The sequence below is a fragment of the Rhizophagus irregularis genome, chromosome 1 (genome assembly GCF_026210795.1).
Source record: "Rhizophagus irregularis chromosome 1, complete sequence".
NCBI lineage: Eukaryota > Fungi > Glomeromycota > Glomeromycetes > Glomerales > Glomeraceae > Rhizophagus > Rhizophagus irregularis.
The window spans coordinates 3,734,654-3,798,886 of NC_089429.1; the positions used below are offsets into that span (position 1 = coordinate 3,734,654).

Consider the following 64,233-nt stretch of genomic DNA (forward strand, 5'->3'; position numbering starts at 1 on the left):
CAGGTAATGGCTAGATGGTCGTCATAGATGGTAAAGCTGAGGGTGCAATGTCTTAGTGGTAGGTAGACCTTCTGTTAGGTCTAGGGACAATAAGGTGTTCGTGCGCGAACAGGTAACGTGGCTATGGGGTTGTCCCTCTTCGCCCAGGTCCTGGTTGGTGATCCCTGGTGGTTGATACCCACCATAAGGGGTGATCCTGGACAGATGCGCACTCTTATATCCAGGTGGTCCTTTACCAAAAGTATACTCTTTAGGGTAAACAACTGTACTATCGGTGCTAGGTAATCGCGGGCTGTAGTGGCGCTTTGAGTGAGGCTTGTATAAAATGGTGGTATGGAAGTAGATGGTTGATGTTACCCGTCGAAAGTTCTCCATGAAAGTAGATGCTCTCTAAAGGTCGTTAAATAAATTGAGTATCAGTATCGTACAATGGGTATAGGATGAGTAGGCGGCGTGTACCTAGCTTCAGATCAGCCTAAATGGCCCGATGGGGGATGTCTTCTATAGTGGTGCTGTTACTTGAGGAATTAAGTCTTTCGGTTTAATGGTTGCCCATTGAAGATGATAGGACACAGACCCAAGATTAGTTTCATAAGAGGCAATGGGTGGTCTGGCCGTAAACACTTGCAAAGGAAAAGGATAAAACTAGTCATAAAACTGTTTGCACGGAAAAGGATAAAGCTACCTTCATTCGATTCGTCTCAGTGAGACGATTCTAACAAGCTATGATACATCTTTGTACGATTATTAGATGTCAAGTTATTTAATATATTCTTTATATAACTGCGATTATAAACGGTTCTTTTTAATATAAGATTTTTGAGGATAGTTAGTGATATAGATAGATTGTGACTATATAGGATAGATTTTAATAATAAAGTGTTTTGAACATTCAACTGGTGTGACTATATAGTAGAATGTGACTATAACGGGAGTGACTATAGAGGGAGTTGACTGTATATATTTATTTATTTAAAAATAATTTTAGAATATAGTATATTTAGTGTTAAGTTATTGATAATGATTGTAATAATGGTTCTGAAATAGTATTTTTTTATTTTTTTATTAGAAAATAAAAAATAAACTAGATAAACTAAATTGTTATTTTTTATTAGTATTTAATTTTATATATTAAACTTCTTGAATATTCATTAAGCTATAATTTATTATAATTTTATTAAATAATACTTTTTATTTACAAATGCAAAATACTATATATTGATTTATAATAATTTTACAAAAATTATTTTAAAATAAATATTCTTATTATATTTCTATTTCATTATATAATTGAAGAATACATGATATTTTTTTTTTGATTTTTAAAAAAATGTTTTTTTTTTATAAATTTATATATCATTATTAAAAAAAGTATTAATTTGCTTAAAAGTAAATTAATAATTCTGTAAAAATTAATCCAATTTGCTAAAACTAAAAAATATAACATTAAATTAAATTTAAGTTAATTTGCTAAAATTTAAATTATAATTTTAGACAAAATTTATACAAATTTGTGAAAACTAAATGAGTTTTATTAGAAATATCTGAAATTTTATTTTAATTTGAGTATTATTAATTAATTGATTTTTTTTTAATTAAAATTTATATTATTGGATTTGACTTAATAAGAGAATTTTAATAATAATAAAATTGCATTTCTAAATATTAATAATAACTAAGTTATTGTAAAAAATGCATTTTATTATATGTTATTTATGAGCTAAATTAAAATATTTAGGGATCTAATACATCTAATAAAATAGGATCCAGTTTACTATTAAAATAGGTCACTCTATAGCTTAAAATAAGGTTTATATATAAAACTCTTTAAAGATTCTATTATAAAAGGAAATTTTATGTTATATTGTTATGATTTTTTCCTTTTTAGTTAATTAACCAATCAAATTTAAGAAAATCCTAAAGTAAGATTTTATATGAAAATGAAATTTTCATTAGTAACATATTTTAGTAGTTGGCAGGATTCTTCTAAAACATATTTAAGAATTTTGGTAATTGGAATATTAAAAAAGCTGTAAAAATTTAATGAATTATAGCTTATTAGGATTATTTTGATTAAATAAACCAAATGGTAGTTATCTTATTTTCTAATATTATTAATATTGATAGAAATATAATTGTTTAAAGTTTTCAATTATTTTATTATTTATAATTTTGTTGAATAAGATATTGAATAGAATATATCTGAAATATATTTAGAATATTAAAGTTTTGGTGAAATATGTATTATATATAATACTGCCTTTTTCTTTTTATAAGAAAATATAAAATTATTATAATACTTTTTTATTGGAAAGTAAATTAAAAAATCATATATTATTACAATTTGACTTATATTATTAAAAGTAATATATGCATCATTTGCACCATTATTTTTAGATCAAAATCAATAAATTATTAGAGGCATTTTGAAAAAACTGGTGATGTAATATAAGTGATACAATTATTCATTTTTTTTAATTTTTAGGTCATTTTAGCATTATATTTTCTATAAATATTCTTCTAGAATTAAAGTCAGTAGTGTAAAGTGGTGTAATCATATAATAGGTAATAGGTCATACTTCTTATATGGATGTGTATAATAATGATAACTTTGATGATGGATATTGACCAATTAATTAAATAATTTTAATATTTCAATTATAAAAATTCTGTAATTTAATCAATGATATACCATGTTTCAAGCTTTCACAGCTGTTATGAAAATAAAATTTTATTAAATTTTCCTTCCGTAATTAAATAATTTTAGTTGAATATTATATATACTAATCATCTTATCCATTTTTCATTGCAATGAAATGACAATTGCACTAGCACCACCACCACCATTACATACACTGGCTACACCAGTTTTACCATTCTTATTTTGTAATACACTAATTAAAGTACAAATTATTCTTGCACCACTACATCCTAACGGATGACCCATTGCAACAGCACCTCCAAATACATTTACCTTATCTTTACTTAATTCAAGTAATTTTAAATTTGCCAATGCTACTACTGAAAATGCTTCATTAATTTCAAAATAATCTACTTGTGATATTGGAATATTTCCTGCGTGTGCTAATGCTTTTGGAATCGCTAATGAAGGCGATGTTGTAAACTTAGATGGTGTCTTTTTGAAAGAAAAAGAAATTTTTTAATGTTTAAATTGGTTGATTAATCAAAATAAATAAATAAATAAATAAATATATATATTACCTGAGCAGCATCACCCCATCCATTAATTTTAGCTAAAGTTTTTATACCTAACTCTTTAACTTTTTCACCGCTAATCAAAACAATAGCTGCGGCACCATCACTTAATGGTGAAGAATTTGGTGCGGTCACTGAACCTTTCTCAGTAAAAGCTGGACGAACCGCACGTAACTTATCAACATTAAGCTGTAATAAAAAAAAAAATTAATTATTTTTTTATTTTTTCAATCCTCAATTAAATAAAATCATGTAATTATAAAGTTTTTTTACATTTGAAATTTCATCATCTTGAGTAATGACTTTATTAGGCTTTCCCCTGCCTCCAGAAACAGTTACAGGAACAATTTCATTTTCATAAACCCCATCGGCAAAAGCCTGTTGTGCACGTTGATAAGAAGAAATTGCGTAATCATCCTTTAAAGAAATATATATGAGCGTGTGTTAATAAATAAATAAATTATTATCATTATTATTAATTATTTTAGGAAAAATAATTTACTTGCTCATCACGAGAAAATTTGTATTCATTTGCACATTCTTCAGCTGCCATACCCATAAGATAATTGTTATATACGTCTGTTAACCCATCTTTAACAATACCATCAACAAGAGTTTGGTCTCCATATTTAGATCCAAATCTTGCACTGGGTACATAATAAGGAGTGTTTGTCATTGATTCAGTACCACCTGCAACAACAATCTATTCATATACTTTAGTTAAAAAGAAAAGGTTTTTTTTTTAATGATTACAATTAAAACTTACATCAGCGTTACCGGTGATAATTGTTTGAGTACCTAAAATCACGGCCTTCATACCAGATGCACATACTTTATTGACAGTTGTAGCAATCACATTATCAGGAATTCCCGCACCAAGAGCAACTTGTCGAGCAGGATTTTGACCTATAATTAAGAAAAAAAATTTTTTTTTTGAATATTCAATTATAAAAATAAAGAAAAAAGACAAAGAATAAGTTCTAATTTAAATGATTACCAAGGCCGGCTGAAAGAACATTTCCAAAAAAGACTTCTTGAACATTATTAGGTTCAATTTTAGCTTTCTTTAAAGCAGCTATAATATAAAAAGAGAAAATTAGAGTTTTATATTAATTATTTAAGAACCTCGATGATTGATTCGATTCAATTGATTACCTTCAACAGCAATTGAACCTAATTTTACAGCAGAGAGTGATGCTAATGATCCATTAAATCCTCCAAGAGGAGTTCTTGCGATAGCAGCGATATAAACATCTGTCAAAAAAAAAAAGATATAAGAGTTTATATAAATTACATATTTTAATCTGAATTAAAATTGTTTGTTCTATCAAACAATAATTTTTTTTAAAAAAAATTCATACCTTTCTGAGTCATTTTGTTAAATATATAAATGAATTAATAAATTAAATAGAATTAACCAAGAAGTAAAAAATAGAGTTACCTTAATTAACATATCCTTTATATAAAAATTTTTGTAAATGTTCCACAGGTCGAGATGATGAATCCGATCAAGGTGCGAATAGCCTTCCTTATTAGGATGAAGGTTTTGGAGAATATCAGACCATGCTTAATCATATGAATGCCGATCGCGGTCAAATTAATGTAGCAAATCGGGTCCGAGAGAATGAAAGTTAAGATCATTCCTATATATCCATTCTAAGGAGTATAGCCGAAAAGATAAAAGTTAGTGGTCCGACCATGTGGATTTCATAGATATTTAGATATTTCGTATTTCGTAACTATTAATTACGAATTTGGATTTACAATCCGTGAAATTCAAACTTTTTCTCATTTTTCTTATACAGTACACGAACTGTTCCTAAATACAAAAACCCCATTTTAAATAATTAAATAATTTAATAACACGAACACTATCCTCGAATCTCTTCATCTCTGAAATTATGAAAATTTGAAAGCATTAAGGTTCATAATGCATGCTGTAATCATCCAATAGTTCAATTCTAAATGAAGAAAACGTTAAAATGTTTATTCTCTTCAAACTTACGTAGGATAGTCGTAGAAATATTACCAGTTAAAATAGTTAAAATTTTCTCATAATATCATAAATCGTCCCTTTATTTAAATTTTTTTTTCTAAATTAATTAAAATAATTATATAATGCAAATAAAATAATTTTATGTTTTTAAAAAGAAAATTTTTTTTTTAGTGAAAATAAATTTGTCGGGATCGGCTATCTGTATATCCGGTCCATGAAATTTTCATTCTAAACATTAATTTTCGTGCAAATCATTTTTTGGGTCAGCGGCGTCGTAAATCGTAATTCTTTCAACATTATGTATGATATATAATCAAATTCTGATATAATGCCAGGATCCATGTGAGTTAATATAAATTAAAATTAGTTTATTAAATGTTAAAATGAAAATCTTTGTTATATCAAAGTTATACTGATATTGAAAAGTAAATTAATCGTTATAATGAATTTTAATAATATATTGATATCGATAGTATCGGTATACCGGGGTCAGACGCTAAAAAACATTTAGATTTGCGCGTTTACCTTGTAGAAATTTTAAGAGTTAAAACTAGATTAAAATAATTAATTATTTTACAGGGTATCGGATTTAAACTAATCATTAAATCATTGTAAATAAGGGTTTTGAATAACTTGTTTTACATATATACTTATATTTTATACTGTATAAATGTATAAGAAACGGAAAAAAAAATACTGCAAGTACTTGAGGCACATCTTCTGTAATCTTACGCTGGTTACATACAGCTTCAAGGGATACTCCTGAAGTTACAGAATGAATCATCTTTAGTCACAAAATGGATGTCATTTTTTTAGCTAAAGGTATAAATTTGGAAAATTTTAATTTAAAAAAAAAAATGAACAATTTAAGAATTAGTTCACATAAGCATTCCACATTTATATTTATTTTTTTTATTTATTTTCATACTTTTACGTTATCAATCTTTCAATAAATATACTTTTTTATTGATGCACATCTCTCTTTAAAATTAAATGCACATTTCCTTATCTTTCTCTCTGTATAATCTGTATAATGCACTCTGAAAAAGAAAAAATCGGTTCTTATTAATTTTTTGTATCACCTTTTACAGATGATGCATACGCATATTCTTGACTCTTGAGGGGTGCATATGTGGAGTCAACTGTAATATGTTAACAAAGAATTTGAAAGTGAGAATTATGATTGGTGGATTTCATTCGTACACTATATCGACGATAAAAGTAATTATTTTAATCCTGGCCACGTTTGGTACTTGGTACCCCAGTTTCAAGTTTCAGTATCTACAAAATATAAATTACATAATCCTATTGATCCTAGAAAAGTATATACTGTACAAGTATAATGTACTAAAGAAAACTTATTTTTTATCCTGAAGCGGATTTGTCTTACAGACCACTTTTGGGTTGTAGTTTACATAAAAAAAAAGTCCGACAAACATTTTAGGCCGAATTACATTTTTAAATCCGCCCGCATCAATTTTTCGATATATGAAATCACATGACTTTGATATAAAAGAATTCACAGTTCACAGTTCACGTATAAAAAAATTTACAAAATTATTATTTACGCCATATAAAAATGAAAGCTTCTCACCCGCATCATTTTCAATATTTAATGTCACGAGAATCTTATTTGTCCGGCCTCACCGTCGGTATTTTTATTACCGTCGGTATTTCAACGCGCTATAAGCCCTATGACAATTTTGATTTAATGTATTAAAATTTTTTAAGTCTCAATCTCTTTATATATTTCATTCGTCAGAAAAAAAGAAAAGATTTAGATTTTTTTTTAAAAAAAAAATAAATCAAAGTTCAATGACTAGTAGAGTATGTAAACCAGAGAATAGTGTTTTCCATTAAAAAAGGTTTATTAAATAACTGGAAATAATTGATCAAGTTATTATTATCTCTCATAACAGCTTAATTAGAAATAAAAACGTTAGATTTGTCGTTGGCTATGAAATCCGCAGCGATGTTGAAGTATCAAAGTTAATGGCCAAGGCATATTGAATTACCAAGTTTAAAATTTGAAAATTTTTTTCGACAACCCGCTACTCTTCATTAATTCAAGAAATGGATTTTCGTTCACGGATAATTTCTTCCAAGATTCAATTATTTTAATTATTTTCTAGTAAAAAAAAATGCAAGTAATACAGAACATGTATCCAAGCCAATTTTCTCGATTTATTACAGAAATGAATAGTTACAATTATTTTAATTATTTTCCAAATTATTCCTCTTAAACTTTTCCATTTTAACATGGTGGATCTCCTGTAAAAAATTGACTTCTCTATCATGTTTTTTGAGTAAACCTCATATAATCTTGATCAAGTACGTGATGGAAATAGGAAATACTTATAAGGTATGGTAGATCTAGGAATCGAGATAACCAACTGGAAAATCATCGAGTATCTGTCCATGCAGCATAAATATTTTGACAATTTTAAAAATGTATCGAACTCGTGTTTCTATATGGAGGTTTAAAACATTGTGGTTTTACCTCTTTATGGAAAATTTCGATATGGAGATACAGATCGATTCAGATGATCAAATGATCGATAATGCATGTCTTGCAGCATCTTTTTTTCACATAAATCTCATTTATCTTCACACGACCTCATAACTAAATTATTTTTCAAGTAGTGAAAGTAGTAGAAACGTTTCTTTTTTGGTCATTTTTAATCTCTAAAAAATGATTGATATGGGAGAATTCCAATAATTGTAATAATCCGGTGCCAAATCTTTGGGATTCCCAAATGAACAGATTCTAGTTCCGATAGTTTGGCTAAGATCTCTTTACTAGACAGGGGTAGCTTGTCTTAGCCTATGAGTTAAACTAGACTAGTAAAGGTTAATAATATAGATCATGTATCGAGTTTCATGTCAGCATTTTATTCGTTGCTCAAGGAAGACATTTCCAAGTTAACCTTTGAAAGAGGTATTGGACGCTTCGAATTGCTAATTACCCATAGTCCACTTGTCGGTTTTTCTTAAATACGTAGCGTCGGTAGCGAATGTTGACATGATAAAAGATAGGATTTTAAAAGCTTTGGACGTATTGACTAAAAAAGGTGTTCTAGAATAAGAATATACTACCATTTTTGAAGTTGGATTGAGTAGAATACATTTCAGTCCTGAAATAATTATGCTCCATATTGACTAAATCTAAAAGCTTATTAAAAAAAAAATGAGTCAAATAGATAATGTTTTGGATAATTTTCCTTGGGTTACCAATAAAAGTTTTATATTCTCTTTTAAGAATAAAGAAAATATCGAACATATTTTAAGTCGAGTAGATGAAAATCTTGCTATACGTTATTGTTCCATCATTTGGTTCGAGAGATCTTACAATATATGGAGGCTATGGAGGCCTTAGAAATGAAAGTAATTTTTGTAGTAACGGTTATAATTATTGTAGAAAAGCATTTTATGAAAAAAATATCAGAGTATCTGACTATACATTTTCTGTAGAAGATTATGAAGTGTTTCAGATCATAAAAAACTATGTATATGTTATAATGAAATTAGCATAACTCAAAGGACATTACTAAAAGAGTTTTCTAATATCATGTCTATTTGCTAGTAACCACTAGCGAGATCCAAAGTAGTAAATCATTTGGCTTGACAAAGACTTTTCAGCGTATTATAGGATGTAAGCTGGTTGTTACGGTTGTTATGACCGTTACATCCATGTTATGGTCCGTAGATTTACATATATGGATTATATAGTAGTTTCAAGGAAAAGGTATTTCTCTTATATTACGTAATATTTTAACTTATGATTCATATAATAGTAATTTAGGTCAAAAATACTTTTTATTGTGAAATTAATATTATGGATTGTTAACATACGAAAGTCTGGAGAGTCAATTAATAAAAGAATATGTGATGACAAAAATTGAACGTGCAAGATTATGAATATTAACTGATGTTACTTTATTCCATTATGAATAGGTCGACTGCGGTGCATGGACACAGATCAGATTATCATTAGAATATTGGGAATATTTTTAAGACTCCAAGTTATGATCATTAACGAATTTCCCGGAATTAATACCGTAAAGAACGTAAAGAACGTAAAGAACGATCATTTCAAGCAATTTTAGATAATCGTAAAATTTTTTGAGACGTATTGCAAAGGTCAATAATCTACTATCATTGAAAAAGATTGAATTGTATTTAAGAATATTTCTTAAATTAGATGAAATCGAACTTCGAACATCAAAAGACAATGAGAATGAAAACAGTGAGGCAAGGGATAATGTAAGATTTGACAAGATGATTTTATAGATTACTTTTAATGAGATAAGATTATTTTGTAGATTAAGAAAATTACAAAAACCAATTTCGTTTTTTCAAAAATTAATTCTACTGGAATAGAGATTATAAGATATGATTAAGGTTTATTATACTATTGTATGGGAATACCAAAGTAAGTATGAAACGTCTAATTGACGTACTCGAGAAATGACACCGATCAATCCGATCACGTGTGAACTAGAGCGTTATTTATGAATTTGCCCACAGAGTCTTTTATTCATAATTTCATGTATCAGATCTTGTATTTATTACAAATTTTTTTATTTTACCACCAAATCACTAAGTGTTTGCTACCTCCTACAGTCCTACTATATCAGAGGTTGGTGACAATATCAAAGATTCAAGAAATTATGCGTTTCCTATATATTTATGAAGAGTTATAGACGAATATGACAAGACAAAAACCTAAACCTTTTCATAAAAAGTATAATAGGGTTAAAATAGGGATATAATAGTAATTTACATTCGACTATCCGAAAATTCACTTAAATCACGTTCACGTGATTGTGCATAGTTCATCTATTTTTAACACATTGTCACATTGTCACATTGTACACATTGTATTACTGATTCCACTAATTCCGAAGTTCCAAGTTTCCAATTTCTAAAACGGTAAAATTAAAATCATTAAAATTTTAAAATTTTTAAAATAATTATAAAGCATGGGACACCCTGCATTAAATAAATAAGTTTATTTATTTGATTTAATGATTTTACTTTTTATTAGATTGATTTCTATTTAATTGAATCTATTATATTGATCCAATTGGATCCAGTAATCTTCATACATAGAATGTTTGCGTGTGTGGCTTTTTTTTTTCTTGTAATTTGTAAACACAGATAATTGATCTGACAGGAAATTCTCGGGATTTGTTTATTCCGTCAAATCGCCCAAAATCCGTGCCACGTTTGATAAGTTTGATAATCAATATAAACCATATCATAAAAAGACTCATTATATTATTATTATATATAATTTCTTTTTTATTGTTAGTATACATTTCCTTCAAAAGTTTAAGAAGATAATTCTTTTTGCCAAGTTTCTGGACCACAAATTTGAGGCACGCATTCTTCTAAAAACAAATAATTAAAAGTTTCACAGGTTTATTAAAATTCCAAATATAGTTTAGATTATCAACTAAAAGTATGAAACAAAAATGGGATATATCCGAACTAAGGATATATAATATTCTATTTTAAGATAAAATTTCAAATTTTTTTTTTTTTACCTTTTTGTCTCATGTTTTCATGATCAGTCACGTTTGCATACCAGTTTATTATTAACAAGTTTTAATTGTTTGTTTTTATTGGCGGTTCTTTAATGATTTTTTTATATTAACTAAATGTGGTTATAACGGATTTGTTCTTTTTAAATATATGATGTTATTATATTTATTTATTTATTTATTTATTATTATATTTTATTTTTTTTAAGTGGTAAACAATAAAGTATTAAGAATTTTTTTGGCTGAGTATTAAAAAAAAAAAATGACGTTTCTTTTTGACGGAGCCAACGGACTTTTTTTTTTTCGAAACAAAAAAGAACTCGTTTTTCTTATACTTAAAAATATTTTTAAAAAAAAATCGATAAAAGTAAACAAATTAAACTGGATCATTTCAACATTATTATTATTAAAGTTATTTATTAATGAGAATAATACATTATTATTAGAATTCTTGATGATCTCGGATATTAGAGATATTTTTTTTTTTACTGGTTCTTCGGATACTTAATCTTAAAAAAGTACCGAATCTTTTTAAAAAAAATTGATCTTTTATGGTAAAAAGGATTGAAAGTTAAGCAAATAATGAAATATGATAAAAATGATAATGAAAATAATAATATAATGTAATGTATACAAGGATCATCCAAATTGTTGCAACGTGCACATCATTTTCATCATACAATTATTATTCAGAATCCAAATTTGTAAAATAATTAAATTTCTTAGTTTTGAATAGTTTGAATAAAAAAAAAAATATTCAAATGGTTTTAAATAAAATGCATATATTATTTGTTGAAAAAATAACTTACATCATCTTCGTCGTCATCAATCATATAATCAATCAATCATTATCATAATATCATCATTATCTCATATATCATTAATCTTTTATCAATCATATATCATTGTATTGTATAACAAACCTTTTATACACTTTTTATACACTTTTTAATACACTTTTTTATACATTTAAATTTTTTATTACAATAACTATTTAACAAATAATTTTGGTTAAAAAAGAAAAAAAAAACCCTTTTTTTTTTATTGTCATATTTGGAGATTTATGGTTTATGGATATGACCGGATTATCAAGTTCTTTTTTCGGAATTTCGGAATTCCGGAATTTTTAATATTTTATTTATTTATTTATTTGTGTAATTCTCATTATAGATCAAATTTGATAAACTTGGTAATTTTTTTTTTTCTTATTTTTCTCATTTTCTCATTTTCTAAAAAATAAAATCGGAGCGAACGGAATGTTAAAAATAAAAAAAAAATCTTTTTAAGAAAAAATAAACCAGTTTTAATCCTTCTTTTTTTTTTAAAAAAAAAAAGGAGGTCATAAGAAGGGTCATGAACAATATAAAAAATTGAACAAAAAAAAAAAAAAAAAAAAAATTAAAGTTTCAGTGAAAAAACTTTCATATGACATGAATTCTTTTTCGGATAAAGTTTACTTTTATTTAAATCAAAAAAAGAAGAAAGTTTATAGGTTTATAAGTTGTGTTAATGTAAAAAAAAAATGTGTTAATATGTGTTAATATGTGTTAATATGTTAATGTGTTTTATGTTTTTGCGTATTTGTTATTTTTTTTTTTTTTGCGATGTTTGTTGTTTTATTGTGTGACCTTCTCTCCCTTTAATATGAGAAACAACGAATAAAGGAATTGAACGTTTTTTTTTTTATTATTATTTATTATAAATAACTAAAATGAGCCCAAACCGATTGTTTTTTTTTTTCATACTACCAAAAATAATTTTTCATTATACTAAAAATGAGGAAAATTAAAAAACCGATTGAAATACTAAAACTGAATGGTCTTTTTTTTTATCTCCCTTTTTCATTTTGGCTTAGTATTTTTTTTTTCGCCATATTCCGAAGTTAATCAACAAAAATAAATATTTTCAATAAAAAAAAAGTGAAGAAAGTTAATTTTTAATTCTTTTTGTATGTGGCTTTCATTCTCTCTTTTTCATTTTTTTTTTTCGAAAAAAAATTCTTTTTTTTGTTTATCAATCACGTTATAATGTTTATACTTTATACACACAATGAACTTAATATATATTTATTAATACTGTAAAAATACTGATATATTGAAATATAAATATTTATTAATAATTATCATTCGTTATATAGTCGTTATATAATCGGAAAGAATCGCAAAAAAAAAATCCGAAAAAAAAAATTGTCATGCGATAAATAAAAGAAAGCCTAGAAGCCTAGAATCGGAATTTAACTAATTTGTTTAAATTAAAATCAATAAAGTTTTAAAAATATTTTGTAAATACTTTTTATCCATTTTGAATGGAAATTTTTTTTCCTTAAAGAAATTACCATTTTTTACCATAAATTTACTGGAGTAATTACGGCGCGTGACGCAGAAGGGGAACGGGGGAGTTCGTCGGAGATGCAATTACGAATTTTATTTATTTTGTTTTTTTTTTGGAGACACAAACAAAAAACCCTGGCTATTTAGGTTATACCATTTTTAAATCATAAAATCATAACTACGCATACCTATTTTACGTATGCTGTAACTACGCCACAAATAATTAAGTTGTCACTTTGTCACTTTGACATAAGTTATTTTTAAGAAAAAAAGAATAAAATGCAATATAATGTACGTACGTTTGATCATATGAACTACAATATGTCTTGATTTATACAATTTTTTTTGACGTTTAAGGAACATGTTACATGCAAGTTCCTGAAGCAACCGGGTAATAGTTAACTATACATAGATTCATTATATAAGGAAACAAGAAATTTATCTGGTTATTTTCTAATATTAAGAGAAAAAAATTTAACCATATCTCAAACCATTGTTCTTTAAAATATCATATGTCTTTTAATGCTCTTTATATCATTTTTATTGTTCATTGAAAATATATATTGATGAAATAGGGAATTACCCGCCGTTTTGTATCATGACATATTTTATTTTGATTAAAAAATTTGTTAATGTATGGTAAACATACTAATTAAAACCGGTTTAGTTAAAAATGCAATATTTACATGTTATTTTTGCAGTTTATAACAACATATTTTTACTCTAAGCATTTAGAGATATAAATTATTTTATTAAAAGGGAATATGCGAAATGCTTCCCGCTTTTCGTCGATCGAGCATTGCATTTTTTTAAATCTATTTCAAAAAGATGGTAATGATCTACATGTTTAAATTGTACAATACATGATTTTTTATTTAAAATAGGTTAGAAGGATTTTTTTACAATAATTACAAAATATTGCATCGAATTTTTTTTTTCTCTCTCTTCTTTTTTTCTTATACATTACATACATTAAACATTTTATACATTACATTTGCATTTTTTTTTTCAATCGTCATTATCGTCATTATCATCATTATCATAATTATCATAATTATCATCAAAAAAATAAATATCTAAATTAAAGATTAGAGGAAGATTTAGGAATGATGGTAAAACGAATCACAAGGATCACGTATAAAATGAGTAACTTAAGTAATCAGCAAAATTTACGCCTTTTACAATATATACTGTATACATACATAACATACATACAGTATATAACTTTTCAATAAATAAAGGCGCACGGGACAGTTTTTTTTTTAGTGTTTCAAAAACCGAATAATTCCAAGAAAAATATGATACTGATTTTTTACTTGGTATCATTAAAAAGATGTACAATACTTTTATGTTTGGTTACAAATACGATTGATTGTACACTTTGAACATATGATATTTACGTTTTATCTACTTCAAATTTGAACCAAAAGAGACAAAAAATTAAATGCTGCAATTTGTCGCTCCTTTTTCAATAGAGAGATAATCTTTTTTAAAAAAAGCCCATCGACAATTTTAGTCTATTAACGGCGGTAATAAATATTCATTAAGTATAAACAGTTTTTAGTTTCACAAAATATTTAATTTTACAAAAAAAAAAAATTTTTACACGATTGAACTTTAATGACTTTTTTTGAAAGTGAAAAAATACAAAAATATAAAAACTTATCTTATCTACTGTTACTTCTAATGACATCTGTTTTTAATAAACGTTTAATATTTATCATTTTTGTTCATTTGTTTACTCTTATTAACGTAATCGTGTGAAATAATAATAATAATAAACTTCTTTCATTTTGCGCGGGATGAATTGTGTCACGGAATTTTACATTTATTCTTCGCTCCGAACAAAGTAAACGTGTGTATATGTGGATCTTTTGGATTACACGCGATAAATATTAACGCGGGAAACAAAAATTTTTTATAAAGTGAACAAAAGTGAACTTAAAAATTTTTTTTTTTATAATAATAATAAAGAAAGGAACAAATTTTTTTATTAAACACCGCGAAAAATCATATTTTATTCTTTGTATATACAAATAGACTTTCAATGATGAAAATGCAAAAAAAAAAGAAAAAAAAAAATTACAAAAATAAAAATTCTAAAAAAAAAGATTTACAAAAAAAAAAAACGAAATGATGTTTGTGTTTGTGTTAGTCGTCCGCGATTAAAATTTTTTTTTTTTTTCCAACCCAAAAAAAATATATTATGTCGAAAAAAAAAAAAAAAAAAAAAAAATATTAAAAATTTACAACTTAAAAAAAAAAATTTTTTTTATCATACAGTGTGTATAAAAAAAAATAAAATAAAATTTTTTTCATTTTTTTCATATAATATTGTTAATTTTTTTTAAAAAAAATGTTAAAATGTTTCTTTTTTTTTTTTCACAAATAAAGAAAAAATTGTAAAAAAAAAAAATTATTTTTTTATTCTAAAAAAAAAAAATGTTCTAACTATATAGCGTAAAAGATTTTATCATTTTTTTTTTATCAGAGAGGGAAATAATGAAAATTAAAAAAAAAATGTAATTAATTATTTTCTAAAATAAAATTTTTTGTTGTTGTTGTTTATATTTTTCACGCTCTCACGATTTTATTATTATCTTTAGAATTTATTTATCTTAATTTTTTTTTCATGATGCATAGAATGAAAATGTTTTTTAAAAAAAATGTGTGATTTTGCTTTAAAAAAAATAGATGTTTTGTTGTTTGTCGTTATTATAAAAAAAGAAGGAATGGTAATATGATAAAGGTGATCCGTTTGTATCCAACGAACGAAAAACCAATATATTAAAAAGTGTAATGAAAATTTATAAATAAAATGTCCCATTTTATCCATATCTAAAAATTAGTAATTTACAAATATAAAAAAATGTACAAGTTGCGTCAAGTAATTTCGTCAAAACGAGTGCCCGATTCCTTTTGACGATAAAACTTAACAAGTAATATTTGGATATTTTACATTGTTTCAAATATCTAAAAAAAATTAAGAAATTAATTATTAGCAAATGATTTTTTTTCGTTGAATAAAGAGAATTATTACTTAAAAAACTTTATAACGAGAGCTTACCCAATCTTCCATTTGAGCGTCGTCGGCTGTGACGTCTTTTTTGTCAAGAAATTTTACGATCCAATCATCCCACATACAATCTTCTGAGATATCAGATAAAACGGATAAATTTGAAACAAATGATGAATCTGATTCTGAGCTGCTTTTCCTGGTATGTCTTCTTGTATGATTTCTTTGATGGTTTTGGAATTTACCCGCTACAACATTGGCCGCGGCAAAGGCACTTGTAGTTGAAGAAACGGTACTTTGTCGGGTACGACGTTCAGATGGTTTACGATCATTTTCTTCAGGATTTTGTTTGTATTCAATGTTGTAAACTAATCTATCTCTTACTGAACTGACAGTTACTTGAGCTGGTGTTAATAATGTAATAGAGGAAGTGCTTAAAACACCTTCGCTACTACTATTAACTTTTTGTTTATACCAATTTGAATAGTATGCCATTTTTTTTTTAATGTTGGTTTGTTTTTTTGAATATAATTTCTTTTTAAGAGATTATTATATAAATTTATTATAAAAAATGTTTTTTTTTTTGAAAGAAAATTAGAAAATTCCTCAGTAGGTATTTATAAAAATTTTTTTATACAATGTATTGTATTATATAAACGGATCTGCGTTATATTTTAAAAAAAATATTTTAAATTAAATTATATTAAAAATTGTGATTTATTTTGATAATCATATTTTTTTTTTTTACAATAACAATATAAAAAAAATTAAAAATACTAACTATTTATTATTTATTATATTATATAACAATATAATATCTAAGTGGGCGGAGTTAAATCAACAAAAAGCATATGAATCATAAATTTAAAAATAATTATTGTAAATCATTAATTTTTATAATATATGAATGAACTGCTAAAATTAGTTGTAATACAATTTTTATTTTATTGTAATAAATTATAATTGTATATAATAATAATATATGTATAATAATATGTATAATATGCAAGGGTATCATTATTGTAAAAAAAAAAAAATTTTTTTTTTTTTACTCGTTTCACTTTTTTTTATTATCATATTTTCTTTGTTTAAAAAAATGAGTCATGATATGAACTCATGTTCCCGTAGTACGATTAATTACTTGTTTAAACCACATTTTCAGTTCTTTTTCAAACTCTTTTTTTTTTTTTTAATGACCGATCATAAAAAAGTAGGAAATATATTGTAATACCCCACAGTGATTTTCAGTTACCCAATTTAAACCAACTTTAGTATCCTCAATAGAAAATAACCTACTACGGTAATGAGTACTGAAAGCTCATTTGCTGACATTATCATAAATTATTACTGGAAGGAGATGTCCTAAAATTTAGGATAAATGGCTAAAACTTATATTTATTACGTACACAATTGATTGTAACAGGGAGTAAAAAAAAAAATCTTCTAAATTTAAACTCTTTATAAATTTTTTATTTGATCTCATGTTCCCAATGATCGGATGATGGAAATTTTTTTTTTCATGAGAAAGATTTCCTGATAATCATTTTTTTCTTTTTTAGTGGTTCAATAACAAAAATTAATTACAATGTATGAAATGTATGATGCAGAAATACAGCGCTATATTACATTAAGATTACGCATAACTTAAATAAGCAAAGTAAGGAAAAGTAACGTAGTATAAACTAGGTATAAAATGGTACAAAGTTAGGTATAAACTAGGTAAAATAATTAATCTAGGTAAAATAATAAATCTAGGTAAAATAATAAATCTAAGTAATAAATTTAATAAATTAAATAAATTATCCAGGAAACTAGGTAATTTCCCAACTATTTGGTAACACTCCACAAAATTGAATATTATGTTCCATTATTTGTTTATGGGTGTTCAAACAATGACATGTTATTGGCTATTGGCTATTTAATTAATATGACCCTTTTTCGTATAGAATATCTTTTTCGTATTGATGTCACATGTATTATTTTTCAATATGAAAATTTTACGTAATCTCCCATATTAGATATGCAGGATAATAATTTTTTTAAAAAAACAATGTTTTTAGCTACATTTAAATTTTGTTTTCTGTTGAGAATTGCAAGACAGAAATCCTCATATGTGATCAACTGAGCTGGTGGCGTATTTCAATGGATTTAAAGTTTTTTTCAATTTACTGTGTGAATATTAAAAACCGACTAAGTAATATTTAGATAAATTGGTGCTTTGTTAATCGTTTTTTTATAAAGAAAATGGAAATCAAATCTCCGAATTTCCGTAATTTATAATTTACGTAATTTATGAAATTAATCACGAAATCGTTTTTGATACTCGATAAAGGTTTTTTTTAAAAAAAACATAGTAGATAAGAAAGACAATACTATTGCCAATCATTATGCGAAATTAGTTATATTAGTTCTAATCTTAATATATCTTTTTAATTTTTTTTTTTGATATTATACAATCATATTAATATTTTGGATGATTTTATCCATAAAAAAAAAGATAATTTTTTTTCTTTGTATGATTTTTTTCTTTATGGAAAATATTATTATTATCCAATGATTTCTCGCTTTAAAAAACTCCTATTGTTCATTCATTCATTCATTCATACATTTTTCATTCATTTACTAAATTAATTCAATTCTTCCTATTTTTTTTTTTTTATTTTTAAAAAAAATACAATTGGTTAAAAAAAAGTTTTTTTTTCGAATTTGTTACACACAAAAAAAAAATACGATTAATTTTGATAAAACCAAATTTTTTTTTTAAACTCGTTTTGGAAACAATAAAAAAAAATAAAGTGGCTGAAAAAGCTAAGGGGCTTTTTTTTAAAAAAAAATTTTTTTTTATTATGAATTTCATTTTTATATAAAAAAAAAAATGTCAATTTTTTTAATTGTTTATGTCCACGGAAGTTAAAAGTTTGCATGAGAAAAAAAAAAACTTGTTTAATTACTTGAAATTGGAAAAGTCATTTTGTGGCTTGGGATTTTGTGTAATAGGAGAAATAAGCAGATGATGACTTATTTCTTTTTTTTTTTTAAAAAAAAAAAAACAATTCCGGAATTCGAAAGTACCCGAAAGGAAAGGTATGAAGCCATAATAATATTTTTTTTTTGTTTGATTGTTATAGTAATTAAAGAAAAAGAAACAAGAAATTGAAGAATAAACAAAATGAAACAGAATAAACAAAAAGAATTGTTAGAATTGTTTGAATGAAAAATGGTTAATAGGAAAATTACGGGTACAGTTACAATCATTTAAATCATTTTATCGGATATAATCAATTTTCGTTCATCACGTGTTAACGGAATTCAAAAAAAATTTTTTTTTAGAAGGAATCCGAATTCCCTATAAGATATCCGGATTCTGGAATTCCCTAAAATTGACATTATCGTCAAATTTTGGTTCCAAGAAATAATTTCTTGTTTTAAGTGTTATGAATTTGTGATTATTTTGTCATAATCAATATTCATTATTCCTTTCGTCAAAAAGATACGGATCATTCCGTTTATTCACGCATCAAAGAATTTTTTTTTATAACGGATATCCCAAGTTTGTATTCTTTTATTATTTTTTTTGATGATCGGATCAATCCGTATTTAACACATTACGAATTTACGAATCAAAATATTCGAAATTTCGATTTCACAAAAATAAGCTACTAATAAGCCAAATAATCCACAGTAACCAATTAAAAGGTTTGTTTATCATCTAATATCTTTTGCTATGAAAATCCATCTTAAAAGATTTAATTTGATTTTTATAAAAAATTAATTAATGAAATGCATAAAAAATATACACTGTAAGCGGTTAAGTCATATTCGTTATATCATGTGTCTGTTATGTTTATTATGTTTTTAACCAATCAATGATTTATTGGTGAATGTGAATTTATTTATATATTATGTATAAGGTATACGTTATACCTTCTCAGAATATTGGTGTATTCCATGTATTCCATCAGAAAGAAAAGCTTAATTATAATTTATATTATTTACGGTGAATTATTATTATTACGGTGAATTATTATTTACGGTGAATAATAGAATTTTGTTCTGCTCCAGATTTTAATGCTCCAGATCCGGAAAACAGGTACAAAAAAATATAATTGACGATTGAGTTAAAAAAAGGCGGGAATTACCGGAAAAAAATCAAACTTTCTCAAAGGCTGAGATAGGTAATATGACCTCGTTTTTTTTATTTTCTCGGCACTTTCCGCATTTTACTCTTGCGCTCTTGCTGAAACGGGCTGAATAATATTTACAGTTTCATATTATTTACAATGTTTTTTATAGAAAGTAAGCCTCATATTACAATGTAGTGAATGTTAAAGTTTATTCTATTTGTGAATTGTGATAATCTGGGATTCTGGGTAATTTAGAATTAAATTATTAAATTATTAAAATGAATTTGGCTGTAAAAAATTGATAATTTAAAAATTTTGGTTGTTAAATAATTTTGGATGTTAATAAAATAAATTTGGGTGTTAATAGATAATTTTGGCGTACATTAATAATAATTTTGAGCATTAATGACAATCTGGACATTACCGTAATGATAATTTAAATTGGGCGTTTGATGATAATTTATTTGATAATTTAGGCAATGATAATTTGGGCGTGAATGGTACATATTAATGATAATTTGGGCGTTAATGGTATATGGTATTTAATGATAATTTGAGCGTTAAATGTATTAATATGGTGAGTGATTTGGGGCATTAGCAGGTAAATTTTGGTGTTAATGATAATTTGAGCATTAATAATAATTTGAACATTAATGATAATTTGGACATTAATAATAATTTGAGCATTAATGATAATTTGGGCATTAATAATTTGGTTGGACACTATTAAATTTGGGGTGTTTTAATTTGGGGTGTTAAACTGTTAATTTATATAATTGTGGTATAATATATCAATGATCTGAATTCAGTGTATAAAATTCAAATACTTATTGCGTAATGCATAAGAAAAAGTCTCATGAAATTTGCGGAAAATAAATGTGATTTTGCGCACAGATAATTTAATAATAAAATTATTTTTGAACTGAAAAATTGCGTAATGCGCAGAAATATCCAAAAATAGGCTGCGCTCCGCAAATTCCGCAAATACACCGTATCTGATGATTTGCGTTATCATAAATTTAGATGATAATTCTAGTCAAGATTATCACGTGAATTTTCCCTCTAAGTACCATATAAAACATACCAAGTTATCTGATATTCCCTTTTATCTCATGCAAATAGTTCAATTGGTTTTTTTTTTATTTTTATTTTTCTTTTCCGTGAATCTTTTCCACAATATGTAAGTATATATGTGTAGGTATATACGTGTAGGTTATAACGTGTAGGGTTTCAGTGAACAGTGCGCGGCTAAAAATAAAACCAAGTTATCTGATATGGATCGTCATTTCCTAAGGGGGGGCCAAGAAAATTGAATGATGTAATTTGTCTATCTAACGTAATGTATTATCTAATAATGTATTATCTAATATATCTAATGTATTATCTAGTATATCTAATATATTATCTAGTATATCTAATGTATTATAATGTATTATCTAGTATATCTAATGTATCTAGTATATCTAAGTGGAATCAAATGATCATGTCTGATATCATGTGTTTAACTAATACGTTGAAACACTTAAAAATATTAAAATAGAAGTACACTATTAATTAATTATACTGTCTTAATTCCTTTCTTTTCAACTTTCAACTCGTATAAATAAATTATCTATTATATCTAATGTATCTAATGTATAATATCTAATATCTAATGTAATATCTAATATATTTAATGTATCTAGTATATTAAATGATCACGTTAGATATCATGTGGTTTAACTTATATGTTGAAACTTTTTTTTTAACTACAGTATTAAAAATATTAAAATAGAAATATATACAATATTAAATTATACTATCTTAATTATTTGTCCCGTACCTTTCTTTTCAACTTTCGACTCGTATAAACAAATTATCCTAAGTATATCTAATGCATCTAACGTATAATATCTAGTATATTAAATGATCACGCTTGATATCATGTGTTTTAACTTATACGTTGAAACTTTTTTTTAACTATTAAAATATTAAAATAGAAAAATATATACTATATTAAATTATACTATCTTAATTATTTTCTCGTGCCTTTCTTTTCAACTTGTATAAATAAATAAATTAAAAAAAATGTCCATAACGAAAGGCATTGGAGAAGAAAATAAATATCGAATCGAATTATTAGAATGTGCAAAATCATTAAATTTACAAAATGACGATGGTATTTTTTACAAGTAATAATAAAAATAATAAAAATTTTAATATAATATTAAACATATATTTTATTATTTTATAGATTATACTAAAGAATTAATTAATCAAATTACTAAAGAATTAATCAATCAAATACCTATTGAAAATTATCAAGAAGATGAAAATGAATCTATAATTCATATAAAAAAAGAAGAAGAAAATATAAGAGGATATAAAGATTATAATAATTTGATTATTAAAAAATTTTTATTTGAAGAATTTAATGATTTTGATGATTCAAATGATTTATTGAATAAAGAATTATCCGAAGTAAAAGATATTGATACTGATTTTATTTTATGTAATAATCTAGGTAATTATGTATTTTGATTTTTTAATCGATTTTACAATTTATTGATTGTTAACAATGTTTTCTTTCTTTTAGAAAATTATATTACTCGTGATTCAATCGAATTGGAGGAACCTTTGTTTCCAAAGAAAATAAAATTAGATAATCTTGAAGTTCCTACCGTTCCTACTATTAAATCGTTAACTCCTAACTATAATCCCACACAAATTGTACCCGAACCTTTTTTAGAAAGTGAAATACAAACTTATACGATAGAAGATTTATGGTATTATTTTTTAATGATTATTAATTTATAATAACAAACAATTATTTATTAAAAACTAAACAATTATTTTAATTATAATAATTATTAAAAACTAAACAAAATTGTTTTAAATTTACTAACGATAACCCAATTTTTAGTCCATTATATCATGAAGCAATGGCCGATGAAATAGATATTGCTACATCATTATTAAAAGAACAAGAAATTGAACTTAAAAATGATACAATTCTTATTGATGATTTGAAATTTAAAAGCAAATACCTTGAAGAACCTATTCTACCTAATGTAAAAGATATCGTTCAACAAGATATACCAAATTCAATTTCGAATGTTGAATCTTTATTTAAGCAAGAAGTTGAATTAATCTTAAAAAATGATGAAAAGTTTTCGGTTATTGAAGAATCTGGTGTCAAATTACCATTAGAAATGATGAATGAATGGGGTATGAACTATATTCAAATTATTCAAAAATTTCAAACTGTTTAAATTTAACAATTTAAATCTGCATGTATTAACAGAAACTATGGATGATGATTTGAAAGAAACTTTGACTGAAAGTTCTAGAGAAAGCGAAATGATTCTCGACATCCCTCATGAAGGGTACGAATTAGGTAAATTATAGAGATTAACTAGCGCTGTGAATATCCCTACTATCCCTTAAATGGTATTACGGGAAAGTTACCACTTTTAGGTATTTGGAGCTGGAGGTCTGCATGGACCATAATAAGCAACCCGGTCCCGGGCCTAATGCAGGCCCCAGATATGTATTTACGTCACAATTAGTAATAGGAAATGTACATCATTTAGTCACGTTAACAAATGCGTCATTATAGCGCAGCAACGCACTCGGGCAGGGTTTGTGTCGATCATCACCTGGGTGCCGCAGCAACTATGGTTTCGTCATTATAGCAAACGTCACTCATTATGTTATACGTCACTTTAGCAAACGTCACTGCAGCAACCGTTTATTATGTATACGTCACTGTCACTGTAGTTGTACGTCACTCTAGTAAACGTCACTCTAGTAAACGTCACTCTAGTAAACGTCACTCTAGTAAACGTCACTATAGCAATACGTCCTATAGCAATACGTCACTATAACAATACGTCACTATAGCTAGCAATACGTCACTTTAGCAATACGTCACTTTAGCAATTAATAATACGTCACAATTTTTTAGAGCCGGTATTGATACCTGCGAAAAATGATCCTTTAGAAATGGATCGAAGAAAGCGTCGGTGAGTAATTTACAAAAATTTATGTTTTACACAAAATTTGCGTTTATATAAAATTCGTGTTTTAGGAAAAAATCAGAATCCGAGGAAGATATTATTACGTATGTTGCATTATTCATATTATTCAATATTACATAATACTTCAACTTGTACATTTGCTGTAAATTTGTTCATCACATCTTTGTATAACAGGACCGATTCATTATTAAGCGTCATTAATCATGTTGTTCCGGAAAATGTAATGCCGATATCATCTAATCAAGACGAAGACGAAGAACTTCAAAAAGATCTTGATAGTATAATAAAGATTGATACGCCCTTTGATCAATGGCAGATTATAATGACGCAACCTATGGATGAAATAGGTGAATTGAAATTTACAGGTAATAAAACAGCGTATACGTCAAATCACGTGATTTTATTAAAATACGGTCGCGTGACTTTTACGTGCAGTACATCGCAGAAAAAGTTTATAAAAAATTTCCATAAACCACGATTATTCCATTTAATTTAATTATAAAATTTCCATAAATCACAATAAACCACTTATGATAGTACCTTCACTGCTACATCCTGTATCATATGCCAGTTCAGATATTCCGTCACGTCTCTCGGATCTTGTGGTATCAAATTCATCAAAAAGTGACTTTCAGATATTTTCTCCCTTTAGTGGAATAAAAGCTTTGGAACTTTTATTGCATTGGAATCCAATCAAAAACGTTGCTATATTGGAAATTGATAAAATTGTTGATACTTCAGAAACTCCATATGATAATTTAGCAGAAATAACTCAAGAATACATTTGTTTTGATACGGATAATTTATTAGGTTTAATTGAAGTTACTAGTAAAAGTGACGAAATTTATTTAAGATCAAAAAAAGAAGAGAAGAAGAAAAAAAGGTTAAAACAATTAGAGGTGGCACAACGTGATTACGTGCATAATAATAAAGAGAGTGCAGCGATTTCTACTGCATCACGTCATTCACGTGTTACATCTGCAGCTGTGGCTCCTTCCAATATGTTCAAAAATCGTTCGTCGTTGGCAAGTTATGGTGATTTTCACTCACAAAGTGGCTAATACATTAGTGACTGATCTATTTGTACTTTTTGTAGACACGGAATTATACCCCTTATACAAGGCAGACGAATCCAAGCAAGATAAAATCATCCAACCAAAATAAATCCACTGATATTCAACAATTATTACGTAAACCTACTATTGGAAGGTTTAGAAATATTGAGAGATCAATGCCTGATGTTATGAGCTGGATCCGAGAAGGAAATGATTACGATGCATCATTACCAGAAATTGCCAACGAGACTGTTTCCGCACAGAATCGTGTAACTCAATGGCTTTCAAGTTGCGATTTTAATGATCCTAATAAGGATTTAAAAAATAAAAATAAATATGAGAATATTGAAGTAATTGACTTAACTCAAGATTCGGACTTGTCAACACCAGAAACAGGAAAATCCGTTGTTGATAATGAGACAACTTCTCCATTTTTCAGGAATAAGTCTAAATCTTCTGCTGAACAAAATAACGCAATGTACTTCTCGAATTCATTTTCAGCAACAAGATCAATTGATGATTTCTTGGTATTACGAGGAAAATTATCACCAAATAAACGACGAGAGATCAATCAAAGTAACGGTATGATTTACTTACTATTATATTTCGAATTCATGAAAAAATAAATAAAGATATATATATATATATATATTAATAAAAAAAGATACATTACTTATATTAATTATATTAATTATAAATAAAATTACAAAAAAATGTTATTTACATTTTGAATAATAAAACGAATGATCGGTCTAACTTGCAGCTTCACCTTCAAGTACTCGTACGAATTCTGTCATGAAGAATAAAGTGCCAATTGTGAACAAGAATTCTTTTAGTAATTATGATATACTTCATAGACCATTTATGCACATACAGTATATGTATTTACGCTATTGAATCTTTTTATTTAGTTACTATTGGCAAGTCCATAATTGAAAAACTTCCAACGCCTGTTGTACCTCATAAATATATTGTTTCGATACGCATGTTTCCAAATCGTAAACTTTTAACTGCGTTGAAAAGTGAAGAATGCAAAGTTGAGCTTATTGAAAGAGATTTCGAATATTTGAGAGTGAGCATTTAAATAATAAAAAAATTGGTTTACATAATATACCGTATGTCGTAATATAATTTTTTATATATATAAGCCCTTTCTTTCTGAAGAAAATTCCGATACTATTCATGTGGAAGTAGATTTCATTATAGATGAGCGAACAGGAGTCATATTTTATCCACTAAATATGCTTTCTCAGGATCAGTCGATATTGAAACTTGTGCAGACAATACTCCGTCTACATTTAAAGTACTCAAATTTATATTTAATACTAGAAACGTATACATGGAATAATCGGTGTACAAGCAGTAACAAGGAATATATTATAACCTCATATCCTTTCACTTTACCTGTATTAAGATCAATTTCTGAATTAAAATTGATATTAACTTGTTGTAATTGTGATGCAAAAATAATGTATTCATTATGCGAGGAAATGTCTGCTAAATTATTGAGAATGGTAGGAGATGCTTGCGCAACGAAATGTGATATAGAAGGGGCGACTCGAGTAGGAAATCATGGATGGAAAGATCATAAGCAATGGGCGGAAAGAAATTGGATGACCATAGAAGAAAGTTTGGTGAGTACTAAATATGGCCTTTTTTGATAATCAAAACTTTGTAATTATAGATCTAACCAAACGATTTAACAGCATGAAAGATTTTTATCATGCTTTAGTCCTCTTATAAACCCATTTACAGCACAAATAATTTTAACAGCCACAACCTTGATACAATTTTTTCAAATGTCTCATATGGAACGATGTGCCTTGGTTGGAGGATGGGTTGACGAAATACGATTGGCAAGTGATGATTTGTTGATATCACCATAAGTTTTTATTTTGAATCATTAAATTAATTAAAGGTTGAATTATATTTAGGAAAAGTTTGATGAAATAATTCATGAAATTCTTTTAAACGACTCTAATAATGATACTACTGTAGAACAATTATTCAAAAGTGAGATCCCAATTATTGTGATTGATGATTGAATATTAAAACAATGATAATACAGTATATTGTATTGTTGTTATATATAGCAGCTTACTTACCATTAATACTAAGTATTATTTATTGAAAGTTGTTAATTAATCTTAAAAAAAAATTTGCGTTTTTTTTAGAAGTTTTAATTTGATTGATTTTTTTATTATAATTATAATATTATTTATAATATTATTTATCAAAAAAAAAAAAAAACGCATAAAAGATCCTTTTTTTTCTAATTAAAAAGTATCTTTCAATCAAAAAATTGGAATTAAATTAGCGATCTAAATTAAAATTTTATTAGTTCGAATGAACACTAATTAATTTAATATGATAAGTGAAATTTTTTTATATTGATCTAATTAATCGTAAAATTTTTCATGCATGAATGAGATCAAATTATAGTTTCATAGTAAGTTATATTTTTTTTTTAAAAGAAAAAAAAAAATTGGCAAAACATTAAACAAAAAAAAAAATTTCAATTTCTATTGGAATTATTTCGTCAAAGAAAAAAAAAGAGTTATACCGAATATGACGATCGCGCCTTCGCGCGTTTCGCAAAGTTTGCCGTAATCTAATCTTAAAAAAAAAAAAAATTGCGTTTTTTTAGAAGTTTAAATTTGGTTTATTTTTTTTTTATTATTATATAATATGTTATTTATAATATTATTTATCAAATAAAAAAAAAACGCATAAAAGATCCTTTTTTTTCTAATTAAAAAGTATCTTTCAATCAAAAAATTGGAATTAAATTACTGATCTAAATTAAAATTTTATTGATCTAATTAATCGTAAATTTTATGCATGAATGAGATCAAATTATAGCTTCATAGTAAGTTATTTTTTTTAAAAAAAAAAAATTGGCAAAACATTAAACAAAAAAAAAAATTTCAATTTCTATTGGAATTATTTCGTCAAAGAAAAAAAAGTTATACCAAATATGACGATCGTGCGTTTCGCAAAGTTTGCCGTAATCTAATCGTGCATTTTCATTAATCATCATTCTAAGCATAACGGATAATTTTCAAATGATAGTAATATCAAATGTGTTTATTGATGAGTAATTCTTCACCAATAAACGATGTATCTAGTAAAATAAGGTTTTTACGCACATGTGGCGCACTTGTCAGATGGTGCTTCTTTTATTCCTTTGATAAAGTTCTGAAAGATTTAATCGGAATTCTAATAAAGTTTATACCAAATCAAATCAAAAAGAAAGAAAATGATGTAATAAGTAAAAAAAACGTAAAGAAATCAAAAAAGTAGACAACAATTAAACAAAGAAAAATAAAAATAAAAATAAAACAAAAAAGCGGAATAAAATATAAAATAAAAAAAATAAAAATAAAAATAAAATAAAATAAATAATAGATAAAATAAGATAAATTCAAAAAAAAATTATATATATATAGTAAGTAATATAAAATAATCAATATATATATATGTTCTGTATGTATGTATGTACAATATATTTCGTAATAGTAACATAATAATAATAATTATTATTGAAAATTTTTTTTTTTTATTGTTTACATCAAAGAAATCTCAAAATAAAAAAAAACAACCATTGTTGATTTACATATTTTCGCCCTGCATTTTATTTGTTAATTAATGTAATACATTATTTAAATTCCACGTCAAAGAAGGGAAAAGCTTATTTTCTTTTTTTTTCACTTAATTTCAAGGAGTTTGTGTGTTTCAAGAAATTTTTTTTTTTTTTTTGAAAATGGGAAAAAAGAGAATAAGTACCACATTTCTTAAAATTTTAAAAAAAATAAGTAACGCACTTTTTAACATTTGTAAGCATCAATAACCTCAATAACATCAATTAAAGGAGCAATTGTTTCTGTTCAAGAGAAAAAAAAAAAATTTTTTTTCCGAATAAAAGGATTTCTTATGCATATAGGATTGTGAAACATAACAATGGGTGCATGATAAACATGATAACACTAATTGTTTTTTTTTTTTTAAGATTTGGATTAACCCTGATTTAGTTTTTGGGCGTGAATTAAATAAGGAATGAATGCTATTTTCTTAACTTGGGCACGAATCAAATAATAAAAGAATATTTTAAATCGAAATGCTAAAAAAAAAAAAATTTTTAAATAATTACGAAATCAAACACATAACGTGATGATTGATTTTTTTTTTAATAATAACAATAATTTTGTATTTGGAATTTTTTTGTTATCTTTATACAACTTTTTTTATAATATTCATTGATGTAAATGCCATCATACTATTATTGGATTATTTTGATATTTACGTTTAGTTAATCGGTAAAATTTTGTAACAAATAAAACAAAAACATAAAAATAAATAAATAGACTCATGTTATTCTTTCGATGATTTTTTGAGAACAGTCGCGTTATCGTTAAATAAAAAAATGCTTATTAACAACGAAATGCAAAGGTATGTACATAAATTAAACTTGTAAGATAAACATTCGCGGAAAACTTCCTTTTTGTTATTGATTTGTAACCTCGGAAATCTCATTTCTGGCACGGAGAAGATTTCTATTGTAATATAAAAATGGCTAGAATTTCCATAGATCAGAACAATCGAAAAAATTCTTCGTGTCCTTTCTTTTAAAGAAAGTGGCCACACTAAAAATTTTTTTTTTTATGTTGTTATGATCTTTTAATGTGTAGTAAGTGAATTAACTGTAACAAAATAATAATAATAATAATAATAATAATTTTATTAATATTAATTATCGATCGGCAAAGAATTCACAAAAGTGTGGTACTTTAAAAAAAAAAAAAATTATATATAAACTGGTCTTTTTTTCTTTCCAAGAAGATCAACTTAAGCTGAACTGTTTTATATCATCAAAAAAAAACAGGATTTTAACGTTTTTTTATGTTAATAAATATACTTTTCTTTCGATTTTTTTTTTTTTTTTATACACAAAACACATCCATAAACGAAAATTTAGTAATGCCGCAATATAAATCGAAAGACAATCAAAGTACTTACCCACGTCGCTGTGAAAAGAAATTAGTCACCGGTAAAGTTGTCAATGCGACTCTTGACTCTTCACGAGGAATAAATCGTTGTTTCGTAACCGTAAGCTTGAACGATGGTGCAAAGTTAGACTTTCCTGTGCCTACGACACAAGAGATTAGGGATCGTTTCTTCTATAAGAAGGCCAAAACACAACCTGAAAAACCTGCACGACCTCCAAATAAATTTTTTATTTTTCGTACCATGTTCCAAGGGGCTATTGATGATTTTAAACTTCAAGTTCCTATTGTGTCTGGTCTTGCTAGTGAAGTTTGGAAAAAGTGCAGTCCGGAAGTTGTCGAATTATTTACAAAACTTTCACAAATCGCGAAAAGTGAACATGGTGAAATTAATCCGGGTTACGTTTATAAACCAAATAGAAGTAAATCTCGTATTACGAAAAATAAAGCTAATTCACTTCAAGAAAAATCTTATCAAGATTTAAATGATTCATCAAGTCCCACTTTAAATGATTTATCGACCGCTCCCTTATGGACTGCAGATCATTTATATCCAATTCCTTCGCAAGCAAATTTCAATCATGATGATAATTCGTTTACAATAGTAGAAGATTCGATTACAACAGCACAAGACATTCAAGCAATTTCCTCACATTATGATTACCTTAGCGCTATCGATCCATCGGTTCATGATATTACTTCAACACTTGATACTTTTAATGACAATGATTCTTATCAACAATTTCTTCAATATCCGACTCCAATATATTATCCAAATAATGACTTATCGATGGATCAATTCGATATCGTACCTAATATTCCTTATGTTCAGGATGTGAATACTTTGATGCAACAAAGTCTACAAAATCTAACTTCAATTCCACATCATCATATACATTACCTTCCGACCACAATTGACCACGTGAATGATGATTATAATAAAATTATTTTCAATTCACCTATCAGCGAGAGCGAAGATATGGCTCTATCATCATCAGACATATCATCTTTTCGAATGGAACAATTAAAAGAATCAGGCTGCATTGATTATTCTCCTAATGATTATACGTTCTTTCAAAATCTTACAATTGTATGAAGATCGAGAGATTAAAAATATTTAATTATTTTTTAATTATTTTATGATTAATTGAAATTTTTAAAGATTATTTTTTTTTTTATTTATGCTTATGGTTTTACTCATTAAGTTATGCTTCATTCGTTTTTTAAGTTAATTTTTTTTAAGCGTGGAAATTTTTTCGTTTTTTTTTCTTTTCGATTTTTATTATGTATGTAGATGTACTTTTAAGAAATGTTTTTTTTTTTTCGGAGTATTTAATTGAACATTAATATTTAAGATCAATTATTAAGATTTATATAAGTACTTTTTTATTACAATAATTACAATAGAATTTTACAACACAGCATTATGCATACATATCATGCGTCAGTAATTATTAAGTTTGTGCATTACTGCGGTTCATTAGGCTTATCAAAAAAAAATTCATATGATTAATTATGATGATCTTATGCGATTTTTAATCCTGTTATTGTTAAAAAAAAAAAAAAAATTAAAAATTAAAAATAAAAAAAAATTCAATTTTCTTTTTTTTCTTTTTCTAGATTATTATGATTATTATTATTATTATTATTATTGATCAAAGTTGCATAAGAATAAGGAATTATTTGACAGAAATCTCGAAATCTCTATTAATTTCTTATCTTTTATTAACCACTCGTATCACCGCAGATTAAAAGTAACATGAGATGTGATTTACCTTTATTGCCATTATTGTTAATTATTAAACATAAAAATGTAATTTCACAAAGCGATCGTTATTATAAACTTTCTCCCTAAAAGTTTATTTTTAAAAAACAAGAAGGAAAAAATAAAATAAAAACAAGTAAGAAAATTTTTACCCATGTAAAAAAGAGATGAACACCATTTATTATTAAAACAAATTGAACTTTGGTAGTGAATACAAAACAATAAAATATAATTATTATTAATATTAACGCATATACAGTATATCGATATGTATTTTTTAAAAAAAGGGGAACAGGACAGGTTATCTTTAATCTTTTCAGTCTAAAATTATTTTAAACTTTTTGATAGAAAATCGAAAGAAATCTAATATATATAATACTTTTGCTTTCTTAATAATTTAGGTTATCGTTTGAAAGTATTTTCATTTCTCTGTACATGTACATCTTCTTGATAAGAAATCTTTTTCCATAATAAGAGGGGAGATAGGTTATTCCATTAATAAGAATAAAACTTAATTTAAGAATAGCGGAGAGAAGGTTGTTCGGAAGTCGGAACCAAGTATTTATAGTTTTTCGGAACACGGACCAGAAGATCAGAATCGGTAGATCATATTATTGAAATCGGGTAGTTTCGTACGGAAAAGTAAATCACATCCTTAAAGGTTTCGTTTATTATCTTATCAAGTGATTTACGATAAAATATCAAAAATATTTTTAACTAACGCTTTTTCTTTTTTTTAAAAAAAAAACTTTTTCAGGGAGAAAGTCATACTTTTTCTTTTGCATTTTTGCTTTTTTTTTGTTTTTTTTTTTAAAAAAAAAACGGTGTTTATAAGAGGTAACGAATTTTATAATTCGTGACTTCTTATAACACTGATTTATTATTTTTTAATATTAATTTTAATGATTTAAAAAATGTTTCTCCCTGCAGAAATACTTCAAGAAATTTTTAACTATCTGGATATAGGTCATGGTGGATTAAGTTCATTATCTTCATGTCTTCTTGTGGACCAACATTGGTGTTCAAATACAGTTGGAATTCTTTGGTCGAAACCATTTTATTATTCGAATACCTTTACAAAAAATCCAAGTTCTTATAAAATAATTGATACATATTTAGCATGTTTAGACGAAGAAACCAGGGAAGACTTGAGAAATAATGGAGTTAATTTACCTGTTATCTTTAATAAACCATTTTTCAGTTATGAAATGTATCATAAACACCTTCATTATCGTACATTCATTTCATGCGTGTATCTATGGGTACAAGAAAAAAGTGCCCCTAATGATGATAATTTATTTGAACTCATAATGAAAACCTTATTAAAATTATTTAATGAATCATGTAATAATTTACAAAGAACATTATACATTATGACAGAACTTAATCCAATGTTTTATGTTCAATCTGTACAAGGATATTTGATTTCAAACGTAAACAGGATATGGGTTGATTTACATATGCCTCGATTTTTTGATCTCCTTGCAAAGAATTGTAAAAGAGTGGTTAGTAATTTAAATTATAAAACATTTATTAATTTTTAATAATTGGATATATTCTTTCTTTCTTTTTTTTTTTTTAGGAACAATTTGGCGTTTTTATGAAAGATGTAGGGAGATTTAATGAAATTGGATCTATTGATGTGGCAAAATTTATAACAGAACAAGAAGCATTACAATCATTTCAAAGCATATATCTTACTTCAACACAAGATGTTATTGATGCTTTAAAATCTCAAGCACATTCTTTAAAATGTGTCGATTTTATTTGTACAAATTTTCAAGGTTGTTATTCATTAGATGGATTGGCCGCTTGTAATAATCTTGAAATATTAAGATTTAAGAAATGTTACAACATAACAGCAGATATTGTTTCACCACTTTTTGAGGCATCATTTCCAAAATTAATTGATTTATCAGTGATCGAAACTGATTGTGACGTTCTTCAGAGATGGGCGGAGAGTTATTATTTAGTATCTGATGATGGATTTCAAGATGAAAGAATTGAATTTGATCTTACTTATATTAAAGAACTTATGTTAAATAACAAGATGTGTCATCTATGTAACGAATCTTGTATTTATCCTTTAACTACAGCATGTGGGCATACATTCTGTAAAGAATGTATATTTTATCATTTAAGCATATACGATCAATGCCCTTTAAAACAATGCAGAACAGAATTACCAAATACTAAATATTTTTATGAACATCCATGTGATCCGAATGATGCAATAATTTCGGAGGTGAGAAGATTAGAAGCTGAAAGTAAATTACTTGAGGAAATGCCGATTAATGATGGATATTTGGTTTTTCCTAAGATGACATATAATTTTGACGTTACAGAAACAAAGTATCGTTTACTTATTAAATCATGTTTAAATTCTCGTTATCGTAACAAATTTGGTATGTTACTTTCAAGAAGATGCGAGTACGGAACTCTTATGGAGATAAAACAAATTGATTTTATTGATGGAAGAAATATAAGATTTCAAGCTGTAGCAACAGAACGATTTAAAATATTATCAAGTGGTGGAATAAAAGATGGTTACGAAATTGCAAAAGTTCAAATTATACATGATGAACCTGAAGATGAAGGGAAAATAATTGAGGATCATCATTCATCTGCTGTTTCAATTCATGAACCAACCACATCACAACTAATAAATATGGCACGTGAATTTATTCATCACAATGAACTGGTTTCATTGATGTTCCATATTCGTCATATTCGTAATCTAGCAACTTCTTTAGGTGAAATTCCGGAAAATGCGGCCGATTTTTCATTTTATGCGGCTTTACTTTTACCCATTAATGATGAGGAAAAATATGAACTTTTGGAGATACGATCTGCAAAAGGACGTATGAAAATGGTGGTTAATTGGATTGATGATTTGAAGTCTCAGTGGGGGGCCAGTATATTAATAAAAGATTTCTTAAATTTTTATGCTTTATGTTCTTGGATTATAACTTTTATTCGAAATCTTTATCTTAATTATTTCTTATTTCGATAATTAAGTAAATAATTAATAATTAATAATTAATAATTTTTATAAAGAAAAAAAGTTATGATTTTTTATTTTTTTTATTATTATTATATTTTTTAACAGTTAAAATTAATAACATTAAGATTTTAAATTTAAGAATAACATGGTCAAGCTTTTGGCGTGAACTATATATATATATATATAATTTATATAATTGTATTTGTAGTATTTTTTTTATATTTATTTTTGTATCCAACCTTTATTTTATAACAACATTGTAACATAATAAATTAAATATTTTTAAAGTTATTAAGAAAAATAAAATTTGTGTATAAATGATTTTTTTTTTTTTTCGCATTTTCGTTGGTTAAAAAAAATTATTAGTTATTTGTAGGACAAAAGGGGGAACTAAATAATGGTACTGCGTCTTTTTTAAACTAAATTCGGTAATGTTAATAAATGCCTTGCAGAAATTTTCACTTGTATGCTGTTCCCAATTTTCTTTGTTTGACCATTCGCCGCCAAGATAAACACGTGATATAAAATATTTTAAAGTTTTTTTCCTAAAGTTGATAATTATATAACATACAGAGAGCGGAATAAAAATTCCACGAATGATATAATAATAATTTTAATGCCATAATTAGTAATTGTATGATTATTGTGTGAGAATTTTTTTTTTGAATGCGACTAATAAAGGTTATTATAATATCAATTAAAGCATAATGACAAAAAAAAAAATTATATATTTTTTTTTTTTTTTTTTAAAAAAAAAAATGGTTATATGAAAAAATAAAAAAAAGATTTTTTTACAAAAAAAAGAAAAAAAAAGGTAAAAGTAAAAAAAGAAAAATAATGAAGAAAAAAAAATTTATTTTTAACAAATTTTTTACAAAATTGGGATAATAATAATTAATTTTACATTCATTAGTCATGACAATTATTATTGTACGTATTTTATCTTTCATCAATGTTTTTAGCAATAAGAATAAAAACGTATTTGAGAGTAAAATTGGTTGTAAAAAGCTGCATAATCAAAATTAAAGAATTCCGAAAAAGCATAATTTGAATGTTCTCGACAACTGTGGTACTTTAAAAATTCGTAAGTAATGTACACAAATAAAAAAAATAATAAAAAAAAAATTTGTGTCCCTACTAATACAATTTGGACATGATTTACCACATTTTGTAATATTTATATAAGGATGAATCTTTCGAATAAAAAAAAAAAGTTTCAGAATACGCCACCTGTTATTTTTTTTTTAGTTTGAAAAAAAAAAGAAATTTTTTTTTTTTAGAGATTTTAAATAATAAAATAAAATGCCTCACAGAAGAAATTATAGAGATCGATCAAGAATATCACGGCAAGATGTAATTATCCAGTTACATAAGAGAAATGATTCAAATAGAAGAAGAATAGAAAATTCCTCAGAAAGTGTCGAATTTACCTGTTTATTATTTATAATTATAATTATTGTAATTATATTTTTAGTGGATTATATATCAAGGGTAAAAATTATTATTTTTTTTTATTAGTATATTTGACGAAGAAGAAAAAATTTATATTTTTATACGAGGAATGGCAAAATTGAGAAAATTGAGAAAATTGGGAATTGGGAAAATTGTGATATATTGGTTACTAACTTTTTTTTTTTTTATGATTTTTTTAATAGGGTGGCAATAATCTTCGGCAAAACAGTGAATTTGTGGTATGCATTAAATACATAAAATAAATTAATAATAATAAATATTAATATATATTTTTTTTATTTTTTTTTATTTTATTCATTTTATTTTATTTTATTATTTTTATTATTTTTTTTAAAAAAAAAATTAAAATTTTTTTTAAACATTTTTTTTAAAAAAAAAGCTATCGCCACAGGCTCATTCATTTTGCGTCAATGAATTTATAAATTCCGTCGAAATACTGGGGAATAAAATTGTTTCAATGGATTTTTTAACATGTAAGATTTAAACATTATTTTTTAAAAAAAAATTTATTTTTATTTTTTTATTTTTATTTTTAATTTTTATTTTTAATTTTTTTTTTTTCTCGATTTTCACGTGTTACAAAATCTAAAAAAAAAAATCAAAAAATCAAAAAAAAATCAAAAAAAAATTTCATTATAATTCTTTTTTAAAAAAAATCAAAAAAAAATTTTAATATTATAATTTTTTTTATTTTTTATTTTTTTTAGCATCTAAACGTATACCAATGTTTTATACTTATATAAGGTATTTATTACGAAATTCTGAACCATTTAGAGCTTTAGAACAGAATCTCGTAAGTAATCACGGGGAATTTTTAAAACATTATTATACAGCTCATCGATCATATAGGGCGATTTTTTCAAAAAGTATGAAATTCTTTTCAAATTTGGAACAAAATATAAAAAAAATACTTGATTATAATTATTATAAATCAACACCAATTATTATAAAATTAAGTGAAGATTCAATATCAATGAATAATAATACAATTTTTACAAATTCAACATCTTCACAAAATATATTAATTAAAATTTATCATTCATTATTTTTTGGTAAAAAAATTAATTTGGATGATTCAGTTATCATTAATTCATTGAAAATTTTAATTGATGATTTAATGGATATACAAAATGAGATTGATATATCATTAAATAGTACATCATTACTTAGAAAATATAGTGATCTTATATATTATGAAATTAATCTCATAAAATATAAAATTGAAGATGCAATTAATTATTACGAACATCCTTTCGAATATCCATTTGCTAATTTATTATATATGATTACAAATTTTAAAAGATTCGATAATAAGGATAAGGTCGCTTATGAACAAAATTTAAACAAAATTGCTGCTTCTAAAAAAGGTTTATTAGATTTAAATTTAGAATTGGAAAATTTTTCTAAAAGTTTTTCAACCACAAGAGAATATTTCGATGCCTATCATGGATATTTAAAAGAATTATTGGAAGATATGAAAGTTATAGAGAAAAAACAATTGGATGAAGGAGAAATCAAAAGACTCGAAAAAGTTTTAATTGGTGTTAAAGAGAATCATGAAAAATGTTCAATTACTTTATCATCATTGACAGCAAAGAAAAACAATTAACCAAGGTAGATTATACAATAGAACTAGTAGATATATATATACAACATACAGTATTTAGAATGTAAATCAACGATTTCGTATATTAACGCGTCACAATATGTTACAGTAGAGCTGTATCAGTTGTATCAGTAGATCAGTAGATATTTAAATCGGCGATTTTTCAACTATTACAACTATTTACGCATTTTTTTTTTTAATATAGTAAAACACAATTAATAAACATTATAATGACCAAATAAAATAATAAATTATGGAATTAATGGAATTTTCATTGGAATTAAGTAGACTTAATTTCAATATTTTTTTTTCTTTTTTTTTGATTGAAAGAAATTATTTTAACATCTATTTTTTTTTCATTTATAATATTTAGTTACCTCTTACCTCATAACGTTTAATTAAGAATATAAATTAGCAATTATTCATTATTATTATTATTATTATTATTATTATTATTATAAGACTAAAATAAAAAAAAATTAAGATATAATATTAATGATACTTCAAAAGACGAAGTACATCAAATTTTATTTAATCATACAAAAAATAAGGTAATGGATTATTTTAAATCCTTCTAATTAATTTAATTTTTGAGTAGTAATTTTTTGTAACTGCTGTTTCTTTTGCAAGTTTACAAAACTAATTTCAAAAAAGTTTTTATTTTTTGTTATTATAAATTATTTATCGGAATTAATGATACGAACGCAAGTTAAAAACGGACTTTTGAAGTTTGTGGCTATTCGATTACGATTATCGATAAACGATGATTATTCGGTTATTAAATTACGTTCATATTATATAATATGATATGGTAACAAAAACCGGTATCATCATCTTTTATGGATTTTATTTTGAACTGGAAATTTTTATTTAATATTAACGTTAAATATCAATGTTTATGTTATTTTATTTATTTTTAAAAAACTGTTTCAATTAAGGATCAAAATTGAGATATTTAATTGGAATAGTTCTTTCTCATATGGTAACCATATAGTATTTTACTATATTGTTCCAAAAATTAATTATTATGGAAATTTTGAAATAAGAATTCTCGGAATTTTTATTCAATTGGATCCTAGTTCAATTAATGGATACTCATTATTAGACATAATAAGTCAACCATTTTTGAACAAAAATAGTTATACTTTGGATACCAATTATGAGCAATTTTTTTTTTTCAATCGAATTGATATAATTAATATTTTAATGTTTCAAAAAAGATTATCAAAACACAATAGAACAATGATAATTTCGGATCAGATCATAAGATTTTATTAATTTAAAGTTAGAACTTTTGATCTAATCCCTTATGAAAAATTATAACGTTTTAAATCTAAATTAAATACACAATGTTACACGCGCGTATAACTTTTAAAAAGGAAAGACAAAAAAAAAAAAAAAGAAGAAGAAAATCTCTAAAATGATGAGAGGTTATTCATTAGAACAAGATCTAAGATTATTATTTAATAATCCAAAGTATAGTGATATAGAGATTATATGTAAAGATGAAAAGAAATTATATGCATCCAGGATAATATTAGCTGCAAGATCAGAAGTATTTGATGGATTACTTTATAATGGAATGAAAGAAAGTTATGAAAATCAAATTACTTTTCCAACAATTTATTCTTCTGGAATGGAAATTATATTGGAATATGCTTATATTGGTTCAATTAAAAAAGAATCTTTAACTAAAGATAATATAATTGAAGCTTTTAATACTGCTGACTATTTTCAATTAGTGAAACTACAAGAATTTATAATGAAAACTATTAAATATACTATAAAAGATAATTACAAAAATAATTATTTACCTGAATTGTTGTCTAAAGCTGTAGATATAATGGTATTATCAGAAGATAATATTCTCCTTAATTTACTGGTTGAAACAGTAGCAACTATTCCATTAAATACTATTGAATTTGGTCGATTATCTATTAAAGCCCTTCAATATCTCTTATCTTGTACACATAAAAAAAAGAAACCTTTTGCAACCCCGGAATATGAAGTTTTTCGATATAGTGCCATTCTTGTAGCAAAAAATATTTCTAATAATACATATAAAATTCTAATAAAACTGTTACCAACTTTAGAACAATTAGAGAATTCAATCAAAGTAAACAATAAATTAATTACTAATCATAAAAAACTTGCTAGAGAATTGGAGTCTTTAGTTAAATTTATTGATTTCAAACGGATCAAGGAACAAATAATAACTGATATTATTGAACCATTAGAAATTACTCCAACTGTAATTGTTTATCGATCAAATAACAAAGTTTTCAATAATATTCGTGGAATATCATGTTTATATGAGTTCGCTTATGTTTGGGATAGGTCAACATGTGGATCAAACCTTCTTATTGAGGATAATGGTAAAGTTGTGACTGCAAAAAAGGATTGTACTTCCCGACAATTTGTTAGAACTAAAATAGAATTTGAAGACGAAGGAGTTATTGAATGGAATGTCATCATTAAGAAAGATGGTCGTGCTTGGATTGGAGTGTGTGCATCAGAGAATTTTAATTATAACCTTGCAGCAGATGATTCTAAAGTATTGGGAATAGGTTATATTGGTCCTAACTCAAAGTATTTTAGTCCATTTGAAGATAATACAATTATTACTTGTCATTTAGATATGAATAAAAGAACTTGTACTTTTACAGTCAATGATAAAAAGTATCAAGGTTTATTGACGTGGGATCCATCATCAAAAGTTTATCCATTAGTATCGTTACTTTACCCTGGTCAGCTTCAAATTCAACCATTTTCTTATAATAAGTGATTTTACGTTGATACGTATAATTTACTATTTTTAACGTAGTATACTATGTTCCTATGTTATATTTATGTTAATTAATGATTAATAATAAAATTTTTAATTGCAAATTGTGAATGTGAATATTTGAATATTGAAGTAAAAAATATTTATTTCAAATGATATTTAATTCAATAATAATGTTTTTTTTTTCACCAGATTTTATAACATTGTATAAATTGCATGTGCAAATAATTTAAATAGAATTTAAACTTATAAAATTTTTATCCTATCCATTATTTTACATAAAAATCTCTTAAGTATAGTGATGTAAAAATTTTTGAGATTTTATAATTTTATATCAATTTTAGCAACAAGTTCGGAAGTATTTGATTGAATGAAAATAAGTCATAAACAAGTTTCTTTGACATTCTTTCTGTAAAAAAGAGTCATATTAGGACGTTGTTTATACGGGAACTTTAATAAATAATAATTCATTTTGATCTAAGGATCGGAACTTACTATATAAAGTAAAGTGCATCAAAATGATTGTAATTCACATGATTTAAAACAATATACTGTATATTCTATGGAATCTAACTTACCATATAAAGTAAAGTAAGTGCATTAAATGATGCAATTCACATGATCTATACAATAAAAATCTAACTTACCATATAAAGTAAAGTAATTGCATCAAATGATTTTTAAAAATGATTTGCGGTTCACATGATCTAAAATAATATAATTTTTTACGGCGATCGAATCATAAATTTAAACTCAAACTCCTATAGCTGAGCGATTGTTAGTTAATAGCAAGCATATGCAAATTATGCAATAAATTGCATATTATAAACGTTTCGAATCGCTAGAAGAAATATTACAATATTACGATGTTACAAGTGCTACAAACTAACTAACGCATTACGCGTATTATCCGTAGTATATTGCACACGCGTTATTTGTTACGCAAGTGTTACAGGTCTAAATTATTTAAGTCGCTTGAACTCGGAAAAATATAATTATCGATTTATTGACTACTCTCTTTTTAAAGATGAAAGGATATTCATTAGAACAAGATCTAAGATTATTATTTAATAATCCAAAGTATAGTGATATAGAAATTTTATGTAAAGATGAAAAGAAATTATATGCATCCAGGATAATATTAGCGGCAAGATCAGAAGTATTTGATGGGTTATTTTATAATGGAATGAAAGAAAGTTATGAAAATCAAATTTTCTTTCCAACAGTTGATTCTTCTACAATGGAAATTATATTAGAATATACTTATACTGGATCTATTAAGGAGGAATGTTTAACAATTGATAATATAGTTGAAGCTTTTAGTGCAGCAGACTATTTTCAATTACTAAAACTTCAAGAGTTTATTATTAGAACTGTTAAAAATACTTTAGAAAAGGATTATAAAAATAATTATTCACCTGAATTGTTTTCTAAAGTCGTAGATACAATGGTATTGACAGAAAATAATGTTCTTCTTAATTTATTGGTTGAAACGGTATCAACTATTCCATTAAATACCATTGAATTTGGTCGATTATCTATTAAAGCCCTTCAATATCTCTTATCTTGTACGCATAAAAAGAAGAAACCCTTTGCAACTCCCGAATATGAAGTTTTTCGGTATAGTGCCATTCTTGCAGCAAAACAAGTTTCTAATGATGCATTTATAACACTTACGAAGCAGTTACCAACATTAAAACAAATAAACAAATCATACAAAGTAAAAAATGGATCACCTGATGATGTGAATCGACAAGAAATCGCCAAAGAATTGAAACCTTTGGTTAAATTTATTGATTTCGGACAAATTCAAATTAAAATAATAATTGATATTATTGAGCCTCTAGAAATAACTCCTAGTGTGAGGGTTTATGGACATCAAATTAGATCACAAAATTCGGGCATAAATTATATCCGTGGAATACCATCATTATATAAATTTGCTTACGTTTGGGACAGATCAAGATGTGGATCTAATTTAATTATTGAAGATAATGGGGAAGTTGTGCAGGCAGCAAGCGATTGTAGAAACTATCAAAGTGTTAAAGCAAAAATCGCATTTGAAAGTAAGGAACTTTTTGAATGGGAGATCACTGTCGAAGTATTTCGAGACACCGTCTGGGTGGGGTTAACTTCGAGGAAAGGCTTCGCCTGGGCGATAGGTTCAGATGGATCATATTATAATGCTGATTCTAAAACAAAGGAAAAAACTAAAAACTATTGTCGGCCTTTCGGACAAGGCACAAAAGTTATTGTTCATTTAGATATGAATAAAAGAACTTGTGCTTTTACGGTTGATAATATTAGATACCCTATAATATCAAAATGGGATAACCTACCATCAAAAGTTTATCCACTAGTATTTTTAAATTATCCTAGTCGGATTCGAATTCAACCTCGGTAGTAAATTATTATGACTTGTACGTTCAATTCACGAATTTTATGATAGATACGTAATGATTTTTCTATAAGTTACAATATCCGTAATATCTATAAATTACATTAATAAAGCTTATCTGAATTTAATGATAAAACGAAATTTACATAATGTATATAAACGAGTAATTTTCTTATATGAAACATTTGCAGGTTGTTAACATACCAAATAACTTCATAATTACGGACTATAATCAACTTTTAACTAAATTATATATGCGACGAGCCATTAACCTGGGTCCCGGGGCATAAAATAGGATAAAGAATTTTCCGGATAAGTATCCGGTTACATACAAATTTACCGGTGTTCTTTAAAGATAAATTTAAGTTATTAAACTAAATATTTGTTTATTTAATATTCTATGGATATTGTGCGGTGTTGTATTATCGATATTCAGTATTGTACGATAATGAAAATATCGGTTAACCCATAAATCGAGAAACTTCTAATATCGTAAAAATCGATAATCAATAATTGATATAATTTATTTTTGATATATTTTATGTCGGAAAAATAACCGATTCTAAAAATTCCGGGAATCTCCGGTTTTTACAGAATACTACATTATGCACGGTGTATAAAGTAAAGAAAAAGAACGCTATTTAAACTTATCTACTAATTTAACGTTAAGCCGGTTAAGGTATATATTTTTTTTTGCTTAGTGAACAGCATCGTTCATTTACAGCTATTTGCAAAAATAACGGACCACCCTTTCTCCGAAGATTCATACGCAGTCATACGCAGTCATACGCACAAGAGCATAATTGATCGGCATAATTCCGGCCAAATTATAAATTTGACCAGAATTATAATTTCCATTTTAGGAAATTTGTTGTTACACAAGTTCTGAAAAGGAAATTTTCATTTTTTGGAAAAATCAAAAATTGTGGAACGGCAATCGCCAAAAAAGGATATGATCGTCATAGCCGTTTTATAATTCTGGCCAAAATTATAATTTGTCCGGAATTACTGCCGATCAATTGCGTATGACTGCGTATGACTGCGTATGAATCTTCGGAGAAAAAATGAATTAGGTGGTCCATTATTTTTGCAAATAGCTGTAATTAAACATCATCAAGATTACAACCACACTGAGACGCGATTTATTATGTATACTCTATGATCGCGTATAATATACTAGTTATGAGTCATCATGATCAATAAAAAATAAATATTATCAATCAGCGTTTAATCATAGTTACTAAAAAATATTACTCATATTATATAAATTACATCTCAAAAAACTATATAAATACCTTACCTTTCCCTTGTTGTTTTTTACAACTAAAAACAATTTTTTTGTTGCTCTATTAACGACAATAACCCTTTATTTCTATATCCAAAATTTTTTTTTTTAAAAAAATATCAACACAAATGCAGTCAACTTCAATACAAGATTTACCGTCAAGACATCTTGAATCACAAGACTTTGGCCAACATACAAACAATACGAACAATTCCGACAACTATTAAAAATCAACGTAACTTACAAAAACATCGCCATAATTCTGGCCTTTTGCTTCCGCTTTTGCCACTGATGCTATAAATACATTAAACGGGGTTCATTCAACGAGACGAAATTATACTAGTTGCGATAATGAAATCGACGATGATGATGAAAATGTCTACAATCATAATAAAAAAGATGATTCTACTTGGAGTGAAAATGTAGAAAATGTTGAAGAATCGGAATCAGGCCAGAGGTATCTAATACAGGTAGTATCGCCCTGCGATCAAATTCTGAACTCATTGAACTCATTTTTTAGCTTCGAGATCTATTTTATGTTTATTTTTTATTTTTTTTTAAAAAAATTAAATGTTTATAATAAATGGGGCTTTTTTTGAAATGTTCCTTGTGGATAAATGCACTCGGTATTTCTGTATTGTATGTCACAAATCACAATTGCTTTTACTATGAACAAATTTATACTGTAATATAATATCGTTGACTTTATATGAATAATTTTTTTATTTACTTTTAACAACTTATAATTACAATACAAGCTAACACAAGCCACCGATCAAGAGATTATTTTATTGATACGCAGTATATCATAATTACAGTATATAATTATTTATAAATTATAGATCGATCTGTCTTGAAAAATCATACAAGTATTACTTACATAAAAAGCTTTCGTGAGATACAGAAATTGTTTATGACAGTCCTCACCAGTGAAATAATTCGCTCGTCAATGAGAATGCGAAGCTGAAGACGTTTATAGCGAATCAAATAATAACGGCGGCTTGGCTATTTTATCTCAAGGCAGATATTATTGGTTAATGATTTATGGTAACTGTCGTGTAACTGACTGGGATCTGGATTTCTTGTGATATGATATACAATGCGAAGCTAATGTGAAAATAATTTAGCCGTCAAGTGACTTGGACCTAAAAAGCAAAATATTTCTTAATAAATACAATACCAATATCATTTATCTAATATTTTATATTTTATTCCTTTTATGGGCGGTACCATATGACTGCCACTTTTTTTCGTCATAGGCTAGGGCACTTTGTACATCCTTGTGTAATAACACAAAACAAGAATTCATTTGTTCGATCATCAATTCTTCGCACAAAAAAAGAAATTCATTTGTTCGTTTGTAGTACAATCAAATTAGTCATTTAAATTATTTTCATCTAGTCATTCAAAAAATTATTTTCAGTACATTGTTCAGGTTGACCTCAAATATATCGAAATGCATATTTTCTTATCAGGATTAAAAATGCATAGTAGCACTTGGACTCTATAAATGGATCAAGTTAGTCACTTAAAATTAAAAGTGTATGAATTTTCGCATATTTAAACCTACACGCATCTGTATATTTATTTCATTAATCGATTCTTTTTTAAAATTAAAATAATCGAAATGATTGAGAAAGTTAGATTTGACAAATGCTGGTGATGTATTCATAAAAAGAATATTTATATACACATATAAAAAAGATTGTCTTGAAACTAAATTCTATATTTCTGATATTTCTTAGCCTCTGTATTTCTCTTCAATTTGGAGCTTACGTTGCTGCAATATGGTTTGCTATTTGGAATTTTTACATTGGTGGCCTTGTAATAAAAAATAAAGATAAACGTAAGTTATTCATTACATTTAAAATTTAAAATGAAATTTTAATGGCCCTGATAACTAAATAAATTTTTTTAAAAAAAAATTTAGCGCGATCAGTTAATGCTTACGAAGGAAGTGCTGGAATAATTATTGGTGTATTTTATATATCGTTGGGTTTTGCTGCACTTTGTGGTATTCATGGTATTTATTACAAAAAAGCAGGCGAAGTAAAAGTTCTTACAAAATTCGCTTTCATTAGCTTATTAGTGTATGTACTGTTTAGTATCATCGAGATTATTCTGTTATTAAATGTTGTTGGTTATCAGAAGTATTGTAGAAGTTTAAATCCTAAACATCCTTCATACTATGAATATTGTTATCCTTTTGCTAGATGGGGTATTACTTTTGCAGTTGGTATAATCTTTGGTGTAAGTATTCATGATTATGAAAAAATATTTTTTTTTTTTATTAATGAAAATTTCGTTTTTTTCGTAGGGTTATCTTTCTATCGTGCTCAGATCTTATAGTAAAAAACTTAAAGAACAAACGCCAAATGTTTTTGTGGCGGATATGACCGCCATTATGACGAATACATCTTAATGACGTTTATTATCATCACGTAACTTATGTTATACCATAAGTTAGTTGTAAATTTACTATAGGTTTTTATTATATTTTGTAACATATATTGTAAAATAAACATCAGGATTTTTCTATCCTTTTCAAAATTTACTTAAGTAAAATGCATAACAAACTTTTTTTACTATAAATATCAAGAATTTTCAAAACATAAATAAAATTTCCTATTTAAGTTTGAAAAATCACAAATTATTTTAAAAAGACAAAAGCTTCCAATTTTTATTTTTTTATTAAATTTTATTTTTTTTGTCATAAACCAACTAAATTGATATCAGCCAAAAGGTACTGTATTAAGATTGAGAAATGGATAAATCACCCATTTTTTCATTATCATGAGATGCACAAAGGTTGATTTGCTTAATAATTAGTGAAAAAGTTCCTAAAAATTCAATTTTAATTTTGACAAAAAGTACTAAGGGTTATAATTAAGTACTTTTTGAGATTTTTTAAAATGTTGAATCTGTGAAAAATAATCATGTGTTCAAATATAAAATGGTCTATTATCTAATCAAAATTTCATTTTTAGGGCGGAAAATGAGTTAAAAATCGATTTCTTTTGTAATTCCTTAATTTCTACTGTGCAATTTTTGGCCGGAATTATAGCCAAATTTTTTGTATTTTTGATGAAATTTTAAATCATGAATATGCAAAAAATAGTCACTTTTTATAATATTAAATGTACTATTATTTAATTAAATTTCATTTTCAGAATAGGTTTTCTATTATAAAATAGATTTAAAATGTATTTTAATTTTTCACAAAGAATTTTCTTACTTAAAAAATTTTGATAGTTGATTCTGAAAGATTTAATGAAAAATTGGTGATTTTTTTCACCATCATAAGATGCACAGAGGTCAATTTACTTAATAAAATTTTAATTTCAGATGGAGTTAATTAATAAAAAAGCATCTAAAAATTCAATTTTAATTTTAGCAAAAAGTACCAAGGGGGTAATCAGGTATTTTTTAAGATTTTTTAAAATGTTAAATTTGCAAAAAATAATTATATACTTAAATGTAAAATGATCTATTATTTAATCAAAATTTCATTTTCAGAGTAGATTAACTAATAGAAAATGGGCTAAAAATCCATTTCTTTTATAATTTCTTAATTTCTACTGTGCAATTTTTGGCCAGAATTATGACCAAATTTTTTGTATTTTTAATGAAAATTTTAGATCACAAATTTGTAAAAAATAATCACTTTTTATAATATTAAATATACTATTATCTAATCAAAATTTCATTTTTAGAATAAGTTAGGAGTGTTCAGGATTTGTTGATCACAATTTTATAACAAATTTGGCTATTTTTTTGTGATTTAAGCGTAATCACGATTTTTACTAAAAATTTGTGATTTTTGCGACATTTGAATTTAATTGGATGATAAATCATATGATTGGTAAATTGATAATCTATAAATCTTAAAAATTTTTTTTACTAACTACTTTAACAACTTTATGATATAATTATGTTAATTAATTGTTTTAATAATTCTATATTATACTGATGCATTATTTTATTTAGGCTGATTAATGATTTAAAATTTTTTAAAATTAGAAATAAAGCTATAGCTCCATTTATTTACTCATAAATAACAAATTTTTAAGCTTTTCTTTCATCAGGAAAAAGAAATCCTCTGATTTTAAATGAGATAATTTAAGTTTTAAGTGAGTTAGTAAGGTAAATAATAATATTGATTCTTATATATTACTATTTGCTAAAACTTTTACATTAGCGTATGAAAAATGTGAGAAACATATATTTCAACATCCAGCTTTACCATTTATATTCAAGGCAATATAATGATTTGATCCAAAATTTATTCAATTTAATATGGCTAATCATAATATGGAAGATTATAGAATTGTTAAAGAATTTTATTTTCCAACTGATGCTTTAATACAAGAATAGGACCTCACTTACTTCTAATAGAGGTCTTCTCACAAAATTTCTGATTTACTAGTAATTTTACCAACCCTTTCTGTCTCATAATTTTACCTTATATACACCCACCTGCCAAAAGTATCCGGGCACTTCTAAAAAATGACCATTAAATCACATTATCTCAACATCCAGTGATCAGAATTTAATGATTTATGATTCATTAGATTCGTCCAATTGAGACGCATCTAACCGCAGTATTTTCAAGTCTGTAGGTTCAATAGATCAGAAGTTATCGATAAATGTCTAAAAACAGTAAAATGCAAATAACTTTTGATCCATCAATCCTAGAGATATGAAAATAATAGATACAATAATGTACCTTAACAAGACAAATCTAATGAGTCATATTTCATCTTACTAGGTTTAATAGGAAAGAAAATGTTATGAAATTTGTATTTGCTAAATTTTTAAAGATAAAAAATGAATTATTTGCATTTTACTGTTGAGAATAACATCTGATCCATCAAATTTAGAGACATAATAATACTGCAATTAGATGCATCTTGATAATATGAATTCATTGAATCATAAATAATTAAATTCTGATCACTGGTTATTGAAATAATGTAATTTAACTTTATGAAGTAATTCATTTTTCATCTTTAAAAATTTAGCAAATACAAATTTCATAACATTTTCTTTCCTATTAAACCTAGTAAGATGAAATATGACTCATTAGATTTGTCTTGTTAAGGTACATTATTGTATCTATTATTTTCATATCTCTAGGATTGATGGATCAAAAGTTATTTGCATTTTACTGTTTTTAGACATTTATCGATAACTTCTGATCTATTGAACCTACAGACTTGAAAATACTGCGGTTAGATGCGTCTCAATTGGACGAATCTAATGAATCATAAATCATTAAATTCTGATCACTGGATGTTGAGATAATGTGATTTAATGGTCATTTTTTAGAAGTGCCTGGATACTTTTGGCAGGTGAGTGTATAGTGTGACCTTTTAAAATTATATTGAATTTTACCTTAAATTTTTAAAGACCTAAATTTTCTTTAAAAAATATTTAATTATTAAATAAAGTATTTTACAATAGTTTAAAATTTTTTTAAATATTCATTAAATTCTTATTAATATAAAATTTTATTATTTTTATTACTATAAATAAATTTTAATATAAAAAAATACAAAATATAAATTTGCAAATTATTAAAAATCCAGTGATCAGATTTTGATAAATTTTATACCATTAAAATAATCTCATTAAGATAATTCTAATGGTAGTAAAATCATCTTTCTAGGTTTAATATTGACTGAGATAAGTTTTAATAAATTTTATTAATTAATTAAAAAATTATTAAAAAATTTTCTATGTTAAAATGAAGTAAAATTAGTTATTTAATATAAAAATAATACTGAGAAATTACAAAATTTTTTTAAAAATTTATGGACAATTTTCTCTTCCCTTATCTCGTTACCACTCTTTTGTTCTAAAGTTCTTTATATAAATTTTTATCATTATGCTATTACATCTAAAATAATTTCTATTTCATCTAAATTTGTTTATATTTTAATATTTAAATTTGTTACACCGTCACTAGGGATTGGAATTGATTTCCATTATTAGAATCGATTTTAAAATTGATTTAATCACAATTAATTGTTTTGCAAATACCAATTTTTTTATACTATTTATAATAGGATGTTTAAACACATATCATGTAATTACAAATTAATTGTGATCGACGAACAAATTTTCTTTTTTGGAAATTTGTACAACCTTATGCAATAGAAACTTGAATTTTATTGGGAAATAAAATTTCCTTTTTAGGAAGTTTATATTCCGTCAAGTAATTCGTGGCCAAAATTATAAATTTGGCTAAAATTAAGAAATCCACCAGTCATTAATTAACGAAACTGCGTCATAATAAGTAAATTCGATTGTTATTGTTAATCTTTTCATGTTTTCTCCTTATACTTTAAATTAATCCTTTCCTGTAAACAGGAAGTTGAGCTGTTACTTGGCTAATAGATAGTGTTCTGAATGGATCAAATCAGATCAGATTTGAGATGAATCCGATCTGATCTGAATTCGGATCAAAAAAAGTTGGATTTGATCCGATCTGAATTCGAAACAAAAATAATTGGATCTGATCCGATCTGAATCCGAAATGAGCTTGATTCGATTCGGTTTGAATCCAATTCAAATAAAACCTATCCGGTCCGAATCCGATCTGAATCAGAAGTTAAAAAATGTTTCGCAACGTTTTTTTAAAGATTTATTTAATAAAAAATGTTGCGAAACATTTTTTATTTCAATTTAAATGAAAAAAACTATTGCGAAACGGGTTTTTAACGAATTTAATAAAAACTGTTGCGAAACAGTTTTTTAACAAATTTAATAAAAACTGTTGCGAAACGGGTTTTTAACAAATTTAATAAAAACTGTTGCGAAATGGGTTTTTAACGAATTTAATAAAAACTGTTGCGAAATGGTTTTTTAACGAATTTAATAAAAACCGTTGCGAAATGGTTTATTTAACTAAAAAAATCGTTTTGCAACAGTTTTTTAAAATATTTTAATATAAACTGTTGCGAAACGGTTTATTTAACTAGAAAAACCGTTTCGCAATGGTTTTTTAAAATATTTTAATATAAACCATTGCGAAATGGTTTATTTAACTAAAAAGAATCATTTCGCAACGGTTTTTTAAATTGTTTTAGTATAAACTGTTGCGAAACAGTTTTTTTAACGATTTTAATATAAACTGTTGCGAAATGGTTTTTTTAATGATTTTAATATAAACCGTTGCAAAACGGTTTATTTAATTAAAAAGAACCGTTGCGAACGGTTTATTTAATTAAAAAGAACCATTTCGCAACAGTTTATTTAATTAAAAAGAACCGTTTCACAACGGTTTTTTAATTGTTTTAATATGAACTGTTGCGAAACGGTTTATTTAACTAAAAAACCATTTCACAACGGTTTTTTTAACGATTTTAATATAAACTGTTGCAAAATGGTTTATTTAACTAAAAAAAACCGTTTCACAATGGTTCTTTTAATTGTTTTAATATAAACCGTTGTGAAACGGTTTTTTTAACGATTTTAATATAAATCGTTGCGAAACGGTTTATTTAACTAAAAAGAACTATTTCGCAACAGTTCTTTTAATTGTTTTAATATAAACTGTTGCAAAACGGTTTATTTAATTAAAAAGAACCGTTTCACAATGGTTTTTTAAAATATTTTAATATAAACCGTTGCGAAATGGTTTATTTAATTAAAAAGAACCGTTTTGCAATAGTTTTTTAAAATATTTTAATATAAACCATTGCAAAACGGTTTATTTAACTAAAAAAACCATTTCGCAATAGTTTTTTTTAATGATTTTAATGTAAACCGTTGTAAAACAGTTTATTTAACTAAAAAAACCATTTTGCAATGGTTTTTTTAATGATTTTAATATAAACCATTTCGCAATAGTTTTTTAATGATTTTAATATAAACCATTTCGCAATGGTTTTTTTAATGATTTTAATATAAACTATTGCGAAATGGTTTATTTAACTAAAAAGAACCATTTCGCAACGGTTTTTTAAATTGTTTTAGTATAAACTGTTGCAAAATGGTTTATTTAACTAAAAGGAACCATTGCGCAACAGTTTTTAAATTGTTTTAATATAAACCGTTGCAAAACAGTTTATTTAATTAAAAAGAACCGTTTTGCAACGGTTTTTTAAAATATTTTAATATAAACCATTACAAAATGGTTTATTTAACTAAAAAAAACCATTGCGCAATGGTTTTTTAAATTGTTTTAATATAAACCGTTGCGAAATGGTTTATTTAACTAAAAATAACCATTTCGCAACAGTTTTTTATTGTCTTAATAAAAAACATTGCGCAAAACATTTTTTATTTTCTAAGATTTGGATCCGATCCGAATCCGTTCGAATCTGATTCGATCCGATCCAATTTGAATAAATAACTGATCCGATCTGATTCGATCTGAAACAGATCAAATTTTTTTGATTCAGATCAGATCACGGATCATAAAAAAGCTGATCCGATCCGATCCGTTTCGGATCAGATACGCGAATACGAATCGGATCGGATTTTTTTCGGAATACTACTAATAGATAGACCACAAAGTAGGTTACTAATATATTTAGCTATGTCAAATTCATTGACATTTTCAATAGGTGCAGGAACCATTTTGGTTCTTACTTTTCTTTTTGTAGAAGTTTCTGCTGTAGCATTCATATCCATTGGTATAGTAGGAGTTACTGGAGGAATAGGTTGGGTATATAATTGGTCTTTCTTTCAAGATTCTGAAAATCTTGTTCTTTTCCTCTAGGAGAGGATATCTCGTATAGAACAGATCTAGAACGAGTTGTAATATATGCTTCATATTCGTCTTCTTCTTCCTATTCTTCTTTATATTCATCCTCATATTCATCATAGTAAATTTCTGCTTCATCATCTGCATAATTAATAGGGGTAATTGGTGCTCTTTGGTGAGGGCGATTATTATTATTATTGTTACCATTTCTATTATTGGTATTTCTTCCCATTTGGCAATTCTGGAAATATGTCTCACATTTCCACATCTGAAACAAGCGATATTTGGATTAAAAAAAATTCTGAGTAAGGGCTTGCCATTTTGACGATTTTGATTATTATTATTAGGTACGTAGTCAGTATTTCGGAGTGCTTTGTTGAACCATTAAAACTGATGAAAGATTTGCATAATTAAGAGCGAGTTGTTGCATTTGTTTTGTTAATGCTTCCATTTCATCTACTTGTGGAGTTGGTTTAACAGTAGTAGTAGTGGTTGAAATAGGTTCTGTAGTACTAGTAGTTGCTAGTGTTGTAGTTAAAAGAGTAGTATTTACATTTAATTTTACTAACTTGGCTCGGGTAATGGTTACCTCTAAAGTATTAGCATTCCCAATTACTACTTGTCCAACTAAGAAAGGCTTAAGACTATTAATATAGTAATTAATTTGATATCTTGCAGCTAAAGCTTCTCCTTAGGTGGTCTTATTCAATAACTTTTAAAGCGTCAAGAATAAGTTTTCACAGATTCATTATCTCTTTGTTTAATATTTTGCAGTTCTCTGGTCCACTGGTTCATTCGAGCAGCAGTTGCAAAATATGCTATAAACTGGATGTCAAAGTTATTTGCATTGTAATCTATATGCCATTGGTTTATAATTCCTTTGTTATCCTCATACCAATCGTGTGCAGCTTCCTTAAGAAATCTAGCGGCTAAAGCAACTTTTCGATTGTCTGGCCATCTATTAACTGCAAAGGCAGCTTCAAAGAGTTGACACTATTCGTATAGATCTTCATCATCACGTCTATAGAAAAAGGGAACATCTATAACTTTAGATGTTGTACAGTTTTGGTTGGCAGTTGTAAGAGCATTAATGGCATTAAGATTATTTTGTAACGTAGTAGTAATGGCATTTGTATTGTTATTCAAAGTATTTTCCAAAAGGTTTCCAACATTTCTGGGGTTATTATTATCAGCTGGGTCAGCTCCTCAAACTAATTTTATAAGTTCTTTCATTTGACCTTTATTCATGTTGGCATTATTATTTACTGATGTATTATGAAAAATTTGATATGCGTTAGTTACTTGAATATCAGTAGGTAAACTCTTAAATCCGTTTGTTAATTCAAATAATTTATGTAAATAAAAGGATAATTCTAATAAAGGGGTATTTATTTGTCAAAACTTTATACTTTGTAGGATCTTAGTAGTTATACCAATAAGTGTATTAAGTTGGGTAGTTATGAAGAATTCAGTTTTTAATACTTTAAAAGTGGCTACTGTTGCTCCAGTATATTGTTTTGCTGTGTACTGAATAGAAATCCAGAGCCAAAATTTCTCAAATCTGTTAGGAATATTGTCAGCTGGAATAGAATCTGTTGGATAATACTGAATAATACAATAAACTTCTTTTTAGTTGATTGTTTTTTCTCTACAATGTTTTCTTTATATAACTTTAATTCTCCTTTAGATAAATTGTAAAATGGCATTTAATTTCAAAATTCAAATTGTTGCAAGTACATCTGCAAATATCTCAAGTACGTCTGAGAAAATAAATTTTGTTTGCAAGTGCGTCTGCAAGTATTCTTAAGTTCGTCTGAGAAAAGAAGTTACGTCGGCAAGTTCATCTGCAAGTATTTTCAAGTTCGTCTGAAAAATAAAATCAATTGTTAATTCATAGTATTAGCCTTTTACTTGGCAGGAATCACTACTTGTTAACTGATTTGGTATGTTAAATAGATTAACTATGATTTGCAGTTAGGGAGATTAAGTACGTTTAACTATGACTGAAATCTAATTAAACAAGATACGCTTAAAATAGGGAGTTCGTTTATAGTGTAAAATGTTATACTTTATTGTAGAACTTTATAATTACAAGAACTTATCAAAACTAAAGAACTAAAAGAACTAGGGTGAACTGAAGGAACTAAACTTATAACAAAGGAAAATACCAATGTTATTTATATAAAAGTTACTATATATAAAGATATAATAAATATAATAGATATAATAAATATAAGAAATATAACTAATATAATAAATATAATAAATAAATTAAATATAATAAATAAAATAATTATATCGTTTATATTAAATATAATTAATATAATAAAAATAATAGGCTAAATTGGCTGCGACTAAGTCAGTTTGGCACAGTTGGGCACAATAGATCCTAATTTTCCACATGATCTTTTGGCGTAGTAAGATATAACTCTACATATAACTAGAGTAACAATGGTTACTAATAACTGTTTTTTCTTTTTTTTTAGGCTTCAGGTTGGCTTCTTCCGATCTTCAGAAAAGGTGGAACCAAGATTCGTAAGTACGAATCTTGGTTTATTTTTTTTCAATTTTTTTTTTTAATATTATTATGAACGGTTACTAATAACCATTCTTCTCTTTTTTTTATAAGTTCGAGTGGATTGCTAAAAAACGATCAAAGATTCATATATATGAATACATGAATCATGTAATTGTGGAATTGTATTTGAATTAGCAATATTTTTTGTAAATTAGATAGATGCAATAATAATAATATAATTATAAAGTATTTAAGCATTAATAAATACATTTATTTAATAATAAATTTGATAAAAAAAATCGTAAATAAATGGGTTGTTATTAGACCATAATTCAGTTTAAAGTTTTAAGGTCAAATATTGGTCAATTTAAGCCTAAATAATAGTTGAATAATTAGTCCAAATTTGGGACAATTGGCACCCTAAATGCGTCCGAAAATTCAACCTCAATTTGACACAGGTTAGACCATCATTTGACCTATATTCGACCTGATCAAATTTAGGCTGAATTGTTCTTTTTTGACTAGTGATTCATAAATATATTACTTACGAATCTTAAAGATTCTCATTTTTCTGATCTTCAGAAACCTACATAAACCTATAAAAAAGAAAAGAACAGTTATTAATAACCATTCATAATATTTTATTAAAAAAATAAAAAAAAAGTAAAAATTCATACTTACAATCTTTATCTTTAAGGTTTTATTTTTCAGAAACCCACCGAACCTAAAAAAAATAAGAAAGAAACGGTTAATAAACCATTCCAAAATGATAAATAAATAAATAAATATATATATATATATATATATATATATATAAAGATCGTATTTACAAATCTTTATCTTTGGGTTTTCATTCTTTAGAAACCCATCTGAATCTAAAAAATAAAGAAAAAAATGGTTATTAGTAATCGTTTGTAATAAAAAAAATAAAAAAAAAAATTTATAAAAGATTTGTTCTTATGAATCTTTAGGTTTTTGTTCTTTAGAAGTCCACCCGAACCTATAAAAAATAAAAGAAAAAGAATGGTTAATACCCATTCATAATATTAAAAAAAAAATAAACCAAATTCTGAACTTATGAAACTTAGTTTTTTCCATTCTTCAGAAATCACCCGAATAGCTGAACCTACAAAAAAAAGAAAAAAAGAATGGTTAGTAACCGTTCATATTAAAAAAAATAAAATAAAATCTCCAAAGTATTCGTACTTACAAATCTTTGGAGTTTCTGTACTTCAGAAGTCCACTCGAAAGTTGAATCTAAAAAAAGGTAAAAAAGAATGGTTAATAACTGTTCATATTAAAAAAATAAAATAAACTCTAAAGAATTCATATTTACGAATCTTTAGAGTTTCTGTATTTCAGAAGTCACCTGAACAGCCAAACCTATAAAAAAAGAAAGAAAAAAGAATGGTTAATAACCGTTCATATTAAAAAAAAAATAAAAAAAATCTCTAAAGTATTCGTACTTACGAATCTTTGGAGTTTCTGTACTTCTCGAAAGCTAAACCTATAAAAAAAGAAAAAAAAAGAACAGTTAGTAACCGTTTATATTAAAAAAAATAAAAAAATCTTCAAAGAATTCATACTTACAAATCTTTAAAGTTTCTGTACTTCAGAAGTCCACCTGAATGGCTGAATCTATAAAAAAAAAGAAAAAAGAACAGTTAGTAACCGTTTATATTAAAAAAAATAAAATAAACTCCAAAGAATTCGTATTTATGAATTTTTGGAGTTTGAAACCCACCCGAAAGCTTAATCTATAAAAAAAAGTAAAAAAGTGAAAGGGAAAAGGGGAAGAAAGGAAAAGGAGAACGAAGAAAATGAAAAGGAAGAAAGAGAAACAGGGAAGGGAATGAAGAAAGGGAAAGAGAAGGGAAGAAAAAAATTAAAAAAAGTTTAAAAAAGAATATATAAGATGATTTTTTTTTAAACTTTTAATATGTGTAATGTGTAATGTGTAATGCATAATGTTTGATTAATATAATTCAATAAATCAACCATAAATCATATATGTCAAAATTTGGCCAAAATGTGTGATAGATCAGCTGAATTTTTGCTGATTTGTCATATGACCAAAAGCTTTAATTTTAATCAGTATTATGACTGTTATGCTTGTCATCTTCATTACCAATCTATTAAAACATACAAGAATGTAGGTACTATTGAACAATGTAGAAAATGTGGAAGGAAAAATATAGAAAAATCTAGATTTCAAAATCTGGATGAAGAACATATCAAGAAAATTACATCTCACTGTGTTGGAGTCTTTTATAAGAAAGAGTTCTCATAGTATCAGACATCAGAAATTTAAACACGGCATAATGTTCCGTAAGTTTACGGATTTTCGTAAAATTACGTACATTTACGGCATAATGTTCTGTAGATTTACGGATTTCCGTAAATCTACGTAATTTTACGATCAAAATATTCCGAAATAATACGGGATCGTAAATGTTCTAAAGCATTACGATTGAAATATTCCGAAATAATACGTGATCGTAAATGTTCCGAAGCATTACGGTCAAAATATTCTGTAATAATACGTGATCACAAATGTTTTGAAACATTACGATCAAAATATTCTGTAATAATACGTGATCGTAAATGTTCTGAAGCATTACGATCGAAATATTCTGTAATAATACGTGATCGTAAATGTTCTGAAGCATTACGATCAAAATATTCCGTAATAATACGTGATCGTAAATGTTTCTAAGCATTACGATCGAAATATTCCGTAGAATTACGATATCGTAAATGTTCTGAAGCATTACGATCAAAATATTCCGTAGAATTATGATATCACAATTGTTCCGAAGCATTACGATCAAAATATTCCATAATAATACGTGATTGAAAATGTTCCGAAGCATTACGATCGAAATATTCCGTAATAATATGTGATCGTAAATGTTTTGAAGCATTACGGTCAAAATATTTCGTAATAATACGTGATCGTAAATATTAGCCCTGTTCATTTCCGGTCGGGTACATTTTTCGGTCGGATTTTGTTGTACAAAAATTATCCAATAAAATTTTTTTATTTTCGATCGCAAATTGAACTGCTTTAGATTGAAATTTAGTTTAAACTCCTTGTATTTCCTGTAACTGGTTTTGTTAGGATTAAAAAGGAAATTATAACTTATGTCTTTTTCTTAAATATCACGTAAACAGAAATTATCTAATTTTGGTTGGTTGTTTTTGGTATTCAAAACAGGCTAAAAGTTCAGAAAATGGTTGCGTTGTACACCGAAAAATGTGATCGACCGGAAATGAACAGGGCTATTTTGAAGCGTTATGGTCGAAATATTCTGTAATAAATTCAATAACTTATATTACGCTACGTAACTTATCTCATCTGGTAATTCAAGTTTCTAAAATAATCATTTTTATTTATTACAATCGTAATATTTCACATTTACACAAAATAAAGTGGCCAACTACATAATGATCAAATATATTTTACCCGAACATGTATTTATTTATTGACTTGAAAATTATCTCCTTTATTAAAATAAATGGGATATTAAAATATATGGGGGGATATTAAAATATAAAAAATATATGCGTAGTCAATTATTATTTTATTTTTTATATTGTTTTTTTAATCGCCTCATTCTTTCTTTTGTCTCTTCATCCGTACTACTTATATAAATTCTTCCGCCTTCCTCCTCGTCTTCTTCTCTTATCTCGTTTTCTTCCTCTTCTTGTAATACTTCTTCTGCTTCGTCAGCTACTTCTTCTGCTTCATCAACTTCTGCTGCTTCATCAACTCCTTTGTTTGTCTCTTCAGCTTCTTGGGAAGCTTCTATTTCGTCATTATCGGAATATGAATAATTATCCTTACTTGTAATTTTTTTCTAAGAAGTAAAACAAAATTAGTTTTTAAATATTACTATTTATTCAAATTTCTAATGCTTACCAAATTCTTCGTTAAAACGGGTTTTATGACAGATTCTGTAACCTGAATATGTAAATTTTTCGGATTTAAAATAATTTCACAAATACTTATTGCATATGCAATTTGCATATTAGATAATTGATTTTTGCCTTTAAGTATTTGGAGGATTCTTGACATATATGTCTCCAGATCTGGATTCTTGATTTTTTTGAATAAATTACCGTAACAATTTTTCACAGCTGGGCTCCCTTTCCATTTTCTTATTTCGCTTTCCTTTAATGCCGTGTTTATGGCAGGGATTGTGGGAAGGTTAAATTCTTTAAAAACGACATACATTATGTCTTTCACTTTAGAAGCTAAAGAACCCCGGGCACTACGATGTTTAGCTAGAAGCTAAAGAAAAGATTTTAAATTTAAATTTCAATAAATTAATGTAAAATCGTAATTTCTCAAAACTTACGGGAGAAGCAATGTTTTTTTCATAAAATATAATCCATTTATCATATCTATTAAACCGTTTAATAAAATTATCGTAGTTTTCATTCATATAATTATTAGTGAACTCTCGAAGTTCATCGGGGGTAGGATATATTGAAGCTTCAAGTAACTTTTTAGCAACTTCTTTGATTATTTTCTATAATCAAGAATATAATGATTTAATGAGGAATTACTACTAAATGTTCATCCATGATTTACGTAAATATTTGTATTTTTGGGTCTTACCTTTATATATTCTTCATCCCCTTGATTACTATCATTATTTTTATCGACCGATTCTTCTACTTTCGATACTCTATTTTCTAAAGCCTTTTAGTTGGAAATAATTATATCCAGTTTGGATAAAATTTTTGTATTCTGGCGCAATATTTTCGTTAAAGCTTCTTTATAACAGTAGAATATAAATAATATAAATAATAATATATTAGTAATAATTATTTTTATTTTTCAAAAATATATAATTTAATCAACCATTAATTAATTCATCAGAAGATTCGTCGGTTTTTCTCCGTTTGTCTACATGCTCGACTGTTTCAGTGTTTTTTTTTTTATTATTATTATTATTTTTGTCCATGATTGAAAAAATGAAAAAAAAAGAGAAATTTAACAGATAGAAGAGAAGAAAGGAGTTTAACGAATGAATTGAGAGAGAAAAGAAAGGGTTGGTTAATGGATAAAGGAGAGTTTGAAGGATGCCTGTGAAACAATAGCATGAGTTTTTTTTCTGTTAGTAGACTTGCATTGCGTTGCAAAATTTTTTTTTTTTTTTTGAAAGGATTTGTTAAGGGGTGTGAAAAAGAAATAGAAAAGACATGAACTTGCATATATTTCTAAAAAAAAAAAAAAATCTGGGAACATTTGCAAATCCAGTAGAAGAAAAAAGGCATGAAATGAAAAATGAGCAAGACGTTCGAGAGACTAAATCTGCAGACAAAAAAGATGAGGACCAAGCCTACAGAAGATGAACAGAAACAATGCATATTTATATATTTTATTGTTTGTAAATCTTTCTATATACTGTTGTTTGTTAAAAAAAATTATTTGATCATTATGCGTAATGATCGACTACACAACAAGTTTAATTTCATGCAAAGCCTATATATTTCTAGATCGCAATAAATATAAGATTTTTGTTACATTTACAACAAAGTTAATAGATAAATGACAATCTTTCATGCAAAGCCCTACAATATTTCTAGATCCGAATAAACATTCAAATTTTATAAGGTTTTCGTTTACATTAAAGTTAATAGATAAATGACAATCTTTCATGCAAAGCCCTACAATATTTCTAGATCCGAAATATTTTGCAATAAATATTCAAATTTTATAAGGTTTTCGTTTACATTAAAGTTAATAGATAAATGACAATCTTTCATGCAAAGCCTACAATATTTCTAGATCCGAAATATTTCGCAATAAATATTCAAATTTTATAAGGTTTTCGTTTACATTTACAATAAAGTAATAAATAAATGATAATCTTTCATGCAAAGCCCTACTATATTTCTAGATCCGAAATATTTCGCAATAAATATTCAAATTTTATAAGGTTTCGTTTACATTTACAACAAAGTTAATAGATAAATGACAATCTTTTATGCAAAGCCCTACTATATTTCTAGATCTGAAATATCTCGCAATAAATATTCAGATTTTATAAAATAATAAGCTGTGCATAATTATAACGAAATTTTTCTAAGCTTATTAATTGATAAATATATAGAAAAATGCTTGTGGTCTTTTGATGCACAACTATTGACCGAAAAAATGTATAACCAACCAGATCACAGTTACAATTGAGCACAATTTTTGATTGATCGGGTTGGTTATATATCCATAATAGCTTATGTTTATTATATTTATTATAAAATTAAAATCGATCAGGGGGAAAACCAATTTTTGTAGATCTGATTAACCGGCTTATGTTTCCATTAACATGATCTGATCTATAGAGTTTCAAAAATAGGATTTTAGAGATTTTGGCTTATATTAGGCGAGGCTTGTTTCAAATTTGAAATATAGCTTCGCCCGAAACTCACTTTATGATTATCGAAATACGCCACTTTTCGTAGAAAAATTTAAAAAGAGGTAAACTTTTCACAATGATCTACGCCTGAGCCGGATCATGTTGTGGCTAATTATTTTTCGGCTAACTACACCATTATGTAAACGTTTATAAATTGACATAAATGAGCAAATAATTTTTTAATTAATTTGTAAAGTTTAAATTCAAGTAAATTAAATACTCTTAAAAATGTCATATAAATGCCCTTTTTGTCCAAAGTACTTCAGCACAAGGTCTGCATACACTCAACATAAGAATTTTTGTACTCCGCCTAATAACGATAGTAGCGATAGTGAAGAATTAGAAGAATTTGAACATAAAACTAATAATCATGATATCGAGGTAAAGAAAATAGGAAATTATAAAATTTTTTGAATTTCTTTTTTAACATAATTAATTTTATAGATGGTCCGTGAAGATTCATGCGAAGATTTTTCTGATAATAAAAGTACAGACTCGGAAATAAATAATCAGAGTTTTCAAAGTATGATGTCAATTTCAGAGGTTGGTGAAATTGATCAAAATATAGAAGAAATAGACCACGATGAAAATGAAAATGTCTTTGAAAATATCTTGGAAGATTCTGATTCAGAATTGAATGAAGAAGAATCCAAACCAGAAATTAATGTTAATTACCCAAGTGAAGCATATAGTGATTTAATGGCATTAGTTACGAAATATAAACTTAACAATGCGACAGGAAATGCTATAATTAAATTCTTTAATAAACATGTAAATTTAGATAAATCACCTCTTCCAAGATCTATCGAACAAGGCCGCAAATATATGGATAATATGAAACTACCAAATTTAAATTATACTAAAACTAGTATAATGAATTATAATAATAATGAGTATTTTCTTTATCATCAGTCTTTAATAAACTGTATAAAAAATATTTTGTCAATTTCGGACATATCACAAAATTTTGCGTTAACTTTTGAGAAAGTTGAGGTAATTATTTTATACTTTCGTATGAAATATACAACTTAATATTATAGGATATTTACTAATCTTCATATAAACTTAAAGCATAACGGTGAAAGGGAGTTTAGCGAACAAAATACTGGGATATAGTGGAAAAATGCGAAAAAATCCCTGCCACCTGGTGCCAGGCTTTTATCTTTAATATTATATTCTGACGCTACAAATGTTGACACACTAGGAAAAAGTCAACTCCATCCCATTTACTTGTCTATTGGTAATATTAAAAATTGGAGGCGTAATAAGAAAGATGCAAAGCAATTATTAGCGTATCTGCCGATCTTAAAATCTAATAATATTACTGAAAGGAAGTCTGAAACATTTGAGATTGCTGTTCGCGAATGCTTCCATAAATCTTTGGAATTGTTACTAGACCCTTTATTAAAATTAAATAAAAATGGCATTGATCTATTTTTAAATAACGAAATGATTTGGTTTTATCCTAGAGTTTCAGCTATAATATCTGACTGGCCGGAAGCTGCAACGTACTGTCTTACATACAAATCACCAATGTCGAAACATCCTTGTCATTTTTGTCTAGTCACAAGAGACAATCTTGCTAATCTTAATTTACAAATTGATGATATAACACCACGAACTCATGTTAATATACAGCAGTATTTTAATCAAAACTCGGGAAATTCCGTTTGCATTGAAAATATATCTAATTTTTTTTGGAATCTGCCGTAAGTTTACATAATATTTGTTAGGCATCCAGCCATTTCACCAAATCACGTAAGCATTACAAGCATTACACTAACATGAGTTTATTTTTATTAATTTATATTAAGTAATATAAATATCTATCAAGCCACAGTGCCTGATAGAATGCATCATCTCGATTTAGGCCTCTTTCATTATCAAATCGATTATACGAAAAACTTTTAGGGGCGCAATGTGGCATAACTTTAGTTGATGAAGTAGATCATC

At 26.0% G+C, this 64,233-nt stretch overlaps 12 protein-coding genes across 12 annotated transcripts; 9 read left to right on the top strand and 3 right to left on the bottom strand.

The window, feature by feature from the left end:
• Positions 1–2,676: 2,676 nt before the first annotated feature.
• OCT59_000757 (erg10 acetyl-CoA C-acetyltransferase) lies at positions 2,677–4,590 on the bottom strand (the record flags this gene model as incomplete). Its single annotated transcript, XM_025318559.2, has 8 exons — positions 2,677–3,136; positions 3,223–3,405; positions 3,490–3,633; positions 3,719–3,919; positions 3,983–4,122; positions 4,214–4,291; positions 4,372–4,470; positions 4,578–4,590. 8 exons carry the CDS (start codon positions 4,588–4,590, stop codon positions 2,804–2,806), a joined length of 1,191 nt encoding a protein of 396 aa, XP_025175766.1. The 3' UTR covers positions 2,677–2,803.
• A 4,338-nt stretch (positions 4,591–8,928) lies between these two features.
• On the top strand, positions 8,929–9,905 carry OCT59_000758 (uncharacterized protein; the record flags this gene model as incomplete). The annotated part of the gene is made up of 7 exons (XM_066139084.1): positions 8,929–8,957; positions 9,167–9,176; positions 9,319–9,352; positions 9,414–9,475; positions 9,535–9,561; positions 9,614–9,644; positions 9,817–9,905. 7 exons carry the CDS (start codon positions 8,929–8,931, stop codon positions 9,903–9,905), a joined length of 282 nt encoding a protein of 93 aa, XP_065988519.1.
• A 6,138-nt stretch (positions 9,906–16,043) lies between these two features.
• On the bottom strand, positions 16,044–16,599 carry OCT59_000759 (uncharacterized protein; the record flags this gene model as incomplete). Its single annotated transcript, XM_025318558.2, has 2 exons — positions 16,044–16,061; positions 16,156–16,599. 2 exons carry the CDS (start codon positions 16,597–16,599, stop codon positions 16,044–16,046), a joined length of 462 nt encoding a protein of 153 aa, XP_025175765.1.
• Positions 16,600–22,295: 5,696 nt separating this feature from the next.
• OCT59_000760 (uncharacterized protein) lies at positions 22,296–27,188 on the top strand (the record flags this gene model as incomplete). The annotated part of the gene is made up of 13 exons (XM_025329223.2): positions 22,296–22,386; positions 22,462–22,731; positions 22,804–22,993; positions 23,131–23,435; positions 23,512–23,604; positions 24,175–24,232; positions 24,298–24,330; positions 24,422–24,612; positions 24,785–25,272; positions 25,344–25,884; positions 26,214–26,374; positions 26,451–26,936; positions 27,009–27,188. The coding sequence occupies 13 exons, from the start codon at positions 22,296–22,298 to the stop codon at positions 27,186–27,188; spliced, it is 3,087 nt and encodes a 1,028-aa protein (XP_025175764.2).
• A 3,091-nt stretch (positions 27,189–30,279) lies between these two features.
• Positions 30,280–31,401, top strand: OCT59_000761 (uncharacterized protein; the record flags this gene model as incomplete). The annotated part of the gene is made up of 1 exon (XM_025311033.1): positions 30,280–31,401. The coding sequence occupies one exon, from the start codon at positions 30,280–30,282 to the stop codon at positions 31,399–31,401; it is 1,122 nt and encodes a 373-aa protein (XP_025175762.1).
• A 937-nt stretch (positions 31,402–32,338) lies between these two features.
• On the top strand, positions 32,339–35,083 carry OCT59_000762 (uncharacterized protein; the record flags this gene model as incomplete). The annotated part of the gene is made up of 6 exons (XM_066139085.1): positions 32,339–32,370; positions 32,472–32,507; positions 32,597–32,671; positions 32,828–32,907; positions 33,001–33,575; positions 33,653–35,083. The coding sequence occupies 6 exons, from the start codon at positions 32,339–32,341 to the stop codon at positions 35,081–35,083; spliced, it is 2,229 nt and encodes a 742-aa protein (XP_065988520.1).
• Positions 35,084–36,376: 1,293 nt separating this feature from the next.
• OCT59_000763 (uncharacterized protein) lies at positions 36,377–37,396 on the top strand (the record flags this gene model as incomplete). Its single annotated transcript, XM_066139086.1, has 5 exons — positions 36,377–36,565; positions 36,730–36,765; positions 36,927–37,020; positions 37,255–37,291; positions 37,381–37,396. The coding sequence occupies 5 exons, from the start codon at positions 36,377–36,379 to the stop codon at positions 37,394–37,396; spliced, it is 372 nt and encodes a 123-aa protein (XP_065988521.1).
• Positions 37,397–37,520: 124 nt separating this feature from the next.
• OCT59_000764 (uncharacterized protein) lies at positions 37,521–38,156 on the top strand (the record flags this gene model as incomplete). Its single annotated transcript, XM_066139087.1, has 1 exon — positions 37,521–38,156. One exon carries the CDS (start codon positions 37,521–37,523, stop codon positions 38,154–38,156), a length of 636 nt encoding a protein of 211 aa, XP_065988522.1.
• Positions 38,157–39,576: 1,420 nt separating this feature from the next.
• OCT59_000765 (uncharacterized protein) lies at positions 39,577–40,938 on the top strand (the record flags this gene model as incomplete). Its single annotated transcript, XM_025330471.2, has 1 exon — positions 39,577–40,938. The coding sequence occupies one exon, from the start codon at positions 39,577–39,579 to the stop codon at positions 40,936–40,938; it is 1,362 nt and encodes a 453-aa protein (XP_025175760.2).
• Positions 40,939–41,939: 1,001 nt separating this feature from the next.
• Positions 41,940–43,464, top strand: OCT59_000766 (uncharacterized protein). The gene has a single exon (XM_025333073.2). The coding sequence runs from the start codon at positions 41,966–41,968 to the stop codon at positions 43,340–43,342; it is 1,377 nt and encodes a 458-aa protein (XP_025175759.1). The 5' UTR covers positions 41,940–41,965; the 3' UTR covers positions 43,343–43,464.
• Positions 43,465–46,248: 2,784 nt separating this feature from the next.
• Positions 46,249–47,043, top strand: OCT59_000767 (uncharacterized protein; the record flags this gene model as incomplete). Its single annotated transcript, XM_066139088.1, has 5 exons — positions 46,249–46,280; positions 46,367–46,467; positions 46,552–46,644; positions 46,711–46,871; positions 46,939–47,043. 5 exons carry the CDS (start codon positions 46,249–46,251, stop codon positions 47,041–47,043), a joined length of 492 nt encoding a protein of 163 aa, XP_065988523.1.
• Positions 47,044–59,436: 12,393 nt separating this feature from the next.
• On the bottom strand, positions 59,437–60,825 carry OCT59_000768 (uncharacterized protein; the record flags this gene model as incomplete). The annotated part of the gene is made up of 5 exons (XM_066139089.1): positions 59,437–59,712; positions 59,775–60,146; positions 60,214–60,387; positions 60,477–60,553; positions 60,723–60,825. 5 exons carry the CDS (start codon positions 60,823–60,825, stop codon positions 59,437–59,439), a joined length of 1,002 nt encoding a protein of 333 aa, XP_065988524.1.
• Positions 60,826–64,233: the final 3,408 nt, after the last annotated feature.

Bases quoted from the DNA above. Each gene is read 5' to 3' on its own strand.
- OCT59_000766 (XM_025333073.2), top strand. From the start codon at position 41,966: ATGAAAGGATATTCATTAGAACAAGATCTAAGATTATTATTTAATAAT.